Source organism: Hippopotamus amphibius, chromosome 11 (assembly GCF_030028045.1).
Source record: "Hippopotamus amphibius kiboko isolate mHipAmp2 chromosome 11, mHipAmp2.hap2, whole genome shotgun sequence".
In the NCBI taxonomy this organism is placed as follows: Eukaryota; Metazoa; Chordata; class Mammalia; order Artiodactyla; family Hippopotamidae; genus Hippopotamus; species Hippopotamus amphibius.
The window spans coordinates 33,791,401-33,862,899 of NC_080196.1; the positions used below are offsets into that span (position 1 = coordinate 33,791,401).

The 71,499-nt window shown below is 51.4% G+C and overlaps 1 pseudogene; it reads right to left on the reverse strand.

Annotated features, from left to right (window-relative positions):
* Nucleotides 1-29,484: 29,484 nt before the first annotated feature.
* Nucleotides 29,485-34,808, reverse strand: LOC130830875 (putative uncharacterized protein encoded by LINC03040; annotated as a pseudogene).
* Nucleotides 34,809-71,499: the final 36,691 nt, after the last annotated feature.

Consider the following 71,499-nt stretch of genomic DNA (forward strand, 5'->3'; position numbering starts at 1 on the left):
GAATGGATCGCATGACATAAAGGAATGTGTGACAGCAACGGAACCCCAAACCCAAGCCCACCATGGGTTCTTATGAAATGAAAACTTCCCGTATTGTCTAAACCATTCTGAGCCGGGTTTTCTGTGACTTCCAGTCAAAGGTTCTTATGATACAGCTGGGTGTCTGCAAAGCCTGGCTGAGACGACCTGGTTCTGCCTGAAGGCCCTCGATGGGGAGAACCACAGGACCCCATTCAGGGTTCCTTTTGATCTGTCACCTCCTCTTTTAGGGCTTTGTTGATATGCCACTCCCACTCCAGGCGTATAGTATAACTTATTGAACCAATTCTCTAGAAATGAAACTCTGGGTGGTTTCCAGTTTTTTTTTTCCTAAGAATTGTAAATAATTAGAAACAATGCAATAAGGTATATCTTTGTACTTCTCCCTCACCACATCTGAGCTGCTGACATTCCGAGGTCCTCTCACTTCACCTCCTATTTCTCTCATCTCTAACCACACGTGGTCCACATTCCTTCTCAACCCCCAGCTCACGTCCTGGGACTGAAGATGAGCCAGAGGTTTGGAAAATGTGATCTTCCTCCTCAGGCCACATACCCTCCTTCCTCACAACAACTCATTTGCTTTCCTTAGCCAGGCTTTTCAAACACCCAGCTGTATCATAAGAACATGTGACTGGAAGTAACAGAAAACCCAACTTAAAATGGTTCAGACAACATAGGAAGTTTTCATTTCATAAGAAAAAAAGGTCCTGAGGTAGGGTGGCTCCAGGGCGGTTAAGTGAGTAGCTCTACCACTTCATCAAGCATCCTGGTTCTATTTTTCCCTTCTGCTGTCCTCAGGTGTTGGCTTGCTCCTCAAGTGCTATAGTTCTCCTCATGATTGCAAGATGGCTGCTGAAGATCCAGACATCACATCCAGACATGATATGTCTGGAGGTTGAAGAGGGACCATCTCTTTCTGTGTGTCTATTTTTTAGATCAAGGAACTATTTCTCTGAAGTGCCGTCAGCAAAATTACCCTCAGCTTCATAGGCCAACGTTAGGGCACATGTGCATTCTTTTGTTAACTCTTGGTGAGAGGAATAAGTCTTTCCTGATTGGCGAGGCATGGGGCCGTGTGAGGTGGGTTGGGTTTTAAAGGAGAAAAAGGGTCTGGGGACAGAGACTGAATAGACAAGTCACAGTGTCTATCACTGTATTAGAGAAATTCTCCCCAGTAGAGAGGACTCCATTTCCGTATTTCTCAACCAGCTGGGCCTGTGGCTCCTGCTCTGGAGACTTAGCTTGAAACTGATTCAGTTAGAAAACATTTTTGAAGGAATGAGATATGGTTTCGCCCTTGAGGGATTTTGTTGCAATGCAGGAGAGGACAGAGCAGGGCCAGGGTACAGGACCCGGGAAAGAAGGCTGAGTTTGTTGAAACTGAAAACAGGAAGCACCCTAGCCCTTCTCTCTGAGGTAAGAAGTTGACAAGAATCCTGGTTCCTGCTGGACTGGATGCAGGGGGTTAACTGAGATGACCTTTGAGCTGGGCTTCCCCTAGAGCTGAGGCCAACTCTGTGTCAGGGATGCAGAGACCAAGCTAAGCAGGTACAGAGGTAAGCAGGGCACTTATCCCAAGCCAGGGTCCCCTTTCTCCTAGCCCTCAGTCACAGAGGGACAGGAAGGGAAAAAGGAGGGCTGTGAGTCAGGATCCTACCTGGGGAAACAGAAACACACAGGAATTAACTCAAGGCCTATAGGGCAGACAGGTGGCCTGTGGTGCCTGGGGACAGACCCTGGGGGTGTTGGCTGAGGGCGAGGGTCCCCTCCCCGGAGGCTGCCTGTGCACACCGTCCTGGCTATTTCTGCCAACCATGTTTCCCACAAACCCTTCCCCTCCTCACCGCAGCAGGACGCCTGCCCACTCACCCACAGACCCAGCCACCAGCTGTTGCCATTCCTGGCACTGGTCCACCCCCTGCATCCGGCAGGGCTCATCACCTCTGACCCCAGAAGGTGGGTCAACCTTTTCCCGTGCCTCCCCCATCTTCTCTGCCCTCACACCCAGAAGGGAGAGATGCTGGGGTCACTAGAGGGGGGGGCTCTTTTGAGTGAAGCGGATGCATCTGTGCACACGTGTATGATGGGGCCGCACTCAAGGTCAGGGATATCAGGGTCACGTCCAGGTGGAGTGATGGGTACAAAGGCAGTGGGAGCACAGGCCTTGTGAACTGCTGGGTCCTCTGCTGTGAGCGAATCAGAGGGGCCTTTGTCCCACTGACTGGAGTTTGGGTTTGAGGTCAGGGCCTCAGCTAGTAATAACATGATACTTTGCTTCCTTTTACCTCTGTTCTTATGCATTAAGCTTCCTTAGGGACCTTGAAGGAGGAGGTGTGGCAGGGCCAATCAATACAGTATGATTAAAGCGTATTATATTTTTATTTTACAAACGTTAGGTTACATTATAGGTAAGTTTAGCAACTTGTTTTTTCATTTATCTTAGACATCTTTCCTAATAGTATATATAGAAAGCCTCCTTATTCTTTTTTTTATTATTATTTTTAATTTTAATTTTAATTTATTTTTTTTGGCTTCACCGCGAGGCATGTGGGATCTTAGTTCCCTGACCAGGGATCGAACTCGAGCCCCCTGCAGTGGAAGCATGGAGTCTTAACCACTGGACCGCCAGGGAAAACCCCTTATTCTTTTTACTAGCTGCATAGACTTTCACTCTATAGATGTACTATAATTTATTTAACCAGTTCCCTATAAATGAACCTCTGGGTTGTTCCCTGAACTTCCCTTTAATGGGGCAGTTTTAATGCACATCTTTGTCCATTTACCTTTGGGCACACGCATAATGCTTTTGCGGGATAAAATCCAAGTTAAACTGCTAGGTCAGTGTGTGAATGTTTACAATTTAATAGATATTGCCTAATTGCCCTCTAGAATGTACTAATTTCCCTTCCATCAGCATTGTATGAGATGGCCTTATAATCACATCTTCCACAACCTTGTGTAATATGAATCTTTGCCAATCTGATAAGTGAGAAATACCTTGTTTTCATTTGTATTTAAAATTGTTAGTGAGATAGAACATTTTGTATATTTTTATTAGCCAGTTGTGTTTTTTTGAATGACCTATTTATATTCTCTGCCTGTATTCTCCCATTGGGTTGTTGTCTTTCCTTATTGTTTTATAGAAGACGTCTCTTTTTAAATTTGGAAAATAAACATCTTGTCATATATCTTCCAGGTATTATTCTCTCATTTCATCCTTTGATTTAATTTATGGAGTTTTTTTCTTTTTCTTTTCATGTAGACACATTTATGAATCTTCTCTGTTATGAAACTTCTGTTTTGTTCCAAAGGTAGAAAAGCCTTTGCTACCCCAGAATCATAAAAACATTTACACACATTTTCTTCTGGCATTTTTATGGCTTTATTTTTCAAAAGTTTCATTTTCAAATTTTTTTTCTTTAAATCTTTGATCCTGTTAAAATTTATTTCAGTGTTAGGAGTGAGGTAGGGAATACAGATTTATTTGTTTTTGTCTAATGTCTCAATTTTGAATTGAATTCTTATGTTTATTTGGGTCAATATCAAATTTCTGCATTCTTCACTACTGATCTGTCTGCCTGTACTAGTCCCATACTATTTTAATTATTATAGTTGTATAATATTTTGAAAAGCATTTTATAGGCAATTTCCTGGCTATTATTTTCTATTTATTTTTCCAGATGAATTTATAATTGCTTTGTCACGTTAGCTCAAAAAAAATTCTACTGAATTAATGGATTCATTATGGGGACATTGACATGCTTTCAATGTTATTGACTTTTTTTCCAAGAGCAAAGTCTCTCTCGCTCTCCATTGATTCAGGTCTATGATAAAGTCCTTCATTTGGGTTTTATAGCTCTTTCCATGTATCCCTGCACATTTTTTTCTATATTTCATGTTACGATTTCATTGCCTTCATGCATAGGACCTTAATTCTTGTGTTTAGGAAATCTTGTTTTTAAACTAGCCACCTTGCTAAATCCTCTGATTATTATCAGAAGTCCTTTTTGCAGACGTAGAGAATGGACTTGAGGACACAGTGGGGGAAGGGGAAGCTGGGACCGAGTCAGAGAGTAGCATTGACGTATCTACACTACCAAATGTAAACTAGGTGGCTGGAGGGAAGCTGCTGCACAGCATGGGAGAGCAACTTGATGCTTTTGATGACCTAGCGGGGTGGGGTACAGAGGGTGGGAGGGAGGCTCAAGAGGGAGGGGATATAGGGACATATGTATACATACAGCTGATTCATTTTGTTGTATGGCAGAAACTAACACAACATTGTAAAGCAATTATACTCCAATAATGATGTGAAAAAAATAAAAAAGAAGTCCTTTAGCTGATTCTCTTGGAATACCCATGTATAGAATAATATCATCCAATAATAATAATTATGCTTTCTCCTTACAATATTTATAACTCTTGTTCTTCAATCTAATTTCATTGTCACGTAATTCCAGAACAATGTTAAATACTCATGGTGATAGTTGACAGTGACAGCTGACATCTGTCTTTAATATGGGGCTACTTCTAGACTCTCCCCATGAAATATGTTGTTTACGTATTAAGATAATGGGTTATGTTGAGTTCCCCAGTATTTGGCCTTCTTGCTCTTCTGAAAGGAACCACACTTAGTTTTCATGTATTCTGCTTTTTATTAACATAATCCGAACCAATACATCCTTCCTTAGCTCAGAACTTCCTCCTTAGCTGATCACTCCTCCCGTGGAAGCAGAGACGTGAAGGTGGGTGGAGGCGTGAGATGGGAGAAGAGCCGTGTGGCCCATGACGGGTGCAGGGCACTGAGATGGCTAAGGGCACCTATGTGCATGAGGGGCTGAAGCCATGTAGCCAGAAAGAGATGAAAGTACCTCTTAGGTGTCTTTTCTGAGCTGGCCTCCCTCTCTTTACACGACTATCAGTTCCAAGAGCACCGAAGGAACAAATCCTCGACCCAGAATCTGTGTCTTCCAGACCCATGAACCCCTCTCTGGCCCTGAATTAACCCAGTCATTTAAGAGGAAGGGAGGGGATTTTGTGGCTGTGTTCTTAATACCTAAGTGGGTACAGACACAACCCACTCTTTTCTCATGAGAGATCAAGCGCATACAGACAGGATGGACTTAGAGTCCGTCATACAGAGTGAAGTAAGCCAGAAAGAAAAACAAATACCGTATGCTAACTCATATTTATGGAATCTAAGAAACTAAGAAAATGGTACTGATGAACCCAGGGACAGGGCAAGAATAAAGATGCAGATGTAGAAAATGGACTTGAGGACACGGTGGGTGGTGGGGGGCAAAGGGGAAGCTGGGACAAAGTGAGATAGTAGCATTGACATATATATACTACCAAATGTAAAACAGATAGCTAGTGGGAAGCTGCTGTATAACACAGGGAGATCCACTTGATGATGGGTGATGACTTAGAAGGGTGGGATAGGGAGGGTGGGAAGGAGTCACGGGAGGGAGGGGATATATGTATAAATACAGCTGATTCACTTTGTTGTACAGCAGAAACTGGCACAATAGTGTAAAGCAATTATACTCCAATAAAGAGCTTAAAAAAAAAAAGAGCGTACAGACAGTTGCGGGGGCAAACCGAGTCTCAGGTGAGGTGGGGAAGCGTGTGGTCAGCCATTCACAAGAGGCAGGCTGGAGTGAATGGTGGGCACCCTGCCCGGAGTCAGGGGGTTGAATGCAATGACCGCTGACAATGCTGTGAGGATTAATGAATTCTTGAGTTTTTTCCTGCTGCTCTGAGCACACCCCAGTAGGGGCAGCTGGGGCTAACCCTATTTCCTGGCCATGGGAGGCTCGGAAAAGATTAGGGGGGCTGGTGGTCAGCAGGAAGAGGCTCCTGCTGTCAGACGAGGGCTCAGGTTGGAAATCCAGCTTCTGTCAAGACAGCAAGAGCAAGACCAACCCTAGCCCTGGGGGTGTCAGGACTCTGAGTGGGTCTTCAAGGCAAGTCCTTGGATAGAAAGAGGCAAGGCGGCCCCTTAAGTTTGGACATGAAGTTCTGGAATAAGGAGAGGTGCACGCAGAATGAGGAACCCTTAGGGCCTTTGCATTGGCCCCTACCAGCCACAACGCAAAGGGCTTTCCTCGGAGTCATCTTGCAAAATCGTGACGGCTTCTTGAATGACGTGGCTTCCTGTGGAAAAGTAGGTGCCACTGGATCCTGTTAAGTGACTTGGCATGAGTCTTACTCATTTCCAGTTCTTCTCATTTTCTGTACCAGGCCCAAGCCCTCCCAGCGCAGGGAGAGCTGCTAGCAAACACGTCCCAGATGTGCTGTGTGAGATGGCGGGCGAGATGGCTGCTTTCTGGAATAACAAGGAATCTCCTCAGGAAGGCCTTCTCCTTTGGGCAGACACCCCCTGAGGTCAGCAGCTCACAGAGGCCAGAAGAGCCCTCCCTCTCCTCTCCAGAGCCAGGCGCCCTCGGGCTTGGAGGCACCCTCTCCCCCAGATTGTGCCCCCGGGTGCCTCGGGGGCTCTGTGAAGCCTCCTGAGGGGGTGGGAGGCTGAGCAAGAAGGGCTCACCGTCATCCCAGTCCTTCCACCCTGAGCTTCCACCAAAGATGAGCCTCTGCTTCGATTTGTACTTATTTGTTGTCAGAGTAATGTCCTTTATACCCAGAGTTCTGAATCTTAAAATACACCTGAAAGGCCCTGGGATGGCCCAGGGGCCTTGCCCCGTGAGCTCCCTGCCTTGGCCGTGGAAGCCGAGCTCCATCCCGGTTTAGAGGCAGGGACCTGCCGCCAGCGGCCCAGAGTCATACTCCTGGGGCTGCCTTTTACCAGCTCTGGGAGCTCAGGCAGGCTACTTCACTCCACACGGGCCTCAGTTTTCCGAGTTGTAAAATAGGCTGTTGTGACAGTTAAGAAAGCACTTAGCTATGACTAATGTCATTATCTTACTTGCAAACCCCCAGGAATGGCTCTGGCTCACTGCCTCTCCAGGACACCTGGTCTGTATTCTGACCATTCTCCCTGATTAGGCAGAGGCCACTCTGCCCGCTCTGTCTCATCAGCCTGAAGGGGATTTTTTTTTCCCCTGAGTCTAAAGGTGATACATGTTTTTTATAGTAAAGAGGAGGAATTCAGAATATCAAGGACAAGGAAGAAAAGAAAAAAAAAGAAGAAAGAAAAAAATAAAAAAGAAATGACCACTGTCCAATTGCCCAGAGAAAACCAGATGCAGCATCTTGAGGCTGGCATTTGTTTCTCCGCAGCCCAACAAATGACCACAAATTTGGCTGCTTAAAGCATCATTTATAATCTCAATTTCCGTTGATCAGAAGTTCCAGTGTGCTTAGGCTCTCGGCTTAGGGGTCTCACGAGACTGACATCAAGGTGTTAGCAGGGATGTTTTCCTTTCTGGAGGCTCTGAGGGATGAATCCGCTTCCAGCTCATTCAAGTTATTGGCAGAATCTAGTTCCTTGCAGCACAGGACTGTTTCCTTGCTGGCTGTCACCCAGGAATCCCTAGCTTGTAGAAGCCTCTCTCTGGTCATTGCATGTGGCCCCGACATTTCAGAAGCAGCAATGGCATGAAGTATTCTTTACTCACTCGGACTTTCTCTGACTTCCTTCCCATCATCTCTCTCTCGTCTTCCTCTTTTGCCCCATCTTTCTCTTGCTTTTGGCCAGAGAATGTTCTCTGCTTTTAAAGGTTCATGTGATTAGATTGGGTCCACCCGGATAATCTAGGAAAACCTCCTTATTTTAAGGTCTGAAATCTTTATCAAAAAGTCCCTTTTGCCAGGGAACATAATCCACTCACAAATTCCAGGCGTTAGGGCAGAGACATCTTTGGGTGGGGGGTTGTGTTACTTGGTCCACCACAGTGTTTATGCTTTCAGTCTTTTCTTCAGGCATATTATCTTTGTAAAGAAATATTTGTAAAAGCTTGCAGTACTGTTTGCTGGCAACTCAATATCATTTCCTTCCCCCGTCTATGCTTTCCTCTGCCCAGCAGGGGCTGGAAGCCAGGGAGCTACAGTTCTCAGAATCCCCGCCAGCCGACTAGAGGCACTTGCGTTGAGGTCTGGCGGGATGGAAAGAAGCATAAATCATAGCATTGTTCTCCTGGCAGCTGCGGGCAGGTGTATGTGCTTCAGCAGATAGGAGATTTTGGAGCAGCCTTCCGGCATTTTCTCCATGTTGGTGCTGGAGGCTTAGGTGTCCTGTGGTTTCAGCAACTTCCGAGCACCCTAAAAGCTCACCATGAACCTGACAGTCAGCCCTTCTATAGCTTTGTAAACACCTCATTCTCTGTACTAAATCCCTTTCTGCTTGAAATGCCTAGAGTGGTTCCATGTTCCTAGCTGACCAATACAGGGATCTTGTTGACCATAGCAATTTATAATCTGCTAGTTTTCACTTAATAATAGATCACGAAGATGAACCTGTCCAAGGTCATTCAATATTCTGAAAACATTTTTAAAAATTAATTAATTAATTAATTTATTTTATTGGCCGTGTTGTGTCTTTTTTGCTGTGAGCGGGCTTTCTTTTTAGTCGAGGTGAGTGGGGGCTACTCTTCGTTGTGGTGCGGGGGCTCCTCATTGCTGTGGCTTCTCTTGTTGCGGAGCACGGGCTCTAGGCACATGGGCTTCAGCAGTTGCAACACATGGGCTCAATAGTGGTGGCTCATGGGCTCTAAAGCGCAGGCTCAATAGTTGTGGCGCATGGGCTTAGTTGCTCCGCAGCATGTAGAATCTTCCTGGAGCAGGGATCGAACCCGTGTCCCCTGCATTGGCAGGCAGATTCTTAACCACTGCACCACCTAGGAAGCCCCTGAAAACATTTTTTAAAATCTGGGTTTCCATGGCTGCATGCTAACCCATCATACGGAGGTACCATAATTTATGTAACCAAATCTGTTTAACAACCGCTGTTGTTAAACGTTTAGGTTGTCTCCTGTTTTCCTTTCCTTTCTTTCTCTTTCTTTCTTTCTTTTTTTTTTTTTTTATATATTTATTTGGCTGCATCAGGTCTTAGCTGCAGTGTGCTGCAAGCAGGTTCTTCATTGCGGCGAGAGGGTTCCTTTCTAATTGTGGCACGCAGGCTCAGTAGTTGTGGTGCATGGGCTTAGTTGCCCCACAGCACGTGGGATCTTAGTTCCTTGACCAGGGGTCGAATCCACGTCCCCTACGTTGGAAGGCAGATTCTTAACCGCTGGACCACCATGGAAGTCCCCTGTTTTTCACTTTTATACCCCCCCCCCCCCCCCGTCAAGAACATCATTGACCGTGAATCTTTGTGCACGGGCAAGAGTACTTACTTAGAATATATTCTTGAGTTGAAATTTTTAGTTAAATGGCATTAGCTTTTTGAAAGCCTTTATGCATTTCAAAAGCCTGACTTTTCCAGGTAAGTCATCTGCGTTTTCTTTCCTTTCTCCTTCCACCTCTCCAGCTGTGCCTTCTCTGACTCCTTGGCTGCTTCTTTCTCATCCCTCTGACCTCTAGCCAGTGGAGAACCCGGGGCTCAGTCCTTGCCCCTCTTCTCTTTTTTATCTATACATATTCCATTGGTAAATTAATTTACTTTCATTGCTTTAAATACTATTTGGATGCTAATGACCCCTTCATTTTTATCTTAAGCCCAAGCCTTTCCCCTGAACTCCAAACTTGTGTATTCAAATTGCCTTCTCAGCATCTCTGCCTGGATGACTGATGGGAACATCAAAATCAGCACATCTGAAACTGAACTCCTGCTCCTGCCTCCCAAACCTGCTTTCCCCACAGTCTCCCCAACCCAGCTAATGACAACTCCTTCCTTCAAGTTGCTCAGATCAAAAAATCTGCAGTCCTCATCGACGCCTCTCTTTTTCTCATACCCTTTGTCCAATCTGTGAACAAATCCCATTGGCTCCAACTTCAAAATGCATCCATCATCTGACCACTTCTCACCAGCTCCACCATTACCACCTGGTCCAAGCTGCCATCCTCTGTTAGCGGCGTCATCACAATAGCCCTTCCTAACTGGACTCTCTATTTCCCTCCTGCTTGGTCTGTTCTCAGCAGCAGCCAGCGTGATCCTGTTAACAGATAAACTGGATCACATTGCTCCACGGCTTAGAACCCTCCAGGGGCTCCCAACTCCCTCATCCTCCTTATAGAGGCCATAAAACCTTGACCAACGCCTCCCCATTGCCTCGTGGACCTCCTCTCCCCACTCTGCTTCCTTAATCTACCCTGGCCACTCAAGCCTTCTTGTTTCCCAAACATTCCAGGAAAGAGCTCACCTGGAGCCATTGCACCAGCCTTCCTCTCTGCCTGGAACACCTTCCCCAGGTGTTCATGTGAGAGGCCTCCTTGCCTCCTCAGGTCTTAAGTCAAATATCTCCTCGTGACACCTTGTCTGAGCCCTCCCTTTGGAAAGTGACAACCTCTAGCCACCCTGACACCCCCCCGCCCCTCCATTTCTACCTTACTTTTCTCCAGAGCTCTTATCACCATCTATCAAATACGTATAAATATGAAACATTTGCGTTATTGTCTGTCTCCTTTTATTAAAATGCGAGCTCTCTGAGAATGGGAAACTTTGTCTGTTTGGTTCACAGATGTATCCCCTAAAAGAGTCCTGAGAACAGCAGGAACTGGATAAATATTTGTTGAATGAGTAAATGGATTGATATCTTTCTCTTAGTGGACTCTTTGGGAAGCACATTACAGTTTACAGTGTAGATCTCACTTCACCTCAAAGACTCAAACAGATAGGGATGGAACAGGGGTAAAGAGCATTGCCTCATGGTGAACGCTTTGGTGCTGTAGTTTCTCATCTGCAATAATAACCATCTCATAGGCTTGCTGTCAAAACTAAATAAGATAATTCAACTAAATAATTTGCATAGTGCCTGGCACCTATTAATCACTAAATAATTACAAGTGTGTTTCTTGCCATTTTAGAGTAAACAAATCTGAGGCTCAAAAATTTAGGAATTTGCTAAAGGTTACACAGTAAGAGGATGAGTAAGGTTTGAATCTAGGACTTTTGATTCACGACACTTTCTGTTTTGAACCAAACATGTAATAATTAAGGGTGTAGGACTCCCCACCAGAGCCCTAAGGCTAGAGAGATCCAGGGAGTTTCTCGATTTCTTTCTGTTGTTTGAATCCTCTCCATGATGTTTTGGCCAGTTATCACTTCTGTTTGAGTCTCTCTGGGCCTGGGACACTCACTGCCTCCAGGCTGCATGTCCTAGAGCGAGGCATTCAGGCATCTGTGCAATTTGTCATGTTAGGTGGGTAAGGTGGTAGACAGTGTTAGGTGCCCACCAAATAGCTGTCCTCTCTACCCTCCTTGCTTATACAAGTCCAGTTCTCTCCAGGGCAGCAATGTGCCCAGCAAATGCTAGACTCTCCCTGTTTCTTCACAACGAGGGTGGGCCTTGTGACAGAGTTGTGGCAAATGAGATGTGAGTGGAGATAACTGGATGGTTTTCCTGATTAAAAGGGAGTAGGGATTTTCAGCAGACCGCATGCCCTGTGCTTCCCTCATCCCCCTTTTCCTGCCTGCAATATGGATGTGATGGCTGGAGGTCCAACAGCCATCTTCCGAGCATGAGGAGGAAAGCCATGTGCTCAGACTGGAGGGAAGGAAAGCTAAAGAAGCCTGGGTCATGGAGGGCAGTGTGGATGTGAACATCAGTCTTGGGCTGCTATTACTGCTGTGCTTCCTATTGTGTGAGGAAAATAAGCCCTCTTTGGTTAAGCCTTTGAGATCAGGTTTCTGATACTTGCAGCCTAATGCAGTTCTAACCAACACGGTAACCCAAATGTTCTGTAGTGGACTCTGTTCTTTAGGATTGAGCAGCTTGGCTTTTAGTCCCATTTTACATGAGGCTCAAAGAGGTCTAAGGCTATAAGAATTTGTAGCATCCCTGGGAAGCAACAGGGGTTCAAACTCCTGTAACGGATAAACACAGGCTGCAAGAAATCCCAGCTGGACATTCCCAAGAGGTCCTGCTGAGGTGGGTCCCTCCTCCGCTGGCCTCATCGCCAGGGTGTCCTACAATAGGAGGTCCTGCCTGTGGAGCAAGATTTTTAAAAAACCTGTCTCCCTTTGGGCTTAGCAATTCTGCTTCTATAACTTTGGTTTTATCTTATTTTATTTATTTTTAAAATAAATTTATTTATTTATTTATTTATTTATTTATGACTGCATTGGGTCTTCGTTGCTGTGCACAGGCTTTCTTTCGTTGCTGCGAGCAGGGGCTACTTTTTGTTGTGGTGCGCTGGCTTATTGAGGTGGCTCTTCTCTTGTTGTGGAGCATGGGCTCTAGGTAGGTGGGCTTCAGTAGCTGCAGCATGTGGGCTCAGTAGTTGTGCCTTGTGGGCTCTAGAGCACAGGCTCAGTAGCTGTTGTGCGTGGGCTTAGTTGCTCCTGCAGCATGTGGGATCTTCCTGGACCAGGGCTCAAACCCGTGTCCCCTGCATTGGCAGGTGGATTCTTAACCACTGCGCCGCCAGGGAAGTCCAGAACTTTGGTTTTAAATAACAATCAAAGAAATGAACAGATATTTGTGTAGGAGAACATTCATTCACCATAGCCCTATGTATAACAGTGGAAACTAGAAAAAAATTAAAAGCCCAACAGCAGAAGAATGGCTAAATAAATTATGACACATCACATTATACAGTAGGATGTGACCTAGTACAATCATGTTGTGGATGGCTGCTTATTAAGGTGGGAAGATGCTGCTAAAAAATATAAATTTTGAGTATGCACAGTAGAGTTCCAAGTTTGTCAAAACTACATCTATACGACCCCCTTCTCCTTGACTCCAGCTCTCTCAGGATGTGCCCCAGCAGTAGCTGCTCTTGTCACACTTGACTACCACTACTTCCCTGACTAGAACCTGTGGCCTGGAGGACAGGGACCCTGTATTTCCTCCCTGCAGCCCCAGAGGACGCAGACCGTAAACTTTTATGGAATAAATGAATGGGGAATTGGCAGCCAGAGATTTGATGCCACCCATTGCTCCCTGCGGGGGTTCCCTGTGTTTCCAGGTCCTGCTGACCGCTCCTTCTGCTTCTCTACCTGGCCTTGCAACCACATTCAGGTGGTCTCCCAGGCCAGAGACAGTGGTCTCCCCTCCTGGCTGTCTGTCAGGCTCACCAGGGCCTCGCCCCACACCAGGGGAATGAGAAGCTCTGGGGTGGGCCGGCTGTGCATGCAGGAACCAGGCTGCCTGCATCCCCAGTGCGTGGCTCCTGAGGCGCCATGGGGAGTAGGGCTCAATTCTGATGCTGAAAAGGGATTTCCGCTGCTGCTGGCCACTGCCAGCTGTAAAGCTATCATCCCCGCACCATTTTGCTGCAAACAGGCAGGGTTCGGGTGGCTCCTGAAGGCAGCCCCTCAGGAGCCAGCCATCCCACTCCATGTGACATGGTAACCGTAAGAGTTAACATGATGGGAACAGTCCCAGAGGTCAGGCCCTGCTCTAAGGCTTTCCCTGGATCAATTCACTTAGTCCTCACAGCCAGCTGAGTTGGATATTACTTCTACCATCTGCATCTCACAGAGGGACTGACTTAGACACAGAGAAGTCAGATAGGCCTTTCCAGTCACATCCTTGCCCAGGGATGGGGTGGGGGCACCACCCCAGGCAGCCTGGGGCCAGAATCTGGGGCTGAGCCCCTCTGCCCCGTTGAATGGAAGTTATGCGTCTAAGCACCTTCTCTGTGCTCAGAACACTCCCCCACACCACCATTCCAGAAACTTGAAAGGAAGACAACATGGATAAAAATACAAGAGGAACAAGAATATTGAAGACAACAGGCTCTTTTCCTCACTGCCTTCCCCAGAGCAGTCTTAGGGTGGGTGCTGTTCCCATATGTGTCCCCTCTGACTCTGCTCTTGTCCCCTCCTTCTCATCCTTCTGGAAACCTTCCCCTTGTCCCCAAAGAACCCAAGCTCTCTTTAACGGAATTGCATTATGTCCCGAGACTGGAGATTCATTTGCTTGGGCTGCCGGATGGAGGGCGGGCACCTAGAGGGCGAGGCTGGGGTGATGGAGACAGATGGCGACCAGAGGGAGATTCGATTACCTGCTTCTTCTCAAAGCCGATCTGCCCGGTAACTGTGTTAGGGCCCATTATTGATAGGCTTCCTCTCTGCTGCTTCTTGAGATTTGGTTTGTCTGTGACTTCTTGTATCCGTTGATGCTCAGAGATGGATGAGTCGGGGCCCAGCTTGGAAGTCGAGGGAGGAGGGAGGCGGCAGAAAATGAGTGTGGTGGGGACAGGCTGGGGAGCAGGAGGTCAGCCAGGGCCAAATCGGCTCAGGGCAAGGGGCATCTGGTGAGACAGGGGAGAGAAGACAGGGCTGGAAGGTGGGGCATAGGGAGATCAAATGCCAGGCTGAGAAGGCTGGTTTCCTTGTGGTCAGTAATAGGGAGCTATGGTAGGCACTGAAGGAGGGGAAGTGACAGGTGAATATGGTTTTGGAGAAGAGGAGCAAGGGAGTGTGGCAAAAATCAGCCAAGACAAGGACAGTTGGGACCCCTTGACTGTCCCTTGACTGGAGGAGGGCAGAGGATGGAGCCAGGGGTCCTCACCTCTGGTGAGTTGGGGAAGGGAAGGGGACTTACTGGGTTCTGACAGAGGCAAAATAGAAATGGGGCAGACACGACAGGCTCTGCTCTAGACCCACTCCTGTGTTAGAGCTCACTCAGTCCCTGAAGCAGGCCTGTAAGGCATCTTGTGCATCAACAAGGAAGTGGAGGCCTGGGAAGGGCGAGTCATTGCCCGGGTCACACAGTGGAGAGGAGGTCCAGCCCAGTCTGCTGCCAATGCCGTGTTCCTATCTGATGCCAGTGCCACGTTCCTATCTGATGCCAGTGCCACGTTCCTATCTGATGCCAGTGCCACGTTCCTATCTGATGCCAGTGCCACGTTCCTATCTGAGGCCAGTGCCACGTTCCTATCTGAGGCCAATGCCATGTTCTCCTCATTGAACCACTTGGCCTTCCAGGACTCAAGAAATACCAGTTCTTCTCCACTCCTCCCTGCACTTAGAGCTCATAACAACAACAGCAACAGTCAACTAGCCACCGCTTACCAAACACCACATCTTCACACGTCCTTTCCAATCGTGGTCAGACTTGATGATCCTCATTTGCTCAGAGAGGTCGATGTCTGCCCAGAACACACCATGGGTGCAAGCCCACCTGGTCCCCCTCACCACGCTGCGACCCATTTCCAGCCTCCAGCTCCTGTATTCCCGTATTCCACTTACTCTAATCCTGGGATTAGTAAGGAGGGGGAATTGGCAGAGCAGCTCAGAACAAGCTACTCAGCATGGAAACTTCTCTGAGCATCCTCAGGGCTTACACCTTCCCACCCCATATCCCTTTACATCCCAGACCTCCATCTCTTCAGGCCTGGGGCCTGGGAGCCTGGGGGACAGGGACTGTGAGCAGGGCTGGGGAGGGTCTGGGCCCCATGCCCACATGGGTGTGGTGGGGCCAGGCTGCAGCCCTGGGCTTCCTTTCCCTGGTTGTGCCAGGGAGGGGTGGTGAGCTGGGGGAGGGAAAGGGGCCCTGTTGAGTGGGAGCATGTCCCTGCAGGAAGTCAAGAGTCTCCGAGGAGCATCAAGAATGACTGAGCCTCAGCCAGCCCTAATGCCTCTGGACACACTTCCCTTCCCTAAGGATTTTCCCTCGGAAAAATCTGTTTAATTTTCCCAGCTCAGAGACAATGTATGGAGGATTTAGGGTAGAGTAAGGATGGGTGATGGGGAGGCCTGTGGAGCTTGCTATGAGAAAAGAGGAGCAGATGGAAAAACCAGTTTCTGACGTGCCCCCTCCTGCAAGAAGAAGCCAGGAACGCCAGCCATCTGACCAGCAGAGCCTCTGACTGGCCATACGATCAAAAGGCTTTGGCTGACTGTCTCTGCTAGTTCATTTTGTTGTTTGCATGTTCTGAGAATAGGAGACCCCAAAGACGGAAACTGCATGTGTCCGGCACAGGAAATCTCGTATGGGTGAGCTTAATTATTGTGGTGGGATGGCCAGTGGTGGTGGTGGTGACAGTGGTGGAGGTCATGGTGGGCGTGATGACGGTGGCAGTGTGGTGATGACGGGGGTGGTCATGGTCATGGAAAGCCTGAAATCACGACAGGGGTGGGGGGGTGGGAGTTGAGGGGTGGGCTTTGTAACCTGACACACCTGGGTCCCACCCCAGTCCCAGTTCCCTCTAGGAGTCACTTGGGAAAGTCAATCTCTCTGAATCTCACTTTCCCCATCTGAAAAATGGGAATCATCGGAGCTATTGGTGGAGTTTAGGGCCCCCTGGGGTGGACGCCGACTCCCTCTGTTCTGCTCCATCTCTGGGGGTACTTTGGTCCCTTCGTCTGCCCTGGCTCCTTACCCCTGCCCACAAACTTCCTCCAGTAGTTCCCACTGGCTCTTCCCTTAATCACCATCTCAATTCCTTCCTTCAGAGCCCCACACATTCTAAAAAAGACGTGTATACACATTGCCTCTGCTTCCTGGCCTCCCACTCACTCCCTAACCCCTTCTCAGTAGCCTCCGTCTTCCCGACACTTGTCGGAAATGGCTTTCACAGTCAGCAGAGGCCTCCCCCACATCTCAGCCTCAACCTCTTGGAGGCTGAGATGGCCCTATGACCCCAAGGCTTCAAGAGAGCCTCTTCCTAGGGCCGTCAGGGCCTGCCTGTCCCAGGGCATGTGTTCTGCCTTCCTCTGCCCGCAAAGACCAGTGCTCTGATGGCATCTCCTGTCTCTACACGCTCCTCCGGGGTTGCTTGGCTCCCCTGGTCTGAGTCCAGTCTGTGCACAAGCAGTTACCAAGTTCCTGTCTTTTCTATCAAATCACCCAGCTAGAACCCCACTTCAGGCCACTGACCGACCTCCCCTACTGGACTCCCTCCAACCCGGTAAAGGAAGGCGTCCAGTGCTGAACTCACTGCCTTCTCCCCAGATCTACCTGCCCTCTCCCCTCCCTACCACTCCAGATACAACTCCTGACTCCTCATCCCTTCTTATAAATTTCCACCCACGCACCGCTCCTGTCAATTTCCCCAGGTCACGGTTCTTTTAAAATGAACATGGAATCTAATTTTATTTTCAAAACATGAAACTTTGTTCAGAACATAGACTCATCATTTAACTTTGCCCTTTTAAAGTTTATAATCCTGATTAGCCAACCCTCTTTGGTATTAAAGTCAATAAATTATATAAATCTCAGATCTTTTTCTTAACTCAGAAACCATAAACTCTGCTGTGGCAATCCATAACATGTTAATCTGTGTTGTGTAAACTGTTGGCTTAAAAAACACACACACCTTTTTAACTGTTGCAAATGTCTCAGAAACTTCTTACACATGATGGTGCTTGCTTTCAGAAACAGTAAACGAGGTAATGTGGATTAACCTTCCTGCTGAAGGTAATTAGAGAGAAGACATAAATATATATAAATATAATATATTAAAAACAGGTATATATATGTATATATGCGTGTATACCTGAGGGTGAGTCAAAACTCCGCACTCCGGTTCTATTAAAACTTCTGTAAATTCTACAGCCAGATTGCAGATATTTCTTTTGACTCAACTTTCAAGCGTGTGCATGTGCGCACGTGTGTGTGTGTGTGTGTGTATGCGTATGAAAACACAAAGCAACAACAAACTGTTTAAAACATCTAAGTGCTAATAAGATCAATAAGGCAGTAGAGAATTTTGGGGCTGGGATGTGGAGACTAGGCAGGTGTGCCTGGCTTCAGAAATGCTTTTCCTTCGGGAAGGAAGGAAGCAACTGAGATGCTGCAAGGTTGATCAGGGCTTTTGAGGGTCTCCTGGGGATGAGACAAAGTCTCTCAAAAGAAGTGTTTGGTGACTCCCTTGCTTTGAATTCAGACCCCAAAGGGCTGCACCTGAGGAGGGAGGATGATCTGGAAGTAGACAGGTTCTTACAGAGGCTGCAGCTCAGCTTTGACTCATCCCAGTTCCTGAAATTGGATTAAGGTGATCCAATGTTGCTAGTGCCTTCAGGCTCTTGTAAATCCTCTCTGGAAGAAGATGTCATCCTGGTATTAGATAATTTCTACAAATGATTTTGCAAAGACAACGTCCAGGGCACACACACACACACAAACCCAAAACCTCACAAAAACCAGAAAAACAAGACTCCCCCCAAAACCTAAAAAACAAAACCCAGACACACGATGAGACAACATGAACAAATATATACAAAAAATACACACTTGTACATAACATTCTCTCTAGATGTTGGAGTTATGCATGCAGATTTAAAATTTAAAAATATAATGCTTAGCATGATCAAGGAGGTAAAAGACATAATTAACACTTTTGGCTGACTGGCTAGGATGTGGAGAAAAGGGAAACCTTTTGCACTGTTGGTGGGAATGTAAATTGGTACAGCCACTGTGGAAAACAGTATGGGACTCCTCAAAAAAATGAAAAATAGAGCTACTATTTCATCCAGCAATTCCACTCCTGGGTATTCATCTGAAGAAAACAAAAACACTAATTAGAAAGATATATGCATCCTTATGTTCACTGCAGCCTGACTGACAATAGCCAAGATATGGAAACAACCCAAGTGCCCATCAACAGATGAATGAGTAAAGAAAATGTGATATACATATAACGCAATATTACTCAGCCATAAAAAAGACTGAAATCTGGCCATGGATGGACCTAGAGGGTATTATGCTAAGTGAAATAAGTCAGACAGTGTGTGCAGAAGTATGCAGACATGCACTGTCATGCAAGATCACAATGCCCTTTCATAGCAGTCCTCTGTGTTTAATCTGAAGTTTAGGCTTCAGCTCTGCCCACACTGTCAACACTCTGCAAAAACTTCCTTTTGAGGTGTTAAAGCATCCTCCCTATAGTCTTGATCTTGGTCCATCAGACTTTCACCTGTTTGTTCCCCTGAAAGCAGCCCTACGGGGATGAAGTTTCACTTCTGATGAAGAAGTGAAGACAGAGGTGCATTCGTGGCTTGCAGCTCAGCCTAAAACATTTTTTAATGAGGGAATATGAAAGCTTGTTGACAGATGGACAAAGTGTACTGAAAAGCAAGGAGATTATGTCAAAAAGTGATATATTTGTCTTTTCTAAAAATTCATTAAAATAAATTCTGCAGCCAGAGTGCGGATAATTTTTGACTGAACCTTGTAATTATTTATTGGCTGCATTGGGTCTTCGTTGCTGCATGCAGGCTTTCTCTAGTTGTGGTGAGCGAGGGGCTACTCTTCCTTGTGGTGAGCGGCCTTCTCAGTGTGGTGGCTTCTCTTGTTGCAGAGCACAGGCTCCAGGTGAGTGAGCTCAGTAGTTGTGGCTTGCAGGCTCTACAGCTCAGGTTCAGTAGTTGTGGTGCATGGGCTTAGTTGCTCCATGGCATGTGAGATCCTCCCAGACCAGGGATCAAACCCATGTCCCCTGCATTTGGCAGATGGATTTTTAACCACACACCACCAGGGAAGTCCCTTGCATGTGAATTATATCTAAATAAAACTGGAAGAAAAAAAGGATTTTGGCAGAGAATTGCAACTATTTTTTTCAAAATGGGAATTCTAGAACTGAAAATTACAATACCTGACACTAAGAATTCAAAGGATAGGTTTCACAGTATACTAGACAAAGCTGGTAGAGAATTAGTTAACTGAAGCTAGATGAGAAAAAATATCCAGAATGAAGCACGTAAAGGTAAAAGGATGGAAAATATAGAAGAGAGTCTGATAAACCAGAGAAAACAGTAAGAAGGCTCAAGAGAATAGGGTATAAACAAGATACGTAGGGATAATGGCTGAGATCTTTCAAAAACTGATAAAAAACACCAATCCATTTGTTTAGTAAGCTCTAAGAACCTAAATCAAGATAAGCAGAAGAAATATATACCTAGGTTTATCAGAGTAAAATGAAAAAGTACATTTTTACTATTACATAAAACTAAAAGCTGAAAATCAAAGATAAGAAGATCTTAAAAACAGAGAAAAACACAGATTATGTTCAAAGGGATGACAAATTGGATATACAGCTGATTTCTTAATGGAAAACAATGGAAGCCAGAGGACAATGGGATACTTTAGAGCGCTGAAAGAAAATAACCACCAACTTATTTTTCAATACCCAGAAAAAAATATTCAAGTGAAGATAAAATAAATACATTTTCAGGCTAATAAAAATCATGGAAATTAATCACCAGCAGGCCCACATTAATAGAATATTTTTCAGCCAGAAGAAAATAATCCCAAATGGGAGGTCAGAGATACAGAAAGAAATGAAGGCTAATGAAAATGGTAAATACGTGGGTAAAAATATCAAATAATACTGGCTGTATAGAAAAATAATATGATAGTGTTTAGGGGGAGTTAAAGCCCTAAGGTCCTTGCCTACATTTTGAGGGAAGAGAGTAAGAGAATCAATTAATATTAGGATTTGTTAAGAATGCATGCTCTAATCTTTGGGTAACTATTAAGAAACTGTAAAAGAGTGAGTAACTTCCAAAATAATAAAGATAACTGAATGAAATAATTCTAACAGGGGCAAAGAAAGGAGAGAAGGAACATGGAGTAGATAGAACATATAGAAAGCAAGATAAAAAAAGAAAAAAATAGTAGATTTTAAGCCCAAATATAAAAATAATTTTATTATATATAAAATTTTCTCATTAAAAGGCAAAGACTTTCAGATTTTCAGACTTATTTTGGATAAGAACCAAAATTCTACTGTACCCTGCTTACATAGAGGTACCTAAAATATAGAGACAAAGAAACATAAAGGATGGGAAAAGATATAACATACAGCACTAACAAAAGCAAAAAGCTAGTGTAGCTATGTCAAAATAAGACTAGACTTTAAAGGATTACTAGGTATAAAGAGAGATGCTTCATAATGATATAAAGCTTACCTCACTAGGAAGATGTAATAACTCTACATTTGTGTGCACTTGATAACTTGGCATCGAAATACATAAAGCAAAAATTGATAGAACCAGTTATTGTATTTCAGATTTCTTCTCTGCCTTCCTGGGGTCAGAGAAGCTAGGCATCTCACTGTCAAGGCCCTCTCTCAGAAATATCCTACCTATCACTTATGGAGTCACTTTTAGACAGGGAGCCATCTTGGCTAACTCACTCCACTTGTATGTAAAGAATGTGTGTTGCAGATAGGATCAGCGCCTTGCCCCATCTTACAGGTACTCACCATTTTCCTACATAGCTACCTGGTAGCTTCCAATTACAAGCACCTGAGACTATACCTGAGGACTTTTTCTGGCTGCAGAGCCTGCTCCTGCCTGTGGAGCATTCCAAAAGTGCCAGAGCGTTAATGCTCCTAGAAGCAACCCTCAGAACAATGACTGGTGTGAGTCACTGGATAAATACTCCCAACTCCCTTTCCCTTTAAGGATTAACTCAGAAGTGTGTGTTCTCTACTGTCTCCCAGAGATTTCCAGCAAGATTTATCTCCAGTTGCCCACAGGGGTAACTTGTTTGAGGTAATATACATTCTTTTTTTTTTTTTTTCTCTATCTTCCCTTTCCTGCCTGATTTCTCCAGTCCTCTACTGTTATTCTTTGAGATCATCTTAGAAATAAACTATATTGAAATCCTTCTCTGTTTTTGGCCGAGTCAAGCGACATGAGGGATCTTAGTTCCCTGACCAGGAATCGAACTCGTGCCTCCTGCAGTGGAAGCACAGAGTTCTAACCATTGGACCACCAGGGAATTCCTTCAAATCCTTTTCTTAGGGTCTACTTCCAGGGAGATTCAAACTCAGATAATATCCCTTGTTTTAATGATAAAGACATCACCAATCCCTGCAATGTTGCTTGGCTCTGTGGTGGTCACCATTCTCTTGCCCCATCCCCTTGACCTTGTTCTCATCCATGACTTCATGTGTGTCTTTCACGAGGACTGTTCAGACAGTGGTTTCCTGCACCCATAAATTCCCTCCTATTGCTTCTCCATGGGCAGCCTCAGTAACCTTCCTATTAAGCAGAGAGCTTACCATTGCCCACCTTCTACTCTATCTTCAGTGGCTTCCTATTGCTTGTAGCAGAAAATCCCAACCCTCAGTTGACATGCGAAGTTCTCTGTGATCTAGCCTCAGTTCACCTTTCAGCCACTTCCCATTCTCCACTGCTTCCTGCCCAAAGTCTGTGCTCATTTCTCAGCCACCTTCACTCTTGGGCACCAGTCCTCATGTCCCACCACTACCCATTATGCTCTCCCCCACTTCTAGAAGTCACAGGCCCATGAGTCACTCTTAGGCTCAGCTCAAATGACACCTTGGTGAAGCCTTCACATTAGTCTCACATGAATCTCTGACTCTCCCATAGTGACTTGGTGACTGCTGGTGGATTTTGAACAGATGACATTGAAATTCTTAAGAACTCCTGGCTTCCCCTCATTGGATTGCCTATAAGACAAATGTGCTGTGTAATCTTGGGCTAGTCCCTTATCCTCTGTGGCTCTTAGTTACTACAACTACACAGTAAGTACTTTTGACTAGAATCAGTGTTTCCCCAGTGAAGGAAGGGGTGCATTTTTTCACTGTGCAGATCACCTTGTGCATTGTGGGACATTTAACATCTCTGGTCCATGGCACCCAGTGCTGGAGCATCCCTAATCATTGTTACAGTGAAAAAGACTAACACATTTTCGAACACTCTTAGAGTATCTCCATCGGACTGAGCGATTCCTTAGGATCATCTAAGCTCAGATACTCTTGGAATCCTCTGGTTGCTATGTAGGGACCTTGGTGGCCAGGAACCATGCAGAAGTCTGGGCATTGGGTCAGTGATGGGGAAAAAGCTGGAACCAAAGTGGAGACAATGGTCAGGCCATTTCCTGGCAGCTGAGGACAGAGCTAGGGTCCAGAATCCCAGCCTTCAAAGGGGCACAAACCCCTTGCTGGCTCTGGTTGGCCTCCTGAACTGAGGGGTTTCTGTCTGCCCTGGTGGACTGGGCAGACAGCAGGTGATGCTCCCAATGAAGAGTGGGCCACCCACAGGACTCTATGGGTTGGGGCCAGCTGGGACTGGCAGGACAAGGGCTGGGGCTTGGCTGGCATCCTGGGCTATCAGAGAAGCTGGAACAGCAAGTAAAAAAGTCAGTGTTCTTATGCAGGCTATCCATCACAGGAGGCTGGCTGGGGTAAATGGGGGACAGCTGTGACTTGGGGAGCAAGAGAGGGCTGGAGACTGACCACCCGACATGTAGGCAGTGACTACGGCTGTGACAGCAGCACTCCTGCTGGGGGAGGCTGCAAACACACCTGGTTGTCTAGACTGGATGGTGGGGGCGGGGTGGAGGCAGAGAAAGTTTGCCGTGTTAGTGAGAGATGAAAGGTGGCAAGGGTGGATGAGACAGTTGCAGGGAAGCCTTTCCTCTGCATGTGGCTGGGGCTCTGGGGAGAGTTGCCCAATGTTGGGCACTCAGGGTGAGTTCTCAGGAGGTTCTGGAACTGCTCCATTCATTGATTCACTGAGTTATCCATTCAACAATCATCTCCGGGGCTGGAATGAGACTACCCGAATCTCATACATGTTCTGGGATCATAGTTCATCCGGTGTGAGGCGTCAGGGCTTCGGTGACTGATAAAGAAGGAACGTGGAAGCAGAATTTGTCAATATTTTCCCAGCCGGGTCCAGGGGAGGCTGCTCTGAATGGAGACAACTTGCCTCAAGAGGGCGAGGGAGGAGGGCTGGAAAGGTACTACGGCCCCTGATCTCATGCACACAAACATCCTGCAAGTTAGAGGCTATGATTTCTCCTATTTCGCAGATGAAGAGAGGCCCATTCTTGAGTTCAAAAGGGCATTCCTTCAGGCTCACCCAGCTTGAACAGCCCTGAGAATCTCCAGCTGCCCTTGCTGTAAGGTCTGCAATCTTTAGATCTCAAGGGGTGGCTGCCAGAGCAGGAGGCAGCCACATCCCCACGATAACACCATGCATTGATTTGTTGCAAGCCTGGTTATATGGCCAGCCTCCTGGGATCTGCTCACCCTTGGGCAAACTGATAAAACCAAAATTTTGAATTTTCCAAACTAAGGACCAAGCCTTGGTGACTCCACCAAGCACCCAAGAATGTTAGCTAACATGCTTTGAGTGCTTGTTCTGTGCCTGGCACTGCGGTCAGTAATTCAGATATATTAACTCATTCAATCTTCACACTAACCTGAGAGGTAGGTACCATTGTTAGACCCATTTTACAGATGGGAAACCAGAGGTATGGAGAGGCTGAGTAACTTGCCTATAGTCTCCCAGGTGATAACTGGCAAATTGGGGTTCAAATCCAGGCATGCTGGCTCCAGAGGCTCCAGAAGTCTGTCGAGGGGCTGCCTGAAGCAGATTGCACCCCTACCCCCACCCTCCTGAAGTTAAGTACAGCTGGATTTGGGTCCCCAAAGCCTGCAGTCAATTTCTGGCCACACCACCAATTAGCTGTGTGACTTGAAACACATCACTTACTCTCTCTGAATCCCCATTTTCTCCCTGGTTGAATGAAAGGGTTGAACTGCATGATCCCAAGCTTGGTTCCAGCTCTGACATTTCAAGAGGCTTCATCAGGCTAAAATAAGCAGCAAGAGGCACGCTGCGGTTGGGAAAGGGCAGCCTGGGACGTGCGTGCGTGGAGGCCGGGAGGCTGTCCGTGGTGAGGGGGTGTAGAGGGCTAATTGCGAGCGCATGAACTCAGCTGGGGGCCACTTTCTCCTTTCCATGCCCGCAGCTGGCCATGAGTCACTGACAGGTCATCGGCCACGACAGGGCTGCCGGAGACAGGGCAGGCTTCAAGCATGGACAGAAGACAAGTCCAACCTGGTCCCAGCCTTGAGGGTCCCAGGGGACTGCAGGCTCTTCCCAGTTCCTGTCTAGATGCTACTGCATCCCTGCTAGGAGATGCTCTATCTCTGTCTCTCTGAGCAGAGCACCCCTTTCTATCCCAGATCTGCCAGCCCCGGCCCCTGCGCTAGGTGCCTCCTTGTGGCGGGGTGGGATAGAGGCAGGTAAGACAGGATCCCTGCTCTCAGGAACCTCATGGGGGTGGCAGGGGGAGGTGCATCTAGGCGTGGGCTGGGCACTTGTCTCAAGCTTCTGAACTTGCCAGCATAGGGGACTCAGAGACAGGGTGCTGCCCCCCGCCCACCCCCAGGCTCTGCAGGCCAGGTCTTCGCCAAGTGAGGCCAGGTGTCAGGTTCCTCCTTCCCAACCCTAACTTCCACCCTGAGGAGGAACCTGCCAGAGGGGCACAGACCTCAGGACAGACTCCTGTTGAGGGGTCATCCTCCAGGAAAGTGGCCCAAAGTGGGTTCCAGACTGTGGCCTCCTTGGGAAAGCTGGGAGATGTGGGAGGGGAGTCAGGGGTGATCTGCTCCCAAGACGCCTCTCTCCTGGCCCCAATGCCAGTGTCATCCAGCACCGCACGTCTGGCACCGCTGGACGGATCAGAAGTGCACTTCCTTGTTTGTGCGTGTGCTGCGTGCATCTCTCACTAGGCTGAGCGCCTTGAGGACAGGCCCACAGCTCTTTGTTCAGCTGGAGTCAGGCAGAGCTGGACCCACAGACTTAGTTCTGGGACAAAGGTCAGACTCCAGCCTACTGCCCAGTGCGTGAAATGCTCTGTCGTAGTTGCCATTTTTCATTCATTCATTCCCTCATTTGCTTGTTCGTTCATTCATTCATCTTCATTGCATCCATCATTCATTCATGCAACAGCACCTCTGAGAAATATTCCTCTTGGTTCTGCTTAAACTCGTCCTGCTTATGGTCTTCTGGGGCAGCCCAATCCATGTTGTGACTATTTGACTTTTAAAACCTTATTGTTGGTGATTTAAAATCTGACTTCCTAGGTTGGCATTCTGCTGGCGGTCCTTCTGCCCCTGGTGAACCTCCTTCATACAGCAGCCCTCGGAGGGTTCAAGGCTCTCCTCCCTCCCCCTCTCCCCTTCCTTCCTTCCTTCCTCCTTCCCTCCCTCCTCCTCCCTCCCTGCATACCCTGGACAAGATGCCAGGAGGTGAGGTCTCTGAGCATACGGGGAGGAGGGGGAGAGCAAGGGCCCTGAGAGCCTGGGAGGGGACTGTGGAGGGGCATCTGCCCTGGGGCTCCAGAAAGAGGTGCCGAGGGCCTGAGGCCTAAGCTATGCCCGGGTCCTGCTGTTCTGTGCCTCCCCCAGCCCCTCTTCTGCATAGACCAGCTGCACGTGCGTCTGTGCATGTGTGGCAGGCACCTGCCTGTCTGCATGTATGTGCGTGTGGTGCGTGTGAGCCTGTGTGAGTTGTCCTTGCCGTTGGCTGGCACCACCCTTTGCCATTAGTAAGCCCGTCACTCACGGGGGCCAGGTCACCAGAGCCTTGGAAGAGGCCCCACCCAAACTGTCTTGCCTAACAGCCACACCAGCTGGCCCCATCTGCCCTCCTGTCCCCGCTACCTGCCTGCAGGGTCCTCATTCACCACCCCAACACCTCATGTTGCTGACCAGGCAGCCAGGCAAGACCCCCTCCTCAGTCCTTTATTTCTGCCCACAACATCCCTGCCACTGATCTCACCCCCTGGGTTCCTCCTCATCTCATCACTTCCCCTGTCACCCCCTCCTCATCTTTTCAGATTCAGCGTGGCCATGGACTCCTCCTCCAGGAAGCCCTCTCTGATCTTCCTCTGTGCTCTCAGGCTGTAGGACCTAAGAAGGCATGACCCACATGGGATTTATTATAGTGTTTTCAGAGGCTAGAACCCAATACATCTTTTTAAATGAATGAGACTATAACCTTTGTAGGCTTCATATTTCTTATCTGTAAAATGAAAATAATACTATTTGACACAAGGGTCCTGAAGAGGGAAGTAGACGATGAATGTGAATTTCCTGTCACTGCGCTGGACAAATCACAGATGCTCCAGAAACAGCTCTCACGTCCCTGCCCTTTAATGTTTATAGATACACGTTCTTTTCTGTTTAAATCCTTTCTGTTTAAAAACAACGCACATTTTTGGAGTCCTTTGCCTCCAAAGCACAACTGGCTTCTTGTAGCTCAGGTCTCTTCTGGAACGTCAGCTCCTCACAGGGACATTCTTTGATGACCCCATCTAAACAGCCCCACCCACCCAACACTGTCCGTTCCAGTGGTTGTCTCATCATGACCTCAACTTGATTCATTTGTGACTTGTTGATCTGTCACTCCCTCCCTAGAACGTGAGCACCATGAGGGCAAAGACCTAGGCTGACTTTTCCGTTCCTGGAGCCCCCCGTGCCCAGAGCCATGCCTGGCACCACTTAGCAGTGATCCAGGAGTTTCCAAGGCTGAGGCTGTGAAGTCTCTAGGGGACAAATGCCAGCGTGTGTGTGTGTGTATGTGTGTGTGTGTGTGTGTTTGGGATAGAGGATGGTGAGGTATCTCTCCCTGCCCTCATCACGCATCCCAGGGAGGGGGGTTGGGGAGACTGTTATGTCCCCCCGACACACTCCTGGAGGGAAATCGTGAACCATGGTCCCTTCAGGGCCACCTGGGGATGTGAGGGAGGGGGCGGGACCTTCTTTGCCTGGTGACCCCTGAGCACAGTCCATCTGCCGGTAAGGAGGGACTGGGCTGCTTCTGCTCTTCCCCTGCTTTGGAGGGACCCGCCCCGCTGCCCTAAGCCAGGACCCCAGGCCCAGGCCTGCCTCTCCTTGGTGCCATTTTTTTTCCCCGCGTGGTATTTTCTCCTCTCCTCACTCTTGCCTTCCTGTCACCAGAGTCTGACAGGGCCCCTCCTACCTGCATTCTCTGTTGTCACCAAATCCTCACACTTCCAGCTTGAGGGGTGCTGAGGTTCCCTGTGCCTCCTGTAGTGGGGAACGCTACCCTACGGGGGCTTCCTGGTGCTCAGCCCCAACCCTGCCACTCTGGCCTTTGTCCTGGGAATGGGGGGAGGGATTCCAGAGAAAGGCTGCCAGAGGCTCCCGCTGGGGAAGGGCACTCAGTCCCCACTTGAGCCCCCTCCCGCCCCAGCTGAGGGGCCCAGTGCTAGACAAGCCTCCTTGACTTCTGGCTCAGGTGGGCATGGAGGGTTTGCACGGACCCAGCTTTGCACCCAGGCCCTTGCCCAGCCTCCATGGCATTACCCAGTGTCGCAAGGACTCCCCCTACCAGCTCCGGTCCCCGCACCCCGCGACCCCTCGGCCCTGCTCCCTAGACCGCGGCGGCCCCTCATCCTCAGAGCCGTCAGCACTCCCAGTTCTAGAGCTCCCAGCCCTGGGAGGGCCCCAGAATGTTTGCACAGGGGATTTCAGGCTTCAGAGGTTTGTGAAGGGTGCTCTGTGGAGTGCCCCGGAGCTAATCTGCGTGCACATGTGTGTGTGTGAGTGTGAGTGTGAGTGTGTGCGTGTGTGTGATGGACTATTAAATACTGGGGCTCGGGGCCCCCACTCCTATTTCAACCATAGATCCTCAAACTTTTTCTGTTACCAGTGGAGACTCCACATAAGTTGCTATTTAAGTAAAAGGATCTATTATTTTTAAAAAAGAAGGGTTTGAAAATCATGAAACCTGGACAAAACTCATCTTACGTATGGGGAAATTGAGGCTCAGGGAGCAAATGGCTTCTCAAGGTCACAGTGGGGTCAGTGGCGGAGCTGGTACCATACCAGGCTGCCTGGCTCACAGGCTGATGTTTTTGCCAAGACCAGGCCAAAATGTCCCTCTCAGGAGGTGGCAGGTAGGGGCGGAGTGCCAGGAAGGCCTCATCCAGAGAAGCGGGTTAAGGTCACAGCCTCCCCACCCCCTGGGCCCCCTGTGAAGTGCCTGGGAGAACAGTTGCATTGGAAAGGTGGCTGCGTTCTTAACTGGAGGCTTGAGGTTTGGGAATGGAAAGGGGTGGGATGAGGGTGGAAGAGTGGAGTGGGGGCGGCGGACAGGGGTTTGTCCTCTGGGTCACTCATACCCCGTCCCCCAATTAAAACACCAAATGCCCTCCCGTCATTTTGAGACTGCTTCTCCATTCCCCCGTGGTCCGTCTGACAGTTCTCCACAGGAGGAAGATGAAGGCTGCTCCACACGCAGCCCCCGCCACAGCGCCTGTCCCCTTGGAAGCAGCCCGCCACCCCCAGCACCTGACTTCCAGGCAGAGGGAGCTGGTGGCAGGCATACAGGGGGCTGGGTGGCACTGAGGTGATGACTCCTGGGCTGGGAAGACTGTGAAGAAGGGGGCTGGGATTTCAATCTCAGAAGTCCCGTGGCCAGCCCCCTACTGGCAACAGCAGGAATGGCACAGTAGGGGGCTCTCTGACACCCCCGTGTCTCCTCCCAGTGTCCAGATGGGCACCTGGGAAAATGCTATTGAATGAACAGCCGTGTCCATCCTCCACTGGCCTCTCCACAACGCACCTCCTCCCCGCCCCCCCGCAACACCCCTGTCCTTTAGAGACTACAAGGACTGAGTTATTCTTAGTAGGTTTCATTCATCAAAGTGTGACAAACGGTGTCCTGGGAGGAATGCCTGGGCACAGCCAAGAGCCAGAGGGGTGGGGTGGGGTGCAAACGACCCATCCGAGGGGAGAATCCAATGCCGTCAAGGAGCTCCGGACTGAGGCGAGACCCAGCCCCGCCCTCAGGGAGCCCCCATCTGAGGGGAGACACGGCCCCGCCCTCGGGGAGCCCGGTCTGAGGGGAGACCCAGCCCCGCCCTCGGGGAGCCCCCGTCTGAGGGGAGACCCAGCCCCGGCCTCAGGGAGCCCCCTATGATGAGGGATACTACTCCCACACCCTACTCCCCTAGCCCTCAGTGAGATTCCAGTCTAAGGGAGAGATCCAATATCCTGCCCTCAAGGAACCTCTAGTCTCATGGTAGAAAAATACCATACCACTCCTGCTGGAAAAGATATGGTGCCTACCCAAGGCAGAGACTGATATTCAATATGAAAAAAGGGGCTGCCAGAGGGGTTTCCAGAAGCATACGCAGCCACCACTGCCACCACATGTGGGGAGCCTAAAGAGGGGCTCGGAGGGACACTCATCCTGGCACGCTTACCCAGAAACATGCAAAAGCTATAAAGGTGAAACAGTGCAGACTGAGATCCTAGAAAATGAGTAAAAGGGTAAAGGTACAGGCCAGGTGGGCTGGTCTAAACCAAGGTCTCAAACTCAAATGCCTTTGGGGACCTAGTCTGGCCACACTGGCCTCTGCCAATGGGGAGGGCAGCCCGCATTGTCCGTAGGCTCTTACATTCACTATAAAAGCCACACACTCACTGAAGGCCAAAAAAAAACCTCACTAAAGATTAAACTTGGCCCGAGGCCATGCGTTTGCAATCCCCTGGGCATCAGGAAAGAATTCCTGATAGAGGAGAGGCTTGAGCCTGGTTTGGATAAAGAAGCTGACAACCAAGCTGCTCCCCTCAAGTCCTGGCCACCAGGCTTGGCTTCTGCATCTTCAAGGCCTCCTCCCACCCTTCCTGGGATGGGAGACTTGAGCCACTCTTCACCAGCTCCCTTGTGGCCAATAGGCCACAGCTGGTCGCCTGACAGCACTCCCGGACTTCTATGGGGGTATCACCTTTCTTCGCAGGAATGTAATTCCCCTGTCAGGGGAAGGAGCCTATCCAGCTCCTTAAATGAGCTGATCTGGAAGTTCTGACTGGGTGGCCTTCCCTGAGAGTCTACTTTTCTGAGCCTCAAGTGCAAAATGGGATACTATTGCCCGGGTTTCCAATTGGCCTCAGTGACCATGTCTACGATAGGGTCCTGCCCTCTCCCCACTCTCCCAGTCCCTTCCAGCAGAGATCTCAAAGGCTGTAGGCTTACGGGAGGGGAGGGTCGGGCTTCCCCACTTCAGGCCTGGGGACAGGTCTTCAAGTGCCTCCCCTCCCCCCACCCCAGGTGGGGTCTCAAGGCTCTCTCCTGGGACCAAGGGGGCAATCCCGGAGGGCGGCGGGAGGCGTCGATGCGCGCGCTCCCGCGGACAGCGCACGGGGGACAGGCTCCGGGACCGGGGAGGGGCGGCCTAATTACGGCGCGTTAGCCCAGCGCCGCCGAGCGCCGCGGAGGAGAGCGGCGGTGGGTAATTAGAGCGCATTAGCTGTGCCCCTGCAATCCTGTAATTTCTCCGCGCGCTCCGGGTGTGTTGTAGGAGGTGAAGCGATGCAGGCTTGGCTCTGAGTCAGACTCTCGGAAGCCCAGATGAGGACGCAGGGGACGGCAGAGGTCGCAGAGAAGCGACTCCTGCCGGGGCACGCGCCGGCGCCTTCCCGTGGCACGGAGTCACCTGTCCCGTGGAGGCTCGCACTGCGTCCCCACTTCCGCGGACAGAGCGGGGCGGGGCCTGGGGCGGGGCCGCGGGGGGGGGCGGGGCCCGAGTCGCCTCCCGCCTCCAGGGGGCGCTCCTCGGTCCTGCGGCTCTTCCCCAGGCTTCGAGTCCCGTCCCGGGTACCCAGCCATGTGGCGGGCTCCCCTCGCACAGGTGGACCGAAAGAGGTGCAGATGCAACGCGCGAGGCAGAGACCCCCGAAGTCCGCCAGAGGCGGGCCACAGACCTAGGGCAGTGAGAGAAAAGAACTCAGAGACATCAGAAGGGAGTGGGGGCGCTTGTTCTAGCCGAGCCCTGAAATCAATTCTGGGGGAGCTGGGAGGAGCGAGCGGGGGGCAAGGCTGGGAGGGGAGTTTATTTATTAGCCAGATTAGCCAGCATTAATGGGGGAGCGGTGGTGGCCGGCGGCGGGGACATAGCTGGCATAGCTGGCATAGCGGCGGGGCCTCCCGCGGCGCGGGGCTCAGGCGGCTTCAAAGGGGCTTAAAGAGGCCCGTGGTGGCACTGCCACGGCCCCGCGGGGGAGGGCGTGGGCGCGGGCGGCGGGGGAGAAGGCGGCCATTGTGCACCGAGGGATTAGGGATCAGGCCTGGAAGGAATTTTAAACTGCTGCGAGCCGGCGCCCCAGGACTCCCCTCCTGCCCCTCCAACTGCTCCAGGAACAGGAGCTCGCTCAGATGTTTACCTGCATTTCCGTGTCTGCGGGTCCTCCTGGCCTCGGATTGGAGGCATCTAGGGTTGTCAGATTTGGCAAATAATACAGGATGTCCAGTGAAACTTGAATTTCAAATAAACAATGAATGCTTTTTTAGTAAGCGTATGCTCCATGTGTTGTATGGGATATGCTTACACTAAAATATTATTCATTGTTTATCCGAAATTCAGATTTAACTGGACGTCTTGTATTTTTTTTTCTAGCAGCCCTAGAGTTATCGAAATGTCTAATCTGTGTCTGCAACAGATGGGGGGGTGCTCCCTAAAAATTCAGTGGGGCTGTGTCTCTACCCTCAGACTGCAGGTTTAGAATGGAGCTCTGATGGTAGAGTACATGTCTCCATCAGAATAGGAGCTTCTTGAGGAGGGAGGCTGAACTTCAGATTGGAGCTTGGAGGTCAGTGTCTGTGTCTTCATCACACCGGAGTTTCCTGAGGTGGGGCCTGTGTGCTTCCTGGAGGGCAAGTCTGTCTCCTTTCCTCCTCCAAGCAGGTGGTGGCCCTTCCCCCATTGGTGTAGTTTCCTGCCTACAGGGGGCGCTAGGGGCCCAGAGGACTGACCTACAGATGGATGGGTCCTGTTTCTTGGCACTCAGGGCTGCAGGTTCTCTAGGGTTGGAGACTTGGGGGGGGGGGTCCCTATCCTGTGTGGCTCTTGACCTGGTCCTGGTCCCTGTCCAGCAGTCAAGGCCAAGCCTGCCTTGGCAGAAGCTGTGGCCAGCACGTGGGAGAATCTCCCAGCCTGGGTACCCACAGTTTCTGCCAAGAAGGGACAGTGTGGTCCTCGGTGCAGAATGGCCCTGCCCACCTCCTCCTTCCCCATAACCATTGCAGCCAAGCCTCTGTCCTCCATCAACCTCACAAACCCCACTACCCAGGCTTTGCCTGTGCTGTTCTCTATGCCTGAAGCACCGTCTCTGTCTTTGAGGACAGCTGAAGTCTCACCACATGTCCTGGTTGCTCTCGCCTTCAGCAGGGTAGGTATGGCCAAGTAGGTTGTTTGTGCCTGGGGGTCTTGTGAAAGGAGACCTCCATCCACTCCTTCCTTCTTCACCAACCTGGGCCACAGGGGCCAGAGAGGGGGCAAAGGTGGGGATGGGGAGAGATGGGAAGATTGGGGGAGTGTAGGCAGAGGGGAAGCGAGGGGAAGTAACAGGAAGCCTTGGCCACCATCTCCTCCTCCTCCACCCGCACTATAGCCCCTTCCCAAATCCCCTCATCCCCCACCCCAGGGCCTCTGAACTCTTTTCCCTTGAAGCTGAGGGAAGCCTGGGAGAAGCCCTTTCCCACGGTCACAGCCTCAACAACCCCCACCCCCTGCTTCTTTGGCCATAGCCACCTCAGCTTCTACAGAGCACAGGCCTGGCCTGTTCCAGCCCCGCAGGGCCCCCTCTTTGAGCCGGGGCGCCTGCTTCTGCGAGTGGCATCACCCCACTCCTCAGGCCGACCAGTCATCAGGTCAGCAATTAGCTACTTCCTCTCGGCCGCATGAGGCCACCGAACGTCACAGCCCCTCCCCCCTGGCCAGCCGGAGGCGGGAGTGCTGGGGGGTGCCCCCCACACTTTGTAGTCAGCGCCAAGTCCTGGCACGACCTCCCCCCACAGCCCACAGAGCGCTGGGGTGTTGAGCCTTTCATCTGGGGAGCTGGGAGCTCCCTGCGCTCCTAGGGGCGGGAGCAGCCACGCTGCTGCCTCCTCCCTCCATGTCACCCCATCCCATTGGGTGAGGACACTCCCACTGCCTGGGTGGGGCGATGCCAGCTCAAGGGCACCTCAGCCCCAAGCGAGCGAGCGGGTCTGGGCCTGAGATTCAGGTGTCTCTGTCCCCAGTCATAGGCAGTTTTCACCAGGTTCTCACCTGGGGCCCGGGAATCTGTGCACTGAGGATGGTGGCAGTGACCTGGTAAGTGGGGAGCAATGGGGCGGCACTCTGCAGACACCCAAATGTGCAGGGGGGCAGGCTCTCCCTGAACACCCACGGGGACTTGCACACTTGCACCTGGGCACGCTCACACATCCAGCCTGGGCAATGTGTGTCCCATTGCATCCATGCACTCAGGTGTCTCTGACAGGCAAACCCACCTGGAGGTACACCACATGCCCAGACACCCCCTCCTCCTGTGTGCACACAAACCCACCGACATCCTCGCCGACAACAAGCTTACCACCACACCAAAACCAAAACCAGGACACAACAGAGGAGCCTAGTCCAGGAGGATGAGATGAGAGACCACCCCCAATCCCACCCCCTGCTCCCCGCCCATGGATCCCCGCCCATGGATCCCCGCCCATGGATCCCAGCCCCTGCTCCCCGCCCATGGATCCCACCCCATGGCCTTGGGGTCTTCCTGAGAAAGGGTGGGAAGGTTGTGTGGTGGGCATGTGGGCAAGTGGGAGCAGCTGTGGTCTAAGCCTGGGGGCAGGGTATGGATTTCCAGAGAAAATGAAAAAAGTCCAACAAATGTAAACAAAATGAAATCTTAGGCAGATCATTTAACTCCTTAGGGCCTCAGCGATTGCATCTGTAAAATGGGGATATTAAGGACACCATTTAAACTTGGTTGGGAAGTTTAAAGGAGGTAACTGGCTCAGAGCAGGCCTCCAGCCCACATAATTATTGAGGAGACCCTCCCAATGTCCTGTCTCTGGGTGGTGGGTTTGCCTACAAGAGCTGCCCTGAGGAGAGAAGCAGCCCTCATCCTGGGCCTTACCTCACCATGTGCTCACTGCTGGCTTTCTCCACTTCCTGGCGTCCAGCCCTGGCCATGCGTTGGGACTGATTGGGTGCTGTTCCCGATTGGCGTGGGGGCAGGGCCTGGGAGGGGCCGTCTGGCTGCCCCGCCCCTACCTGACTGGCCCAACAGGTAGCTGACTGCTGGCTTTCAGCCCAGGAAGGGGATGAGTCAGCCCGTACAGCCCAACCCAGGCAAATGGGGTGCAGGGGACAGGAGCTTGGGTGGAGGGGCCTTCTAGGAACGTTCCTGGAAGAGGACCTGGGAACCACGCTGCTGCCTGGAGGCACCGCCTCAGCCTACCAGTCTGTACCCAGCTCAGCAAACACCCTTGTCCTTGCTTCTCACAGCGAGCCCTCCGCCCTCTGGATTCGCAGGGCCGCCCCAGCTGGGAGCTGGGAGCTGGGAGCTAGGACTGCGGCCATAATGCTGCCTTGCCACCCTTCTCTGTCCTTCAGGAAGGCTGTCCTAAGCCATGGGCACGGGAGCACCGGTACACACCTGCTCCTGTACATTTGTCTACAGCCACATAAGCACAACCAGAGATGTGTTCCCACAAGCACAAGCACACACATACCCTCACTCCTCCCTCACACTTTTACACACCCACATAAACACACAGTTTCACACCCCCACTCGTGTACACCACACACAGACTTGCAGAGTCATAGGCACTGGGGTTGGCTGAATTGTGTCCCCCCCAAAATATGTTGCCCTCTTAGTCCCCGGTACCCATGAATGTGACTTTAGTTGGAAACAAGGCCTTTGTAGATGTAATCAAGATGAGATCTAACCGGATTCGGGTGGGCCCTTAATCCAGTGATTGGTGTCCTTTTAGGAGAGAGATTTGTAGACACAGAGAAGATATGGAGACACACAGGGAAGAAGGTCATGTGATGATGGAGGCAGGGATTTAAAAAATTTTTTTTGTATTTCATGTGAACATCAATTTATTTTTAAAAATTTATTTATTTGGCTGCGGTGGGTCTTTTTAAAATTTTATTTACTTATTTTTTATTTTTTTAAGAACTTTTATTTGAGATTCAGTTAACATACAATAAACTGCGTATATTTAGAGTGTACAATTTGGTATCTTTTTCTTATTAGTAATGTATATATGACAATCCCAATCTCCCAATTCATCCCTCCCACCCTCCCCCATCCCCCGCTTTCCCCCTTGGTGTCCATCTGTTTGTTCTCTACGTCTGTGTCTCTATTTCTGCCTTGCAAACCAGTTGATTTGTACCATTTTTCTATATTCTGCATATATGCGTTACTATACGATATTTGTTTTTCTCTTTCTGACTTACTTCACTCTGTATCCATCCATGTCTCTACAAGTGTCCCAATTTTGTTCCTTTTTACAGCCAAGTAATATTCCATTGTATATATGTACCACATCTTCTTTATCCATTCATCTGTTGATGGACATTTAGGTTGCTTCCATGTCCTGGCTATTGTAAACAGTGCTGCAATGAACATTGGGGTGCATGTGTAGTTTTGAATTATGGTGTTCTCTGGGTATATGCCCAGTAGTGGGATTGTTGGGTCATATGGTAACTCTATTTTTAGTTTTGTAAGGACCCTCCATGCTGTTCTCCATAGTGGCTGTAGCAATTTACATTCCCACCAACGTTGGGTCTTTGTTGCTGCACGTGGGCTTTCTCTCTAGTTGCGGTGAGCGGGGGCAACTCTTTGCTGTGGTGTGTGGGCTCTGAGGCATGCATGCTTCAGTAGGTGTGGTGCACAGGCTCCGTAGTTGTGGCGCATGGGCTTAGTTGCTCCAAGGCATGTTGATCTTCCTGGACCAGAGGTCGAACCCACGTTCCCTGCTTTGGCAGGTGGATTCTTAACCACTGTGCCACCAGGGAAGTCTCAGAGGCAGGGATTGGAGTGATGTATCTCCAAGCCAGGGAATGCCACGGATTGCCTGCAACCACCAGAAGCTAGAAGAGAGGCATAGACTGGACTCTTCCTAGAGCCTCCAGAAGGAACCTACCCTGCCGACACCTTGATTTTGGACTCTGGCCTCCTTAATTATGAGAGAATAAATTTCTGTTGTTTTAAGCCACTGGGTCTATGGTAGTTTGTTACGGCTGCCCTAGGAAATGAATACAATCACTCACACACACATACACACATTCACACACTCATGGTGGCTCTAGGCACAGGGATGAGGTTGTTGGAGTCCCTCTCAGGGGCTACTCTGTCTCTGTCCTTCTTCCCCTGTGACTGGTCCAGTGGACGCAAAAAGGCTCATGGCACTGGGCAGAAGCTCAATAATTTTTCATCCCTCCTTCCCTCCCTGGAGTTCTTAACAAGGCAACCCCCTCAAAATCTGTTCTCCAGAATGGTTGGTCATTGGTATGTGCACCAAAAGACATGTCTAAGAAGGCTGCAGTTGCTTTAATGCTATTAATTAAAAATTGGAAACAACCAAATTGTCCATCAACAGCAGAACAGAGAATTCAATTGCAGCATATCCATTCAGCTACTCAGGCTACTCAGCTGCGAAGAAGGAAGAACTAGTGCTGCAGAAACAACGTGGGTGACCCTCACAGACCTTGTGTCCAATAAACTGGGACAGACACAAAGAGTGCATGCTCTAGGAGGCTGTTTGTATGAGGTTCAAGAACAGGCAAAACCAATCTGTGGTGAAACAAGTCAGAACAGTGGTCACCTCTCTCCTGTGGGGTTGGTATTGACTGGGAGGAGCTTGAGGGAGACTCTTGGGGGCTGAAGTACTCTGCTGGGTCTGGGTGGTGGTGACATGGGCATCCACACATGCACAGACGCACCAAACTGCATCTATAAGATCTGTGCAATTTGATGCACAAATCTTACACCTCAATTTAAAAAACTAAATTAAAAAAAAAGGGTTCCTGGGAAGTCAATGACCAGGAGTCACTGGAGAGCATCTTCTGGGGTGGGTGGCTGCAGAGCCTGCCTTGTCCCCATGCTGCACCGGTGCCTGGGGCCTCTTGTGTGGCTGACTTTCCAGGGTATTTATTGACTGTAAATGATGAGCTGGGGGCTGCCTGGGAGGCCCTGGGTCATCCATACATGACCCATCTCTGGACGGGAAAGGGTGTGCAAAGGATCCCATTGCCATCTGTTTCCCCAGTGAAAGACCAAATGTGATGACTTCTTCCACAAAAAAGCCCACATGGAAGAAGAGTTGCCTGTTTATGCAGCGCTGCTATCTGCCAGGCATGTACTAAGTATCTTTGAGGGAGGTGGCACTGTTACCATTTCATGGGCAAGAAAACTGAGGCTCTGAGATGTTGAGCAAATCCCCAAGGTCACACAGGAAGCTCAACAGAGAGGATGTGGCACGATAGCTCCATCATACTGGGGCTTCCTGAGGGCAGGGCTGTGGCTCCCGGTCACGGTGGGCTCCGGGGTTTCTACGCAGGAGGGGTTCAGGGGAGGATCTTGTCTTGAACATGACTCATAGCACACGCACTGCTTTCCTGGCCACTCTGCTGCCCCTCACCCTGGCTCTGACCTCTCCACCTAGCTCAGGGCTCTGCCCATAGGTGTGCCACAGTTTGGGAGCATAGCTCTGGGGGGCGAGGGAGGAAGTGGGGGAGGGCATGGCTCAGAAGGACCTGTTCTTTTGGCGACTGTGCTAGGATCAGTGCTAGAGGTGCCCACCCCTTCCACTGCTTCCTGGCCCGGCCCACTGGGTGGGAGTCAGGACCACCCAGCTGAGCTATGCCAGGGCCATGCCGAATGGAGAGCTGGACCCTGCCCCTTGCCAGGAGGACCAGCTGGCAGAGGGGCTTCATTTAAGGATGTTTAGAAGGCAGTGTGCAGGGCGGCCCCAGCACTGACCAGCACCAGGTGCTTCTCACCCTCCCACCCCTTGCCTGCAGGAGCTGGGTCATGTGATGGTGACGAGGAGGCAGGTGTAATAGGAGCCGACATCCTCCTCGGCCTGCCCTGTGACTATATTAAGTTCTGTGCCGGGTCTCCCCTCCACCCTACCCCCAGGACTTTGCCTCCTCCTGCAGGGAATGCTGCAGTGCAGATGAAGGAGTCATTCCTCCCCTCCATCTGACTGTCCTAGGAGGTCATAGCCAGGGGGTGGGAAAGTGGAAGCAGTACATTCAGGCCTTGGGTGCTAATGAGCTGTAGTGGGGAGCAGCTTGGGGGGGGGGCTGCCTGTTCCCCAGGCCTTAGCATCCCTCACACTCAGTTGTCCACCCACTGGCTCCCACACATATCACTCAGGGCTCACAAAGGCACACACAGAACATGCTCAGCAGCAGCTGAGACACAGTTCACACTCTTCCAGGCCAAGCACGTGCACGTATCCTTACACGTGTGTACCCCTGGGAGCCCATTACCACCCTTATAATCCTGTTCAGACGTTCTTATCTGCACACCCGACCATGGACACAGGTACCCATGCACGCTTGCAGCCCCATGTGCTCACATGCACACCACCCACCCCTGTTGGCCATTTCTCCAAAGCCCCCAGAGTCTGTGGTTGAAGCAGAGGAGCCCTGGGGCTGCAGGGGGTGGGGTGGGGGTGGGGAATGCAGTCTGGAAGATGCAGGGCATTTGCATCCCCTGCCTAGACCTAAAGGCTCAGTCTCTGTCTCCCCCCACCCACAGTGGGACTCACCACCCCTGGGGTGAGAGGCCAGAAGCCCCAGGAAGCCCTGCCTTCTGCCCAGGGTGAGGGCAGAGGGCAGGGCAGGGTTTATTAATAAACTCGCTCCTGACTGGGAAGCCCTGTGCAGAAGGCCCAACCCCAGGCCAATCAGAGCAGAACTTTCCAGGAATGTCACCCCAAAGCAAGCCTTCCTCTGACTCCAGGATTATTTCCCACCCCTGACTTCATCCTCTTGGTGTGTGGGGCTCCCGCCAGGCTCCCCTGGCTCTGCCCCGCAGGCCCGCTGTCACCTGGCAGATGACATCTGCCATGGCTGCCGCCCAGAGAAGGTCACAACGTGCGGGTGATGGGACTGGGATTAGAACAGCTTCCTCTGTCACTCAGGCCGGCTACTCCCTGCTCCCCCAAACTGAGGACCGCTGAGCCCTCTGTGTCGGGAGCCAGGAGGGCCTCTGCCTTGCCAGCCACTCACGGCATCACGATGCTGCCCTGCTCCCCCCCTGCCCCCTCCCACTGCCCTCAGGGGAGGGGCCCTGAAGGCAGAGAGCCTGGGCCAGCTTCCTGGCCTTGTGACCTTGGGCAAGCAGAATGTGACTCATCTGTGGCTCCTTGTCATCATTTATAAAAGAAGATAGAAATGCCCTCCCGGAGGTAGCTGTGAGGATGAGGGATGTGTGACGGCCAGTGTAAACTATAAAGGGTTGCACAGGAATGTAAAGCAAATGGATTCTATCCATTGCCTCTGTCACTAATTCCATTCCCACCTCCATCACCACCACCACCATCGCCAACACCTCCAAAAATCACTTCCTCTGTCACAGAATCACTGCCATCATCCTCAGCACCATCGCACCGCTCTCCTCGCCGATACGTCCGTCGTAGTACCACCACGCTCTCTCTCCAAAAACACTTATTCAACACCTGCTGTGTCAAGACCTTTTGGAGATTAGTTCTGCCCAGGGTCCCACACATTGGGAATGGCCTGTATCTCTCACTTCCTTTAAGCCCTGACACACAACCCGTCTCTGCCAGGAACCCTTCCTTAATCTGACTTACTCCGATTACTTCTGTACACTGTGGCTCAGCTTAGCTTGTCCCCTCCCTGGTTGCTGTGTGTGTGTGTGTGTGTGTGTGTGTGTGTGTGTGTGTGTACTCACACCCACACTGTTTAAACTGGTCTCTAAAGTCAGCCTCCACCCAGATAGCCTCCACAGAGCGCGGTGGCTCTGTGTCCCACTCCTAGCTCCCACACTTTCTAGCTGTGGGACCTGGGATAAGCCAGGTCACTTTGTCTTCCCAACTGTAAATTGGATTTCCTAATACCATGTCTCGCAGCATTGCGGCGAGGGGTCCCGGAGACGTTTCGTGTACAGCACTAGAGCAGAAGCAGGCACACAGCAAGTGCTCAAGAGACACCAGTTATTGGTGCTGTCGTTACTACTAGTCCTTCCTCCTGCCAACGCTCGACACAGGGCTCTGTGCTGTCCGTGAAAATGAGTATATTACTGGGTACACTCTGACTTTCCAATATGAATATCTTGGGAGGGAAGGAAGAGGTGAGCCTTTCTGAGAACTGTCTCCCCACCAGCTTCCAGAAGACGCCTGAGCTCTCTGGGTTACGAAGGACCATGCAGGGAGGTTGCAGCCAGGTGGAGCTGAGTTTATGTCCTGACGTCATCAGCTAAGAAACGATGGGCAAGTTGTCATTTATCCACCTCAAGCCTCAGTTTTCTCATCTGTAGAGTGGATCACCGTGCGGGCCACTGTGAAGCTATCATCTCTGTCTACCTGGAGTGCAGGTGCCACAGATAGCTGTAGATGGGACTCAGGGCCAGTGTACCCTTGGGCCTTAACCTTCCCATGCAGTCAATAGACAATCCTGAGAGAGCCTACTTCCCTAAGTAGGTCCGTGAAGATGCTGAGTGATGATGGGAAGTGTTCAGAAAAGTTAAACACCCCGGGAAAGTTCTAGGGACAGCTTAATGATGCTTGACTCGAGTGAGGCCCAGCTTGGCTTGACCTGAGAAAACACACTGTGGTCTGAGCGGGGTTCCTGGAGCAGCGTGAGGGCCAAAGGGGAGGAGGGCCAAGGGGCCCCTAACCACAGGCTTAGGGAGGCCACTCTGTACTCAGTCTCCCACATGCACCATGGCGTGGTCCATGGGGGGTGGGGGTGGGGGCAGCTGGGACATGGCGGGAGGGGGTGGCCTGAGAGGCCTGCAGGCTTTTCTGGGGTCCCCAGGACTTTGACATCCACACAGCTGCAGCCACCTGAGGACTGCCTCCGCCCTGGCCATGAACCCCCAGGGAATAAACAGGGGCCGCAGCCGGCTGACTGGTGTGTACTCCTGGCCCCCACAATGTAAACTCCTGGGACATATTTATGTTCTATGGGCCTGGCCCCGGTCCCCTGCCCAGCTCAGAGGGGTCACGGCACGCCAGACATCACACGTACAGGATAGCTGGATGTCTCCATGAGGTGGGAGGGGGCTGGGAGAGCCAGGGGGCGTAGAGGGGGATGTGGACCAGAGACAGCTGGAGCTGGGCGGCCAGCGGGAGAGCTGCAGAGGGGGAAGGGCGAGCAAGTGCTATCACAGAAGTCAGGCCGTGTCCTGTTCCTAGAACTGCAGGTCAGAATCCTAGCATAGCCCTGGTCTGGCCGCTGACCTAGGTCACTCTGTGGTCTTCCAGGGCCAGTCTTGGCCCTGGGCTCCAGGGTCACGGAGCCTAGGGCTCTGCCCGACCCACAACTGGCCTGAGAATTGGCCTGCTACACCTTTCTTTGCTTCACCTTTCCCCTACCCTCTGCTGGGCACTGTGCCAAATCTCCTGTGTGCCTTGTCTCACTTAAGCCTTACCACCTGCCTGGGGGCAGGAGCTGCTGCAGCCCTCATGACCCTGTGGAGGGTCACAGGGGTAAGTAAGTGACCTGAGGTGATGAAGCCTGGAAGTACCCAAGCTGGGGTTGGAACCTGGATCTGTGACCAGAGCATCTCTGCTCTGAAGAGCCATGCGTGGCAGGCCACTGCCCTTGAGGGCAAAGTGGCGCCGGAGTGACATAGAATCCAGGGTTCTCGAGCCCTGGGTCAACTTTCTTCCCACTGGATCAGAAACAGGGTGGTGAGGAGACACAGCTCTGCCCTTAGGGAGCCCCGATCTGAAGCAGGGGACACAGCCTGGCTTCAGGGAGCCTCAGTCTAGGGGGAGACACAGTCTGGCCTCAGGGGCCCCAGTCCTGATCCCAGGGAGCCCCAGTCTGAAGGGAAGCCCCTGACTTTGGGAAATTACTGACTGGCCACAGCATTGCGGAGGCAGGTGGAGCCAGAGGGCTTCATACAGCTGGCGTCAGTGGGGGCAGGCTTCCTGAGGGAGGGGGCTGGCAGCCCCTTTAGGAAGGAGGAGTTGGGCAAGGGATGGGCAGCTTTGGATGGCCCTGGAGGCCAGAGCTGCATTCCCACACTGCCCTGATTAGGAAACAGGCTCATCTCTGCTCCCCACACCGCCCCCCTTCCCTGGGTAGGACTACCATCCCGGCCCTGCCCAGCCCGCCCGGGAGGGGCAGGAGGCGCACAGCCATGTGACGAGGATTCAGCTGGGAGCTGTGCACGTCTCAGGAATGACACTCAGGGAAGGCTATTTTAATCTGGGAAGTGGCCTGCTCCTCCTGCCCACCCCAAAATAACCAGCTCCCGAAGGAAACTGTAACACTGTGGGCTGCCACCAGCCTGAGAGAGCACGCCAGCGCCCGCGCCCCCACCGTGGCCAGCCTCCCTCCTCAACTGGAGCCCTCCTCTGCTGGGGCTGTATCTCTTCCCTCAGACTGGGGGCTTCCGCAGGGCAGAAGCTCTGTCTGTCATCAGACTAGGAGCTCCTGCAGTGCAAAGATTGTCTCTCCCCACTCAGACTGGGAGCATCTCAGAACATCCAGGCCCTGGAGCCTGCTTCCCTGGGGAACTTGGGGGCGGGTGTGTTCTGGGCCTTTTCCTCCTGAGCTGAATTAGGGAGAATGCCCTTGTGATGGAGAAACCAGATTTCCCTCCCCCAGTGGCCACAAGTACTCCTGGCCGGTGGGCTCCCTTGGGGCCGAGGCCATGCCTGGCAGTGCGAGGCTGCCCTGCTGCTGGCCACATGGCCTCCTGACAGGAGGGCTCACATGTCTCAGCACCAGCCAGCCACCTGCTGCCTCCTGCCTCCCGAAATAGGAAAGCACTGGCCTTCTCCCGTTACCCACTGCGTGCCCCGCTGCCCTTGTCCTCGGAATGGGACTCTCACCCCTCACTCTGCGCTTCCATGGAGGATGTTGAGGGGGTCAAGCCCCCGCCCTGACAGTTCTCAAAGCTGAGTGACTGGACACGGCCAAAGCGGGGGCTGCTCTGTTCCCGAGCTGGGTACCAAATGGGGAGGGGGTCCACTAACTTCAGGGCTCCTTGTAAGGAACCGGTGTCCATTGGGCCTGTTAAGAGTACCCCCCAGCCGTCTCTCCTTCCCAGCATCCAACACGACCCCTGGCATGGATGATGGGTTAGGGGCGTGGCTGTCGACCCAAGAAATATCATTAATTACTGCTTATTGAGGGCTGAGAAACTGAGGTTCAGAATTTGAGCAGGTGACGCCTCTTGGCAGCCTCCCCTCCTTTGCGAAAAACCATTTTAAACTGAGCATTTACTCTGCTCCAGGCACTGCTCCCCATTAGCTCGTGTGTTTAATCCTCACAAACCCTACTGACAGGAGTATAGTTGTGTCATTTAAGCATAGAGGGAATGAGCCCCAGAGAGGTTGAGTGAATTGCCTAAGGTCACACAGCAAGAAAGTGGTAGCGTAGGTATTCAAATTCAGGTTGGTACAACGTTTCCTTTTTCTTTTTTCATTTGGTGGAGGGGGTGGGTATTTTATTGTGGAACACTTTAAACATTCAAACAAGTAAAGAGAACAGCACAATGACCCTGCAAGTACCTGTTACCAAGATCGAACAATGAACATTTTGCCAGATTTGCTTCATTTTTTGGGGAGCTGAAATATTTGAAAGTAAATGATCTATGTTATGACATGTCACCTCTAATCACTTCGCAATGCATCTCTCAAAAGTTAACCCAATTTTCTACCTAAACCAGCAGGCCATTCGCACGCTGGACAAAACAAACAATTTCTTATAATTATCTAATACACAGACCATGTTCAACTCCCCCAAACTGAACATGATCTTCCCTGGGCCTTATCACTCAACCTCACCGCCGCTGAGCAGCAGGTGGACAGGGTTTGGGGAGATCTTTGCCAGCTCCCGTCCATTAGGTTCTCTTGGGGACACAATTCCTTCCTTCTCTTTTTCCTGTCCCTGGGGGCAAGGTTTCTAGACAGGAGAACAACCGGGCCCTAAGGGAACTTGGTGGGTGGTGGAAGCTTTGGGGGAGGCTTAGGGGACCTCTGTCCGTGTCTCCTGGGGTGGGGACCACGGAGTGAAGTGGGTATCCTGAGGGGCCGAGAGAAGCCATGAACCAGCAGTAGGGAACCCCAGCAGGGACTCTGGGGCACTTGCCCTGCTGCCAAACGATAGGCTGTCCCAACCCCTTGGGTCCTTGGGCGTGGGAGCCCCTCCCACACAGGGTCCCCTGTCCATCCTGGGCCCACAGGCCAAACAGCCCACCGGCCCTCCAGCCAAAACAGGAGCCGGAGGAAGGTCAGCTTATCGGCCTCCCCTCCTCGTCATCCCGCAGGCCGGTCTTTGAGCACTATCAGTGTCGGGGGTGAGGGAGGGGGGTGACGGGACAAAGCAAGGCCGCCCCCGAGGTCCACTTCTACGTGAAGAGGATGCTTTTTAGCAGGAATTCTGGGAGAGCCTGGGCCCTACCGGTGACAATAAAGGGGCCTGCCTGCCAGTGACCAGTGGGGACATGGGTCTCTAAGTTCCCTTCCTGCTCCGTGCCTGTCCTGTCCTTAGTCCTCAGGGTGGGTGGGAAGGACTCTGACCTAAGGCAGGAGGTGGTGGCCTCTTGGCCTTTACTCCCCAGATGGGGATGGAGGTATTCAAGGCTGAATCAGACCACCCTGAAGGAACAGGGGCTGTGTCTCTCTGCTCAGTCTGGGGGCTGCCAGAGGACAGGGGCCCTATCTCCCCCATTAGAGTAGAATATCCCAGAGAGCAAGGCTGTGTCTCACCCCTCAGAGTGGGTGGGTTTCCTTGAGGGCAGGGCTATGTCTCCCCACCTCACTGAGGTCCCTGAGGCTGGGTCAGCACTGACTTTCCCTCACCATCGTTACCTGTAGGGGCCGCAGAGTGAAGCCATCTCTGAGGACCCCCCAGCTCCTCATTTCTCAGGAACCCAGGCAGGGCTGAGACATGGGTTGGCTTCAACTTGCTAGTGGGGATAAAAAGTGGAATGATCTGGGTGGAGCCTGCTACCTGGTGGGCTGTAGAATCTGCTTCCTCGGATGGTTTGGGGTGTAACTGCCTGGTGTGGCAGGAGATGGAAGAGAGGCCTCCCCTGGGCTCCTCCTGCCTTCTTCAGAGGAGCCCAGCTGCCCCTCTTGGGAGACATTCCCAGGCTATGGGGGATTCAGGGTGGAGGCGGGGTGCTCAGGAGCCGGGAGGTGGACCCCGAGGGGCCCTCAGTGGTCTCTTGAGGAAGCTGCTTCCCCACACCCAGCCAGGACTTTCTGCGCAGCAGCAGGAGGAGAGAGGGCTCAGCCTTGGGTGGGGGTAAGCGGATGGGAGAGGACAGGCTCCTGGGAAAACATGGACCAAGGCTGCCAGATAAGCTGAGGGAGCGTGAAGAGGGGTGGGTGGCATCGGGGAGGGGCCTTCAGGGGTCCCCCCAGGGCCAAAGCTCTGAGGCCGTGGGTCCATCTTCTTCAACCTGACCCAGGGATTGATCCCAGGAGGGTCTCCTTTAAGGAGGCTGCCTGTCTGCAGTGCCCACTTCTCCTTTCTCCTCCAGACCCTTGTGTCTGTACAGCCACCCAGCACTCAGCTTCCCACAGTGCCCAGGCCTGTCTCCCAGGGGCCCGGACGCCACATATAGATCGTCTTGGTCTCTCCCAAAACATCTGCCAGGGCTTCCCTAGCGGCGCAGTGGTTAAGAACCTGCCTGCCGATGCAGAGGACATGGGTTTGGGCCCTGGGCTGGGAAGATCCCACATGCCGTGGAGCAACTAAGTCTGTGCACCACAACTACTGAGCCTGCGCTCTAGAGCCCACGAGCCACAACTACGGAGCCCACGTGCCACAACTACGGAAGCCCGTGTGCCTAGAGCCTGTGCTCCACAACAAGAGAAGCCACCGCAATAAGAAGCCCGCGCACCACAATGAAGAGTAGCCCCTGCTCTCCACAGCTAGAGAAAGCCCGTGTGCAGCAACGAAGACTCAACACGGCCAATAAATAAATATATACACATATAGTATATATGTAAATTTAGTTTCTCAAACAAACAAACAAAGAAACACACAAAACACCTGCCCGTGGGCCTTGCCCGTTGGTTAATGGATCCAAACGGAACCCTTCGATCGCAGCTCTAGTTTGTCCTGAGCCAAGGGCTCAGAGAAGCGACCCTTTCTCAGCACTTCCTTCCCCAGGAGGGCCCCGCCCCGCCCTGCACCGCTGTCCCTCGGGGCCAATCACCCTGCTGCCCTGGGGGGTCACTCAGTGGCGCACGCATGCAGCGAGAGAGGCTGGGGTTTGGGAGGGAAAGGAGCCCCAGCCTGAGGGGAGACGCAGCCCTGCCTCAAGGAGCTGTCGTCTCAGGCAGGGGGCCTAGCTCCTACGTCAGAGGAGAGCTGCTCCTTCAGCTGCCACTCACGCTGGAGGCATCGAGGGTGGGGGAGGAGGAGGGCTCACGGCCGAGGGCTCCCACGTTGACTCTCTCCAAATTCCGGACAGATTTCTGCCCTCGGTCAGGGCCTCGGTGAGGTGAACTCCCGCCTTAGACCCTGTGGGCTTATGCTCACCACTCAGAGCGAATGGCAGGAGTGCCCAGGGCCTCTTTAGCCCTTGGAGATGTTCTGTAGAAGAGGAAAACCCCACGCCCAGCACACATAGGCGCTTGTCATTCACAGACTTTTTTCCTCCCATTGTGTCCGGTGAATCTCACACGGCCACATGTCCTAACACAGCTCCATCTTACAGATGAGAAAAGTGAGACAGAAACGTGAGAGGATGCCCAAAGCCCCAGAGCTAGGAGGTGACAGAAGCCCAGGTCTGCCTGGCTTCAAATTGTACGTCCTTTTCAGGACTTCAGCTTGGAAGGGGATAGCCCCTCTGTTCACTGCCACCCCCACACCTCAGCTTATGTGGTCCCACTGGAGGGTGTGTGGACTGGCCGTGAGATTTCTGGAGGCCTGAGTCTTGGGGCCTTTGGGGAGATGCCCTGTGGATCCTTGGGAGACCACAGGGAGGGATGTGAGGCAGGGCAGGGGAGGCAGGATGAAGGAACTTTATGAACCACCATGGTGCATTTGCAATGGGTGGGGGCTGCCTGGAGGAACAAAGGAAACAATCTCAGTAAATAGAAACAGGCTCATGACCAAGCAGGCTCTGCAGACACTGCCAGGCTCTGCAAACCACAGCAGGTCCTGCAAATACTGACAGGTTCTGCAAACACTGGCAGGCTCTGTGTTGAGGGGCCCCACAATGGCAATGGGAGTGAGGAACATCATGGAGGAGAAGACCCTGGGGTCCAGAGATGCTAAGGGAAGTTTCCACTTACCTTGGACGCGAAGGCAGGGGCTTGGTTCCCGACAGTGGCTTGGCCTCTGTGAGTGAGCCCTGGAGGGGGACACCCAAGCCTTCTCCCCTCCTCCACAGCCCTCTCCAGTGCCTCTGCCTGGTGCCCACCCACTCAGCAGGCTGCAGAGGTGCCAGGGCAGGAGGACTATGACTGGGGGAGTCCGTGAGGGACACAGAGGGAGGGTCCCCCAGGTGGAAGCCGGACCAGTTGGGGGATGGGGTAGTCTGGTCCCAGGTGGCCATGGGGCAGGCCAGAAGCCCCGTCTGCCCTCACCCAAGGCCCCTCTGAGCTCCTGAGTGTCTCAGCCTCTGGAGCAGGGGAGGGAGTGGTGGGAGCAGCAAACTTTTCCAAATGGAAAATGATGAAATCTTTCTGGAAAGCTGACTTTCCCAGGCTCTGGTGGGTACAGCTGACAAGGGGAAACCTGAGCCCTGTGGGCAGGCAGGGGGTCCAACAGCAGGGGATCCCAGGCGCCTCTCCATGACAGAGTCCTGGGAGGCCTCTCCAGAGCCACGGAGGGCCTGCTGTCCGGGGGCTGCCCTGGGGGGGGAGGTGGGGAGTGAGCGGCTGAGTTATGCTTCAGTCCTTGGCCCTCTACAATGTGTGCCCAGCCCAGCAACCAGAGTGGTGCTGTGACAACATAGTTGGTTCCCATCTCTCCTTGGAGTCAAGGCCAAAGTCCTTATTGTGACCTACAAGGCCCCATGTGATTCTACTTTACTACCACTCTGCCCCCCACTCACTCTGCTCTGGCTTCCTATTCCTCAGATTACTGGACACACTCCTGCCTCAGGGCCTTTGCATGGCCCCGTTCCCCTGCCTGGATGCTTCTCCCTTCAGACATGCACATGGCTCACCCTCTCACTTTCTTAGGTCTTTGAATATCACCTTCTCAGTGAGACTTCTCCTGACCACCTATTTACTATTGCAGTCTGCCCTTCCCGCTCCAGCACCCACACCCTCCCTTCTATACTACCACACTTTATTTTTCTCCACATAACCTCCAAATTATTTCTTCTAATATATTTGTAGTGGATGGAAGAGTGGTCCCCCCAAAGATATGTCTATACCCAAATCCCTGGAACCTGTGAATATGACTGTAGTGGGTTGAATAATGTCCCCACCACCCCAAAAAAACTGAGGTCCACTGGAACCTCAGAATGTGACCTGATTTGGAAATAGGGTCTTTGCAGATGTGCTTAAGTTAACATTCTTGAGATGCAATCGTCCTGGATTTAGGGTGGACCCTAAATCCAATGCTAGTGTCCTTATAGGAAGAGGAGAAGACAGATTCACAGGGGAGAAAGCCACATACAGATGGAGGAGGTCATTGGAGGGATGCTGCCAGGAGCAAAGGAACTCCAAGGATTGCCAGGAGCCTCCAGAAGCTGGAAGAGGCATGAGTCTCCCCTCCTGGAGTCCTGGAACCTGTGAAGGGAGTGTGGCCCTGCCAACACCTTGATTTCAGACTTTTAGCTTCCAGAACTGTGTGGGAATAAATTTCTGGTGTTTTAAGCCACCAAGTTTGGGTTAATTTGTGATGGCAGCCACAGGAAATGAATGCTGCACTCTATAATTTACTTATTTATTTTGTTTATTATCTATAAACACACTCCCTCTCCTCAAATCTGGCCTCAAGAAGACAGAGATTTTGTTTATTTTGCTCACTGATAGAGTCCCAGTGACTAGCACAGCGCCTGGCACATGGCCGCTGCTCAATAAAGAGCTGTCAAATGGCTGCAGGAATAAGTTAGAGGAGAGCCATGAGGGTTGGGGTGGGAGTCAGGGGTCTTCAGGGACTTGGCTGCCTGATGTCTGGGCCCTCTGAGACCCGCTACTGTTGAAAGGACACCTGGAATAAGAGAAGAGGGGGACCCTAGGCCCCCAGGACAACAAGAAAAGCAGAGCCTGCCCTGTCCCCACGATTTAGCCTCTGTAAGCTTGGTCCCAGCCAGGGCCTTCATGAGGTGAGTTTCTGCAAGGAGTTGGTGCTCTCCCCCCACATCCTGCAACATAGAGACCCATTCCCCCATAAACCAACTTCAGACACCTCAATAGTTGGTAAAGAGGGGCCCAAGCCCTCCCCACCTCCCTACGCAGCCTCGACCCCCCCTTCCTCCCGCAGGCCAGGCCTCCAGGGCCACCACGGACAGAGCACTGGGGAAAGTCGCAGTCTAGGGGCTGACAGGAGAGAGTCCCAGGAGGCAGAGGTGCGGTCTCATCCATCTCTAAGTGCCCGTCTCCATCAGGCCACCTGGGCTCTGCCCTGACATTCCTGGCACTGGTGAAACTTGGCCCCTCTTGTGATGGATTAGAGATGGTCAGAGATTCTTTGCTTCTCCTACCATCAAGAGGTAGAGTCTACTTTCCCACCCCTTGAATCTGGCTTGGGCTTGTGACTTGCTTATTTTGCTGGAAAAAATGCAGCAGAAGTGAATTCATGCCAGTTCCAAGCTCAGCCCTTGAAGGGCCTAATGTTTCCCCTCTCTTCTTCTCTCCCTCCCTCTCTTCCTCCCTCCCACTCTGCTCCTGCCATGCTGGAAGGAAGTCTAGGGTGTTCTGTGGGAAAGAGAGGCCCTGGAGGATGAGACACTAAGTGCAAGAGAGTGGAGGCCCAACAGATGGCATGGAGGCCTGAGATTTGTAAGCCAGGCCACTTGGACCTTCCAGTTGAATGCAGCCGATCAGATGACCTAATCCCAGGTGAGACTTGCAGGACAACCAGGACAACCCCCAGAATTGTGAGAAATTAAGAAACCATTGTTGTCTTAGGCTACTCTGTCGAGGAATGGTTTGTTTGCAACCATAAAAACCTTGAGGGCTGCGTCTCAGAGGTCCCTCTGACAGCATGGTAGGATTCTGGACACCCTAGGGGGTATGGAGAGAAACACAGCTCAGATTCCATAGACACAAGATCTTGAGCTAGAAGGACTTCACCAATTCTAGAATTCTGAACATCCAGGAAGGCCATGCCCACCCCCTCCTCAGCTCCTCTCCACGTCACCTCCCATTGGAAAGCTTCCCTCCAAACTCACCAGCCTTGGCCCAGCTTCAGCTCCCGCCTAGGACTCTAGGGCCTGGGCAGAGGGTAGGGGGCAAAGCCAGCAAAAATGTCTGGAGCAACTGTCAGTGCCCCCCTCTCTGTGTGCCCCCCACCAAGCTTGCAGGCTGGAATGGCCAAGCATAGGATCTTGCGTGTCTCCTTGCCTCCAGGGTGGGTGTGTCCTGGCTGAGAACCTTCTTTCTCTTCTGCAGAGGGGGACTACGAGGTCACCCTGCCCCAGGGTCTAAACCCCCAAGCTCTAGCTCAGTGGGGAATTCTCCATGTGACCTTGAGCAATTCATCACCCCATCTCCCAAGAGGAAGACTGGAAACTTCCTCAGGGCCGGCTCTCCTATCTCTGCCATCCTAGGATTCTGTGCAGAAGTGATGCTGATGGGGACCTTCCTCCCTCTTCCTTCCTCCCCTCCCTCCCCTTCTTCCCTCTCTCCATCCTCCCTTCTTCTCCCCTTCCTGTGGGGAAGCTGATGAATCTCTCGGAGCCTCAGTGCTCTTATCTATCAAAGGGGAATCCTAACACCCGCCGTGAGGAGGGTAGCCGTCAGGATTAAATGAGGAGGTGGGAAGGAGGGATGGGATGGAGGAAAGTGTCTCAAGGCCAGAGCAGAGGGAACCCACAGGGGAAAGACCTGCTAGAGCCTCATTTCTGCAAGTGGTGGGCTACCTGTGGGCCCATTCTGAGCCTGTTCTGAGCCTTTGGGCCTCTTCCAAGCCCGCCTGCCCATTCTGTGCCCTGCAGGCCTGTTTTCTGCACCTTTGATGTGGGCCCGGGTGAGGCGCCCACTTGGCCTGCATGTGGCACGGAGTGGAGTGGCTGGACGCAGCGTGAGGTGGTACTGGGGACTCTGGGTAAACATCCTCTCTCCACCGCAGCGTGAACAAGAATGGTCCTCCCTCGTGCGGTGGACAATGGCCACCTTGTGCGAGCGAGAAGGAAGAGTGGGTACTGTACTTGTCATTGCTGATTTGGGCAGGGCCCCAAACAGGCTCGGAAAGGGCCAAGCCACGGGGGGCCTGGGTAGCCCCTGCCAATGTCTGGGGCTGGCGGGGAGGCAGGAGGGCGCTGGGGGTGTTGCCCAGGAAAAGAGCTAGACGCTGAGCAGGGAGAAGGTGGAGGAGCTGCTGGAGAAATGAAGTGAGGCCGGCTGGCTGGGCAGGAAGCAAGTGCGTGCGGAGAGGCTGCGCGGGGGCCGGCAGCAGCCAGGCACTTTGGGGAAGGCTCTGGCTGCAGTTCCAGGCAGAACGGACTCTGCTTCCTTCCAGGCCTAGGCCCCCTGGCGAGGGAAGCACTTAGGGAACTTAGCCAGGCTGGTCCTTGAACTGGACAGAGCAGAGCAGAGCTCTGAAACCTTGCTGTGTGCTTAGCACTTGTCCGCTTCCACGCCGGGAGGCCAGGCTCTGAGCTTCCTCTGGCTGCAGGAAAATATTTTTCACATTTCTCAAAAGCTGGCCCTGCAGGCGCAGCTGATGCGGCTGACGGCTTGATGGACCCAGCAAGGTGGTGGCCTGTGCCGGACACTGGGATGCAGGTTCCTCTATGCCCCAAGCTTACTCCAACCCCTCCACGCAGGTGCTATCAGATGGAGCCTTACCTGGGCCCAGAGCCTCCTGCCTCCCGCCCCAGGTGTCTCTGAGGTCCCTGCACAAGGGGGGACCTCAGCCTGTGGTTGCCTGAGACCTGCTGAGGTCCCCCGGTGTGCACACCTCAGAAGGGAGGCCCATGGGGACACTTTTGCTCAATGGAGGGACAGAAGCCAATAGATGTGTTTCCCTATTTCCCTCCTGGCAGACAGTTTGAGATACATTTCCTAAGGCTCTTAAATAGGTCCCTATGGGGTCACCAGTCTCCCACAGGGGTAGCGAACGTGCTAAAACCTCCTGCTATTGGCTGACCCTCCTTCCCTGTCTCACGCTCACTCTGTCCCCTGCCTTCATCCTTCACGCCTGCTCCCTGGGGTCACTTCCCAAGTAAATTATCTGCACCCCAGTCCAAAGCCCCTTCAAGCCCCACTCTAGAGGAAACCAGGCTAAGACAGAGGCACCCTCTCTGAAAGAGTCTAATTCCTGGAAGCCAAGTGGGAAGCAAGTGGGATCATGGCCTGTGGAAGGCTGCCCCCCTCTAACCGTCTCCCAAGTGTAATATTCTAAAGCACAGCTTGGGAATTCCCTGGTGGTCCAGTGGTTAGGACTCTGTGCTTCCACTGCTGAGGGCCCGGGATAAATCCCTGGTCAGGGAACTAAGATCCTGTAAGCTGCACTGTGCGGCCAAAAAAAAAAAAAAAAAAAAAAGGACAAGAAAGAAAGAAAAAAAAAAGGGGAAAAAAAAGCACAGCTTCAGGCTGGCCCTCCCTGTGCAAAGCCCACAGTAATGATGACTTGGTGTTTGCCTTGCTGCCGCATGGATTCCACAGGGTGTGAGCCTCTCCCTGGCTCCTGACAGCCTGAGGGAGAACCTTGGGAGAGGTGCTTTGAATAATTAAGTGTACAGTTGACGCTTGAACAACACAAGTTTGAACTGCATGGGTCCACTTATACGCAAATATTTTTCAACAATAAATACTACAGTATTACATTGCCTTGTGGTTGGGCAGATGTGGAGGAACCGTGGATGTGAGTGACCCTCGGATGCAGAGGGCTGACTGTAAGTTATACGCATATTAATGTCCTCCTCCCCCAGCCCCCACCCCTGGCATTGTTCAAGGGTCAACTGTATTTTGCAGCAGTGGCAGGTGCAAGCACGTCCCCTCTCCTAAGGCCCTGCTCTGGGGATTTGTTGGTGGTGAGTCAGCCTGGCTTGGCCTCTGGTTCCTAACTCCTGGAGGTGAGGCCGGGCCTCCTTCACCTGGGTCCTCCTGCCTGCAGGCCTTTGTTAGCAGAGACTTGGACTGCTCTGCTGGGTGCTCTTGCAGATGTGAAGAGGCCATGCAGACCCTGCCCATGGACCCCATTCCAGATGTGGGCTCTGAGACAGCCCTTCTTCCCTCTCGGGATGCCTGTAGGTTGGAACTCGGCCAGGTTAGCCTTCAGCCAGGGGCTGGGAACACAGAGCATTGGGTGGGAAGCTGGCTGGACCTGGGGCCTTGACCCTGACACCACTCCAGGGATAGCCCATGAGCCTCTCTGACCTTTGGGGCATGAGGAAGCCCCGGTTTCTTCCCCTATCCAGACTCGGGCTGGCAGAGTCACCAGGCCTCCCCGCCCCGGTCTCCAGAGGCCTCATTTCTCCCATGTCCAGCTTCTGGCCGGAGCAGAGGGGATGCATTTTCCTCAGCCTGAGATCTCCCGTCTGGGTTCCTCTTAATCTTCCGTGTAACTTGCCCTCACCTCCCCAACCCCTCCCCCTCCTTCCACTGCAACTCTCAAGGTGTGTTGAGTGAATGGGAATAAAGGAAAGGGAGGGTGAAGAACAGTTGTTATTTTCCCCAAATCTCCCAGCCTACAGTTCCCTGCCACACCTTGGAAGGAGGTGGAGTCTGGCCCCTCTCCCCTTGAGTTTCGGGTGGGTTTGTGACCTCTTTGTACCCGATAGAAAGTGGCAGAAGAGTTCCACACCAAGATGATGACTATGTGAGGATTTCAGCCCATACTGACTTAAAACAAGGAGCTGTCCTGTCCCTGGGGCCCCTAGATCAGGTATCCAGAATCTTTTACTTCCTGACAGGGAGGGTCGACGCCCCTACTCAGCCTTGAAGCAGTTACAGAAGACAGACTATCGCTCTTCTGCTTCCTATAAGAATATGGGAGTAAAACCTCAGAGGAGGGAATGAAACAGGAGGGAAGTGGACAGGGTGCAACATTTGAAAGAATGACATAGCCCAAGGATGTGACATAAACTGATTGGAACCAAACGGGTCCAAGATGGCGGACAAGTCGGGTCCAAGATGGTGGACAAGTCGACTTCTCCTAGACCTTGAGCCTTAGTTTACACTCACTATAACACATCAGCTAAGTGACACACCCACAGGCGCCATGACTGTTCCAAAGCCAGACCAGAAGGATCAAAAAAGTGGGCGGTGGCCCAATTCCTGGAAATCCCTACGCTTTCCCCCAAATAGCTGGTGTACTCCTCTCATTCATTAGCCTATGAAATTACCCATCCCTATAAAAACTGACAGCTCCATACCCTGGGGCCTTTCTCACCTTCTGAGTTGGCCCACACTCTGTCTGTGGAGTGTGTTTCTCTCTAAATAAATCCACTTCTTATGTTAAAAAAAAAAAAAAGGGGCAGAAGAGGCACTGCATGAGTCTCAAGGCTAGGACTGAAAGGATGTCAAAACTTGTACCTTGCAGGCTGGAAGCTTGTTGCTGGAGCCTAGAGGCTGCTGTGCTGTGAGGAAGCCCCACTAGCTCATGTGGCGAGAACACGTGGCCAGGCCCTGACTACGGGAAGGGTAAAGACAGACTCCTGCTGCTCCAGCTCCCGCCACCATCGGACGAAAACCACAGGACAGAACCCAAGCCAGAACCCTCCCCAGGCCCTTCCCAGGCCCCTGACCCACAGGCACATGAGAGGCTATCAAACAACTTGTTGTTTTAGCCACTCAGTTCTGGGGTGCTCTGTTACACGGTATTAGCTGACCAGGCAGGATGATGGAAGCTTCATTAGTGGCAGGATGTGGCCTGGAATCCCAACTTCTCTGCCACCAACTGGCCCTTGCAGGACCCCTCCTCTCTGCCCTCGATTGCTTTTCTAAACACTGAAGGGCTCAGACTAGCTGCACCCTGAGGGCCAGTTCCTCACATTGCTGGACATTAATGTCTGGATAAAGTGCTTCTGGTTGCCCACTGCCTCCTCTGTATAAACCTTCACTCCTCCTAAAGGTCCAGTTGCCAAGCGCCCCTCCCTCATGAAGTGCCCTGATTTCTCTCTAGCAGAACACCCAGCACGCAGGCAGTGCAGTCCCTCCTCCACCACTTCCGGGTGCCTGGGTCTGTGTGAGAGTCATTAGGTGGTGAGATCTCGAACATCAAGGGCTGCCTTTCTCTGCTGTGTTTCCCTTACAGCTTTAGACACAGTGCCTGGTGCCTAGTTGACGCCCCCATTGAAACCAGCTAAATAAATGAATGAATGATGTTGATGATTTCTCTGAGCGTCGCTATTGAGAACTCACTGCGTGCCAGGCACTCTGCTAACCTCTTTACAAACGTCAACTTATTTTCATTTTCATAACAACCCTGTGAGGTGGGTAGCATTGGCAACCCCATTTTACAGGTGAGGAAACCAAAGTACAGGTTACGGAGGGTTAAGTAACTTGTCCAAGGTCACACAGCTAGTAAGCCAAGATTGGAGCCCAAGGAGTGTGCTCTTAACCATGACATCATGGTGCATTTTATAGGTGAGGAATCTGAGGACTGAAGAACTTAAGCAAGCTGCCTAGTCACAGAGCTGGAAAGGGGTGGAGGGGGATTTTGATTTGGTTCTGTCTGCAGAGGGCTGTGCCCCTAACCACAGGAGGCCCTTGTCCCATAGCAAGGACTCTCATTCCTCATGCCACCCATGTGGGTGAGGTCAGCTCCTGCTGAGAGGGCAGGCAGGGGAAAGGGAGACAGGATCACAGCTTGGAGAGGGATGTCGTCCCCTCCGACTCGATGGAGACAGTGCAATTAGGGGCCCTGCATGTGAGCGGCCCTTCTGTTCAGCCCTGGGCAAAGTGCTTTGTGCAGGGAGGACCCTGAGTGGCCGTGCTCTCAGGCCTCCCCACCCTCTCCTACTTTCCCTTTAGCCAGATGTCAGACCTCTTATTTCATTGGGTGTGCATCGCCTCTCGGCTGTGTGAACACACTCTGGCCCAAGAGGGGTCAGTGACTCAACTGGGGTCCCCACGGAGGCCCAGAGGGGCAGGGGCCTGCATGGGGCTGCATTCTACTTCCCGCTTGGCCAACTTGTCGCCACAATCACTCTCATTGCTCGCTCTGTGTTGGTCTAGGCCAGGGGACTTTTCTGGGACATCAAGTTCCGAGTGCACAGAGAAACGTCTTTGGAGCCAAAGCCCTGCCTGCGGCTGTGAGGGAGCTGCCACTGTGGTCAGGAAGCATCCTCGGAGCTGGTTCTGGATGCAGAAACTCAGGCTGGGGTGGGGCTGCTGTGTGCTCCTGACACTCCCTGGGTGGGTGGCATCGGTGCTTGGGGCCCCAGATCTGGGTGTCTGGGGCTGATGGCATTGGATGGACCTGTTGGGAGCAGCAGTTTGGGGTGAGTGCAGTGGGAGCAGTCAGTCCAGGGTGGGGCCCTAGCGAGAAGTTCTGTTTCTCCTGTGTCAAAGAATCAAAATCCTTCCCCTTGCCTTTACTCAGGCAGAACTGGACTCAGAAACGAATGACTGAACCAGGAGACTTGGACGAGCACTTTCAGAGTAGCGCTGTTGATGACACTAGGGCTGGAAACTGCCCAGGTGCCCATCAGCAGCAGAGTGGATGAACCGGCTGTGGCCGTGTGCTCACAGGATGAAATACTACACAGCAGTCAAAATGAATGACCTACTCTAACTTGCAACATTATATGGGAATCTTGGCAACGTAACATGGAGAGGAAAAAGCCCCAAGAGATTATGTTCCCCATGACACTCTTTTTATAAAGTTAAGAACCATTAAAATATAAAAATGAATTTTATGGAATCCATATAGATCCAGTTAAACTCTGTAAAGCATTAAGTAAGGGAATGACGATTAGCACACTCAGGTGAGTTACCACAGGGGAAGGGATGGGGGCGGAAGGGGGGGCCAAGGTCAGATGTGGTCACTGTCAAGAGCTAGCTACTGTTCTGGGTTGTGGGTTTATGAATGCTTATTGCATTGATAAAACCAACTAACTAACTGACCTCAATCAAAGTGGGCTGTGCATGGCCCATTAGTGAGTATCGCGAATCAAGGGTTCTGTGCACCTGAGGTCCAAACAGAGCAAAACAAAAGGCATGACCTGGGAAGGCCCCTGCCCCTGTGCCCCCATAAGAGGAGAAGGCATCAGGAAATGCTTGAATGGTGGGGAGCAAGAGCTTGGCAGCCTGGGGACCCATGGGCCCCAGCTCTGGGACCCTGGGAAAGGGCCTCGTGTTCATTTTCTGTTGCTGCATAACAGATCACCATAAACTTAGCTTAAAACCACACCCGTCTGTTATCTCACAGTTTCTGTAGGTCAGAAGTTCTGGGCACAGCAAACTGGGTTCTCTGCTCCAAGTAACACCAGGCTGAAATCAAGATGTTGGCTGGGACTGCAATCTCATCTGAGGTCTCCTCTGCCAAGTTCCTTGCAGCTGTGGGACTGGGGGACTCAAATTAGAGGCCACTGCTCTTCCCTGCCATGTGACCCTCTCCATCACAGGGCGGTGTGCTTGCTCAAGGCCAACCAGAGAACACCTCTGCTATTTTGAACCCCTCTGAGTTCTTTCATCTGTGTCCTCTAGACTCTCATTTAAAAGGCATACCTGATGAGGTCGGGCCCACCCAAGAAACTCTCCCTTGTGAGTAACTCAAAGTTAACCGGTTAGGGACCTTAACTGCAAAATCCCTTCATCTTTTCCATGGAATGTGATCTAATCACATAAATGATATCTTACCATATTCATGGGTACAGACCATACTCAAGGGGAGGGGATTTTACAGGGAATGGATGCCAGGAGGTGGGAATCTTGAGGATGGTCTTAGAATAACACTTACTACAGCTCCTTTCCAAGCCTTGGTTTTCTCCTTCACGAAGTAAGGAGTATGGTCTCTACCCTGTAGGGATTTGGGGAAGATTACATGAGATGATATATGCGGCAGTGCTGTCATTCATTCAGAGGTACTGAGTGAGGGCCTGCTGCACACCAGGTGGGCCCCTGGGAGCTCACTGAACATAGTGGACGTGGTCCCTGTCCTCGTGGGGCTGATAGCCTCATGGAGGAGGCAAGTATCAGCTGAACAGATGAAGACCATAGTGTGATATGCAGGATCTTTATGCTGAAAACTACAAGATGCTGTTGTAAGAAATCAATGAAGGGACGTCCCTGGCAGACCAGTGGCTAAGACTCCACACTTCCACTGCAGGGGGCATAGGTTCAATCCCTGGTTGGAGAACTAAGATCCCACATGCTATGCACGTGGCCAAAAAAGAAAGAAAAAAAAAAAAGGGAAAGAAAACAAACGAAAAAAATCAATGAAGACCTAAATAAATGAAAAGATACACTGTATCCATGGATTGGAAGATTCAATGTAATAAAGATGCCAATTTTCCCTGCAAGTTATAGATCGGACACAATGCCAATCAAAATTCCAGCAGGATTTTTTGGGAGGGTTAGATATCAACAAGCGGATTCTAAAATTTATGGAAAGGCAAAGAACTAGAATAACAAAAACAACTTTCAAAAAATAAAGTGGGAGGAATCTACTTAATTTTAAGACAGCATAAAACCACAGTCATCAAGACAGTAATCAAGGCAAAGCAATTGGACACAAATCAATGAAACAACAGAATGTCCATAAATTGATGCACACAAACGTGATAGATACGTTCAAAGGTACAGACGTGTTGGTGGAGAAAGGATAGTCTCTTCAACAAATGGCATTGGAGGGAATTCCCTGGAGGTCCAGTGGTTAAGACTCGCACTTCCACTGCAGGGGCCACAGGTTCGATCCCTGGTTGGGGAACTAAGATCCTGCGTGCTTGTGGCATGGCCAAAAATAAAACAAAAACAAAAAAACAAATAAACAACAAATGGCATTGAAGCAATTGGTCACTCGTGAGCAAAAAAATCAACGTTGACCTAAATACAAAGAGTGAATCAAAATGAATCAGAGATCTAAATGTAAAACATAAACCTGTAAAACTTTCACATCACATATGTGAAAATCTTCATGACTTGGGGTGATATAAAAGGCTTTAAAAATGATACCAAAATCATGATTCATTAAAGGAAAAATTGATAACTTGGACATCATTAAAATTAAAAACTTTTGCTGCGCCAAAGACACTGCCAGAAGAATGAAGAGACAGACTGCAAAATGGGAAGAAATATCTGCAAACCACACATCTGGCAAAGGACTTTTATCCAGATACTATAAAGAACACTCAGAACTCAACAGCAAGAAAATAAGCCACCCAATTAAAAAACAGACAAAGGACTCACACAGACACTGTACCATAAGGATATAAGGATGACAAAAGAATGCATAAGAAGATACTCAACATCATTAAACATGAGGGAAACGCAAGTGGAAATCCTGATGAGATACACTGCACGCCTATTAGGATAGTTATAATAAAAACTGTTGACAGAACCAAGTGCTGATGACAATGCAGAGGAACTGGGACCCTCAGATACTGCCGGTGGGAATATAAAATTGTACATGCACTTGGAAAAGCGATACGTTTGTTTCTTGTAAAGTTAAACACATGCTTCCCACATGACCCAGCAATCCTGCACCTACGTATTTACCCCAGAGAAATGAAAACTTTTCTTCACATGAAAGCCTGTACATGAATGTTCATAGCAGCTTTATTTATAATAGCCAAAAGCTGAAAACGATCTACATGTCCTTCAGTGGGTGAATGGTTAAATGAAGTGTGGTACATTCAAACAATGGAATACTACTCAACAGTTAAAAGGCACAATATTGAGACACACAACAACTTGGATGGTTCTCAGACATTTATATTCAGTGAGAGAAGCTAGTCTAAATGTTACATACTGAATGACTCCATTTATTTGAGAGTGTCGAAAAGACAAAATTATAGTGATGGAAAACAGATCAGCGGTTGCCTGGGTTATGGGTGTGGTGAGGGTGTAACTTATTATAAAGGGATAGCATAAGGGATTTTGGGGGGATGAGGGAACAGTTCTATATCCTGATTGTGGTGGGATCTATACATATGTTAAAATTCATAGAACTGTATACTAGAAGGAAAAGAAAGTAAATTTTACTGAATAGTAACTAAAAATAACAAGAACAACAACAAGAAAAAAACCCAGTGTGGACTAGGGATCTAGGAGAGAGATGCTTGACCCTTGGGGAAAGACTCATATTTCAGAAATGAAGTGAAATCAAGATGCTTGGAAGATGCCCAGAAGATGCTCGGAAGATGCCCAAAGCCAGGCCTGCCCTGACCGGAGAGGGAGAGGGTGGGTGGCCTGCCGGCCTGGGAGGACCAACTCCAGACCCCACCTCATGGTCAGACCTTACTCAGAGCCACCCAGAGGGGCTGGGTCTTCAAGGGTGGAGGAGGAAGCAGCTGCTCTGATGGAGATCCAACTCCCTCTCCTGACCTGTCAGGTGGCCCTCAGCCATGACCTACTTTTTCTACCTGTCAGTGCAGGTGAACACCCCTGCCCACAGCTATTTTTATCCCAATGGAACTCCCAGTTATTTTTACCAGCCTGGCTTGTGGGAGAGTTGGATTGTGTGAGATCTCGATGGACGTTCCCTTCCCTCCTGCTCCCAGTGAGGACCACGCTGCCTTCCCACAGCCACCCCTGCCCCAGGTGTCTCCCTTGCTCTAAATCCTGCAAGAGCTCCACATTGCCTACAGGATAAAGTTCAGACTCTTTAATTGAACATTCAAAGCTCTCTCTACCCAGAATCCAGCTTCCCTTTGGCCTCATGTCACTCCATACCTCAGAGCCACCCCACCCAAGGGGCTAACCTACCAGGCGCCTTGCCAGATGCTGACAAGGCCGCTCCATCTCCTGCCTGTGCACTTTCCCTTCTACCTCTATTCCTCCCAGCACTCATGCTACTTCCTCCACGGAGCCCTCCTTGATTCCCCAGCTGGCGGGGATTGTGCCCTCTCCTAGAGAACTGTTGTTCTAAGACACTCTCCACTCCTCTGCCTCAAGGCATTTCCATCTACCTGTGGGTCTGTCTCTCTTTTGCTGGTTCTTGGGGCTGGCCTTTGCCCACCTCTTCCCTGGCACAGAATGTGTGTAAAGGATGGCGGGGGTGTTGCTGCCTCTCCTGCATCCTCCAGGCTGCCCCGTGTGCCCATGCCCTGGGATGCCTGCCCTCCCCAGGGCAGGGTGAGGGCTTTGCCATCTTCTGGCTGCTAGGCCCTCCGCCTCTGTGAATCAGCAAACCCTTCCCAGGGCCTGCAATGGGCTCAGCACTTTTTCAAGTGCTCTGGGGAGGGTGTGGGGGTGGAATTCGGAGGAGCCACGCTCATCAGAGGGAGCCTGGTAGGCGGACCTGAAGTTCCAGGGACTACACGCGTGGGGGCGCGTGCTTGGGGCCCCCCAGAGGTGCTCCCCACCGACCCTCTAACCACTGCTCCATCTTCCTCCTCTTCCTGGAGAATGCCCCCCACCCCTGCTTCCCGCCACCTGGCCTGCCTTCCGCTCCTCCTCACCCCTGGTACCTGCCCTGCAGGGACCTCCCGGGCACCAGATCTGCTGGGGGCCGCTGAGTTCCTATCTTCCTGGCCTGCGCCTCCGCGTGCTGACCTCCCACGTTCCCCTGGGTCTCCTCCTCCATCTCCGTGAAGGCCTCCCACCTCTGTGGTCCTGGAGAGGCCAGAAGTCCTTAGGGTAAGACTGGGGTCTCCCTCCCCGCTGAATCCACTCAAAGTCTCAACTGTCGATATTGGTCTCCAAATCCTTTCTTCTACCTCAGGTCTTTTTCCTTGAGCTGCAGACCCCTGAAGTTCTCCAGGGCCCTCAGACTTAGCATAGTCTGAACTCAACTCATGCCCTCCTTCCCTAACTCAGTCCTCCTCTGCACATCCGCCCTGTCCCCCAGTCTCCCACCTGGCTTCCTAAGGACCTTGGGTCAGGCCTCCTATTTCCCAATTACAGCAACCACTCCTGCTGAGTCCCTGCCTCCCGCCTTCCCATTCCCACCCACTCTCCACTCAGCAGTCAGCACAAACCCGGCCAGACCTTCCTTAAAATCTGTTGTTTGCAGAATGAAGTGGCAGAGTCTTAGAAGGAGGCGGGGGTGGGTGGCATCAGGTGAGGCCAGGCTGTCAGGGGCACATCCTGCTGGCTCTGAGACCCCGGCAAGTGGCTTTCTTTTTTTGGAGCCTCCGTTTCCTCGTTTGTCTGGCATATCCACGGGCAGTTGTGAGGCAATAGGTGTGATGGGTCTGGAAGGTGCTGGCCCGCGAGGAGCCCTCCATGTGTGTGGCCATCGGTGTTAATAGCCAGCTGCGTCCTCTCGCCCGGCTCTCTGCAGCTTTGACCTTTCCTCCTCATGTGGCCGTGAAGCCAAACTGAAAAGCCTCTGTGCCCCTGACCTTGATGCCTCCTCCTACCTGCCCACCTAACCGACAACTTCTCCTACTTCACAGCCCACTGGGAATCCTATCTCTTTCGTGCAGCCCTCCAGAGCTGATGCCTCCCCACGGCTCACCTTGAGGGAGCAGAACACCCTCCCCTCCCCTCCCCATAACCCCCGGGGCCCATGCCTGACCCCTTCCTGTGGCTCCAGCATCCAGGGCTGTATCTGACCTGAGGGCAGAGTGGGAGGCCTGTTCGAACACCCTATCAGAGTCTTGGGGACCTCAGGCCCCAGGCGAGGGTGTGACCCAGGAGGAATCCTCCCGCTTGAGGCCTTGGTGTGAGAGGACTGTCCACACACATCTCCCCAGTGCACTCGGGTCACTAAATGCCCACCAAAGAGGGCTGGGTCCCCTCTGGGGGGGAAGCAGTGCGCCCTCCCTGGTGTCAAGCACAGCTGTTAGCGTTCACAGGGTCAGGCCCACGAGGAGCTCACTCAGACTGCACGGCGCTGCCCCTGCCTTCCAGGACACCTTTGGGGCAGGTAGGGGGTAAGGAGGCAGACGTGGGTGGGACAAAGAAGCCCTCACAGGGGAATGTGGGAGAAAGAGGGAGACTTCCTGGAAGTCTGGGCTGGGACCAGCCAGGAGGAGGGTGGATGGAGGCCCCCCGTCCTGCCTAGTGGTTCAGCAGAGTCTGAAATACAGTAGCTACTAGCCCCGGGTGGCTATTTAAATCAAAATTGAGTAAAATTAAAATCCAGCTCCCCAGCTGCATGAGTCACGTGACACGTGCTTAAAAACCACACGGAACTCGTGGCTACCATGCTGGACAGCGCAGACACGGAATGTGCCCGCGGTGGCCGCACTGCTGGGGAGCTGCGCTGCTCTGCTACCGCTAAGCTTGGGCCAGTTACTGGTCCTCTTTGTGCCTTGGTGTCCTCTCTAAATGGGGATAACGACAGTCATTGAGAAGATGAAATGAGTTCGATGCATGTAAAGTACTTGCAACAGCACCTGGAAAGGGCTTGTGAGTCTGCAGGTAGAGAAGGCACAGCCTATGCCAAAGCATTAAAAATAAGATACGGTTTACTTTTTGGAAGAGTACACAACATTCAAATATACAGGGAAAAGCCACCTGCAACGCCGCCTCCCAGCCACCATATCTCCCATTGGTAGCCTGCGCCTGCCTCGCTTGCTAGGCTGGCATCATCATCTCCCATTTGCAGAAGAGGAAAAGGATCTAGATGCTCAAGGCCAGCGAGGAGAACCCCGCGCTCTGGACCCGGGCCCAGAGCTCACCTCCACTGCCTCAGGTGCGGCCCATGACTCCCCAGTTCCTTAAGATGCCCCAGTGCTTCCCTTCTTCGATGATGTATGACACTGCTTATCTCGCCCACCACTTGGAAGTCCTTTCCCATGTCTGACCTCAGTCTCACTAGCTGCAGAGTGACCCTTATATCTTAGGCTTCCCCCGTGGGCCTCAGGTGGGGACGTAGCAAGGGTAAGAGAGGGCTTTTGTATGATTGGTTTCAGAAAATCACCCTCATTCGGGAAGTCAGTTCACCCTGATGTCTAACCTCACCCCCATCTACCAGGGGAAAGCCTGTTTCTTCTTGCCTGTCCTTGGAAGACATGGGTCCTCTACTCTAGGGTTTCCCTACCCACCCAGCAAGGACAGGGATCAAGGCCTGGCCATTCCTGATTTGTCTTTTTTTTTGCAGGGGGCCCCCAAGGTTACACAAGGTGGTTCACTGCCAGCCCAGGCAAGAAGACACATCCTAACCTTGGCTATCCAGGGAGGGGAGGCCTTTGATCAACTCTGTAAGGGCTGTGCTGCCCATTGCACAGAAGGGGAAACTGAGTCCTGGGACAAAAAAGGGGCTTTCCCCAGGGCACACAGCCAGGACTGAGGTCTCCTGATGCCCACTGCAATCCTCTCTCCGGTCTACCCAGGTCTCTGGGAAGCCACTAGAGGTTTGTAGCATCCCAGAGCCTGAGTCACGGGTAGAGGAAAACAGGCTAAATACCCTTTATGATTCCAAAGCAAGAAGCTCCATCCTTCTTGTCTCCTGAAGGTCCAACGTGGAGTTTGGGAGAGAAGCCAAAAAGAACTTGCTGTCAGTAGGAAGTGAGGTGCACTGTGGAATTCACTTTTCTGAGGGTATTTAACCAACAGATGAGCAAGTGAGGCTTCCTAGTATGGTGGAGCAGGTTGTCTACTGTGCAAGGGGCAAAAAGGAAATGAAATTTCTCTGACTCAAACCAACATGCTGCAGAGGCTTGTGGGGGGTGGGTGCTGTAGACTAGCCATCCTCTCACTGTGCTCTGCCTAGGTCGGTCTGGCTTGGGAGAGAAGAAACTGCCCTCAGCCTTGTCTGTTCTGTCTCACCCTCCTGCCCACCCTGGCTGCCTCCAGTCTCCTGTGATTGAAATCTCCCTGCTGGTCTCAGAGCTGACCTTCCCGCCTTTAATTCAATCAGGAATCACAAGCCCTTTTAATTTAGGAAATAAAAGGCCAGCTGCTGAGCCGGCTGCACCTGATTGACGGGGCTGCCAGCATGACCAGGCTGGCCTGGGGAGGGGGCACAGACCCATGACCTCAGCCAGCCTCTCTGGCATAAGGACGCTTCCTCGAGGCCTGGAACAAAGAAGAACCACCCCGTCTCGACCCCCAGTAGAGGAGGGGCCAAGGCCACATGGTGGGGGGTGGCTGCCAACCAGCCCAGAGAAGCTGTGGAATGTCAGGCTCTCACTGCAGCCTGGAGGACTTGGGGCAGATGTGAGGGAGGACTTCCCAACCCACTCATGCCTCTCTTAGTCATTACATGACTCTGGTTCAATGTTCCAAAGTGCCCTGACCACACATCTTATTTTTCCAAGGAAGCAGAATAGATGCCAGAGGGATCGATGCTAGCTTTTCTGGACTTCAGTTTCTCATCTGTATATGGGGATCATCATGGGACCCAGCCATAGGGCTGTTCTGAGGATTGAATGAGTTAATGAAAGCTCACTAGCACATAATAACCTCTCATTAAATTATATCTAATAATATTCTTAATAATATTACTCTGCTAGAGGAACACAGAGTCCCCTACCTCTACTTGGAAGTAGCAGAGACTTGGGGGAGAGTGTCCAGGGCCCTGAACCCTATTGCTTCCTTTCTTTCCGAGGTAAGCCCAGGGCAGACCTTCCCAGAGCCTAGCCTCCTTCCCCAGGGAGACAGGATGGGGCTGTGGAAAACTGCTGCCTTAGGACTGGAATTCTAGCTGAGCACGTTTTGGCTAAGTGACCTTGGGCAAGTCACCCCACTGCTCTGAGCCTCAGTTTCCACCTTTTAAAAGTGAGCCAGAGCCAAAGCAATCTTGAGAAGGAAAGACGGAGTTGGTGGAATCAGGCTTCCGGACTTCAAACTATACTACAAGGCTACAGTGATCAAGACAGTATGGTACTGGCACAAAAACAGATATATAGATCAATGGAACAGGATAGAAAGCCCAGGGATAAACTGTGGTCAACTAATCTATGACAAAGGAGCCAAGGATATACAATGGAGAAAAGGCAGCCTTTTCAATAAGTGGTGCTGGGAAAACTGGACAGCTACATGTAAAAGAATGAAATTAGAACACTCCCTAACACCATACACAAAAATAAACTCAAAATGGATTAAAGACCTAAATGTAAGGCCAGACACTATAAAACTCTTAGAGGAAAACATGGGCAGAATACTCTTCGACATAAATAACAGCAAGATCTTTTTTGACCCACCCCCTAGAATAATGGAAATAAAAACAAAAATAAATAAGTGGGACCTAATGAAACTTCAAAGCTTCTGCACAGCAAAGGAAACTATAAGCAAGACGAAAAGACAACCTTCAGAATGGGAGAAAATATTTGCAAACTAATCAACAGACAAAGGATTAATCTCCAAAACATGTAAACAGTTCAACCAGCTCAATATCAAAAAAACAAACAACCCAATCAAAACATGAGCAGAAGACCTAAATAGGCATTTCTCCAAAGAAGACATATGGAAGCCAAGAGGCACATGAAAAGCTGCTCAACATCACTAATTATTAGAGAAATGCAAATCAAAACTACAATGAGGTATCACCTCACACTGGTTAGAATGGGCACCATCAGAAAATCTACAAACAGTAAATGCTGGAGAGGATGTGGAGAAAAGGGAACGCTCTTGCACTGTTGGTGGGAATGTAAATGGATACAGCCACTATGGAGAACAGTATGGAGGTTCCTTGCAAAACTAAAAATAGAACTACCATATGACCCAGCAATCCCACTACTGGGCATATACCCAGAGAACACCATAATTCAAAAAGACACATGCACTCCAATGTTCATTGCAGCTCTATTTACAATAGCCAGGCCATGGAAGCAACCTAAATGTCCATCAACAGATGAATGGATAAAGAAGATGTGGTACATATATACAATGGAATATTACTCAGCTGTAGAAAGGAATGAAACTGGGACACTTGTAGAGACATGGATAGACCTAGAGACTGTCATACAGAGTGAAGTGAGTCAGAAAGAGAAAAACAAGTATCATATATTAACACATATATGTGGAATATAGAAAAAATGTACAAATCAACCGGTTTGCAAGGCAGAAATAGAGACACAGATGTAGCAAACAAACATGGACACCAAGTGGGGAAAGCGGGGAGGGTTGGGGGGGGATGAATTGGGAGATTGGGATTGCCATATATACATTACTAATAAGAAAAAAAAAAAAAACAAATTGTACACTCAAAAAAAAAAAAAAAAAAAAAAAAGTGATCCAGGAGCACCTACTGGCAGGATTGTTTTGATGGTATAAAGTGCCCAGGCTAGATCCTGACTTGTAGAAGGTGCTCAGACATGGTACCTGTCTCTCCAAGCCCCAAACAAGTGCTCAGCATGACCTGTCCAAGTGGGAAGCCCTATTTCCCTGTGATCTGAAGCTCAGCTCTGAGCAGCCACTGCCCCAGTTCTGTCCAACCACATTGCATGAATGTCCTGTGGCCTGATTCCCCCAGGTGTCTACCTTAGGCCAGGGCCTGCCCAGATGCTCCCGCCTGTGGCCAGCCTCACCTTCTTCCTGGGCTGCTCCTGTGGAAGGAACCACCTAGGGCCGACCCTCATGGTCTGCTGCTCCCCGCAAGTGTGCAGCACGGTGCTTGGCATAGAAAAGATGCTTAAGGAGGCCTCTCTCCAGGAGGCCTGACCCACCCTCCTGGCCCAGAGGTACTATCAAAACACATACTGTCATATTGTTCTTTGGTTTCCCAATAAGCAGTTCCACACAGCTCCCGTGTCGAACTGAAGGTAATAGTCATGGCGGCCACCCACAGAGCTCCAGGCTTACTCCATGTGAGACTTGGGGATGAGCGACTGACCCTCCCACTGCCCTGGGCAGTAGGGATTGTACTGCACAGGGGAGGAGATGGAAACTCAAAGAGATTGAATTACTTCTCCAACCTAATCCAGCTATCAAGAAGTGGGGCTGGGATCTAAACCCAAGTTCTCTACAGACTTGTTTGTACAGTTCATAGAAACTTCTTGTGTCTATGTTGCATCTGATCTCACAACAACCTTGGGGTTATGCCAAGCATATGATTGCCATTATTATTATCCTGTTTTATAGAGGAGGAAATGGAGGCTCCCAGGTCTCACAGTGGCTCAAAGATGGGACAAGTGACTAGACTCTAACCCAGTGCTCAGGCTGTGACTCCAAGCATAGCCTTCCCCACTGGATTTAAAAGAAGTCCCTTACGGGCTTCTCTGGTGACGCAGTGGTTAAGAATCCGCCTGCCAATGCAGGGGACATGGGTTCGATCCCTGGTCCGGGAAGATCCCACATGCCATGGAACCCGTGTGCCACGACTACTGAGCCTGCGCTCTAGAGCCTGAGAGCCACAACTATTGAGCCCACGTGCCACAACTACTGAAGCCCACATACCTGGAGCCCATGCTCCACAACAAAGGGAAGCCACCGCAATGAGAAGCCCGCGCACCACAGTGAAGAGTAGCCCCACTCTCCACAACTAGAGAAAGCCCGTGCACAGCAATGAAGACCCAACGCAGCCAATAAATAAATAAATTAATTAAAAAAAAAAAAGAGTCCCTTACTCCCTAAAGTCAAGGTTCCAACTGGATCATTCATTCACTTATTCATTCATCCATTTGGCAGGTATTTATCAGGCTCTTCCCTGAAGCTTACCATCTTTGTGAGCAAGAAAGACCTGAGACAATCACTCTTGCAAAAATGATAAATACAGTGATAAGCATTGTTCCGGGAGGTGGGGTGAGCAATTAGGGACGGTCTTCCTGGGAACACCTGAGATCTGAAGATTAGGAGTGTGCCCCGGGAAGTGGGCGGGGAGGCTGGGAATTGCAGCCTAGACAAAGGGGACATGTGCAAAGGCCCTGAGGCAGGAATGAGCAATACAAATAAAAGCTGGGAGGCACTCAGATGAAGAGCCTGGTGGGCCTGTCTTCATCCTAAGGGGAGGGCCTAGGGTGGGTTTGCATTCCAGGTTAGTGGAGAGGAGATTGGAGGGAGCTGAGTCATGGTAGGGACCCCAGTCAGGAGGCAACCTTAGTGGTCCAGGCACAGGGCTTCAGTGGAGCAGGAAGAAGGAGGTGGGGCAGCCTAGTGCTATATACAGCTCCTTCAGGGCTCCTCCAGCCCTTTCCCAGGGGCTTGCTGCAGTGCTTAATGCTCAGGCTACCCTGATCTCTAGGCAGCGATGTGCTGGTTATTGTTTAACAACTGGCTTTCCGGGGGAAAAGCCTTCATTTGTAGCAGTTGCCAATATCCGTGGTATAAATACTTCCACCATGGTTGATTTTAGTCTCCCAACCTGAAGTGAATGAATAAGAAATGCGGAAGAGATGTTTATAATTGCCCAAGCCCGAGAAAGCTGTCTCCAACACACTACTGCCCTCAGGTCTCAGAAAGGCAGTGGTTCTAATGAAATATTATTTATATGTCTCCTCCCTCTGTGTAATTCCCATGTATGGGTAAGGGGGAGAGGGTGAAGGCTGGGTGGAGGGGATGTGGGAGAAGGAGGGTGGGTAAAGAATTAGCAGTAACGCCACTCTCCCCACACTCCTCCCCCCCGCCATGCCCCATCTTCCCAATGACTAAGAGATTGGTACTGTTATTATCCCCACTTCCTAGATGAAGAAACAGAGGCACAGAGAGGTCAAACAACTTGCCCAAGTTCTCACAGCAATAAAGGGCAGAACTAGGGACTCAGTTCAGGTCAGGCCTGGAGTGACACCGGTGTCCTCCTGAATCTCTGCCCTGTCCTACCTGTGAGCCACCCAAAAGGGAGGGAGATGAGGGAGAGTTAGGAGGGGACAGTGAATGCAGGATGGGCTAGCTGGGAGGCAGGAGGAAGCTGTCAGCAGAGACGGTTGGGGCGGGGAGGTCATCTGAAATTCTCTAGCTGGAGCCCTAATTCCGAAGTGGGTGACCTCTAGAAGGCAACTTGGGGTGAAAGTGATTTTTAGAGGGTGATTATGAGCTTACTCTGAATGCTCAGTGGAGAGGGCAGGAAGCTGGGGTGGGCAGAGGTCAGACTCCTGCAAACCCACCCTTTCCCCTCCTTCTGTAATCCCTGCAGGGTGGGAGCTCCAGGCCAGAGCCCATGCAGCTGCAACTCTCTGCAGGTTTGCAAGGAAGGTGACTTGGAGGACCCTGATGGCTCAGCAAGGACCTGGGAGCAGTCAGGTCAGTCCCAGCAGCCTGAGAACAGCTCCGGTCTGGGGTCAAGGAACTGGGAGTTGGCAACATCCTCTCGGGCCAGCAGGGATTGAACGGGGTCTGCATGCTGCGGGATAGGGCTGGGGCCCAGGGCCCGGACAGGGGCTGAGGGGCACTGACCTGATCTTTGGGTCTTCGGGACCCCACCCATGGGCCGTCTGCATTCTCCGCTCTGCAGAGGCGGGTGGTGGTGGCAGGTCTAGGCCCCCATCCCTACCTGCACATCCCTACCTGCACACCCTGCACCCATATGTACCACCCTGAAGGTCCCTTCACTCTCTCTCTGCCTTCCCTGTGTTGCTCAGAATTGCCATTGCACCTTTGACATTTCCTTTTCAAGGTTCTTTCTGGCCATGGGAGTCCCGCCT